The 72,089-nt window shown below is 43.2% G+C and overlaps 1 protein-coding gene across 1 annotated transcript; it reads left to right on the forward strand.

The window, feature by feature from the left end:
• Positions 1–18,547: 18,547 nt before the first annotated feature.
• On the forward strand, positions 18,548–59,298 carry LOC120029638 (glucagon-like peptide 2 receptor). Its single transcript, XM_038974926.1, has 15 exons — positions 18,548–18,665; positions 18,876–19,030; positions 19,515–19,640; positions 21,066–21,246; positions 50,365–50,469; positions 52,083–52,204; positions 55,403–55,509; positions 55,870–56,026; positions 56,261–56,420; positions 56,606–56,666; positions 56,835–56,901; positions 57,349–57,437; positions 57,565–57,703; positions 57,908–57,949; positions 58,060–59,298. Exons 1-15 carry the CDS (start codon positions 18,548–18,550, stop codon positions 58,438–58,440), a joined length of 2,010 nt encoding a protein of 669 aa, XP_038830854.1. The 3' UTR covers positions 58,441–59,298.
• The last annotated feature ends 12,791 nt before the right edge of the window (positions 59,299–72,089 follow it).

A 72,089-nucleotide genomic window follows, 5' to 3' on the forward strand; every position in this document is an offset into this window, starting at 1 on the left:
TCTCACTTGGGTTTCTCAAGCTGAAAAAGTTTAAGTTGACTTTTTACCATATAAGTGCAATATATAGGGAATAGAGTGCCATATGGGACTTAGCCCTAGCGTGCAACATGCATTATGAACACTACTACTGTACACTGTGTTCTTGCAGTACAGACTGAAGTGGTCCGCATATTGTTATTTCAATACTTCTTCATTTACTTTTTAGATCGCATTATAGTGTTGTAGGACAGATGAGGACATACACATGTATTAGGCTATCGAATGATAAGACAAAGAATCAGTGCTGGATGGAGTTTGAGGCGAGTCATTGTTTGTTTCTGTATCTGATATCTTGGCTGATCCGTAGTCTTCGTCAGTGATCTGAATGTCAAACCACAAATAATGATGTTGATGTTTTCCCAATGCTGGCAGTGACATTAATTCCTGACCAAAACATCAAGCTAGTAACTAGAGTGTAATGAAGCACAGATAATTACTCCGGTGGGGACTGGTGGTGTGTTCCAATCAGCCAGGAGGGTAGGACAGTTCTGGGCAGACTTAAGACTAAAATCCCTATCCTCTCAGATGCATTCATAAAGCCCCAATGCTCTCAGCCACACCACACACTGAAATGTATGCCACCTCTGATGCACCTTGAAACTGTGTGGGCGAACAGCACAGTTCTTGTCACTCTGTCCCCCAACGATGCTTTGATCTTTATGCAAATCCTCAGGCCTGACACTCAGAGGACTCCCAAGAGACCGCCACCCACTCGTCATTTGCCAGTCCTTTATTCTCACCTATGCTCCGTCATGGTAGAGTATTGCTCTGTCTTTAAACCCTGAGCCCTTTCTTATACAACCCATTTACACGACAAGAAATGAATAAGCATTCAAATCTATTGAAGCTGCTTCCTATCTTGTATTGACACGTAGTGGAATTTGTTTGTGTAAGGATCGGAGGCTCGGAGCGTTGTTAAATGGGATACCAGAAGTATTATAAAAACAGTTAGCAGGTATGCCCTCACCCGTCTGAGCAGTTGGCTGTGAATGCCCTCACCCGCTAGTACAATTACGCTGTGATTTGGGTTCTGACCCTTCACAGGCTGTCCGGTCAGAACAATGCTGATGCTTCTCTTTTCAGGGTTTTTATTTACTTTTCACCTACACACATACTTTTGGTCATAGAACGTGAATCTTGGTGGAATAGTACTTGTGTTAATCCAAATGAATTGTGGTTCTATAAGGCAACAACATGCACAACATAACAGTATCAGTAGTGTCATAATTATGCACTATAGATGCTGTTCTATAAACTTAGCAGCATAAACATTAAACCTAAAAATGAACCTCTTGGTCACTTCACCTCTACCTACATATTACCTCGTACATTGACTCTACTGGTACCCCCTGTAAATAGCCTTGCTATTGTTATTTTACTGCTGCTGTTTAATTATTTGTTACTTAACCAACAATGCTTTAAGAAGAAAAATGTGTTAAGGGCTTGTAAGTAAGCATTTCACTGTTGTATTCGGTGCATGTGACAAATAACATTTGATTTGTCTGAGAGAGAGAAACCAATTACGGAGACTGACAAGATAAATATTTATGACACCCTCTCTGGCCGGTGTGAGAGCCTGCAGTGCTGTGGTCTTATCTGATCTGCCCCAGGGTCGTAAATTACTCTAAGCATGCTTGAGCTCCAAGACCAGTCTGGGAGGGTTCTAGAAGCTCGCCCATGGCAGCGCAACAAAAGGTCACTATGGAAGCGCTACAGTATCATGGGCATATGAAAACTGTTTTCTTAGTAAACAATGACACCTATGGCAACGGGCACAATGGTATATACTATAAACAAGATACCAAGCAGAAATGTGTGTCTTTCTTAGGACAACGATAACACTGACCTGAGTGGTTGGGTGCAATGTCCAGATGCACCTTTCCAAGCGCTCTGATTGGTTGGGAATGGCAGTGCTATGATGGGTGATGGATAACTAAGGTAGGCTAAATATAAGGGCACAAGGCGAGACCCAGATGCAGACACGGGAGGCAGATGGTTTGAGTCTTTGATATTTATTAAATCCAAAAGGGGTAGGCAAGATAATGGTCGTGGACAGGCAAAAAGTCAAAACCAGATCAGAGTCCAAGAGGTACAGTGTGGCAGGCAGGCTCGAGGTCAGGGCAGGCAGAATGGTCAGGCAGGTGGGTACAGAGTCCAGAAAACAGGCAATGGTCAAAACTGGGAGGACTAGTAAAAGAGAATAGAAAAGGCAGGCGCAAGGGAAAAACACACTGGTTGACTTGGAACGTACAAGACGAACTGGCACAGCAAGACAGGAAACACAGGGATATATACACCAGGGATAACAAGCAACACCTGGAGGGGGTGAAGACAATAACAAGGACAGGTAAAACTGATCAGGGTGTGACACTAAAAAGCCAAACGAACGGGACTCAAGGGAAACTGTGAGGGAAATTTAGGTAGAGAGGAAGGGAGCAGGACAGACTTTTTTTTATACAAGTATTCTAATTTCTAATTTTATGGTTTACCCAAGGTCAAGTGCCTGTGTCCTTATCTGATTGGTGCAGGTTTGTGGAGCTGCAGTCATGAAAACAGGATTACTCCATTGTAAACGTGATGCATTGTAAACTGATTTTGCATGAATACTCATATAAAACCACATTATATGAGTCAATTTAGAATCAGGCCAAGAACTTGTGATATTAATAATGGTAAAAATGTATATTTAAATTTGCCCATGTGATAACTATGAACATACAGAGGGCTTTAAATCAGTACGAACAAGAGACCAAGTGGGCTCCTGAGGGATGCATCGGTCTAAGGCACTGCATTTCAGTGCTAAAGGCATCACTACAGACCCTGGTTCGATTCCAGGCTGTATCACAACTGGCTGGGATTGGCGAGTCCCATAGGGCGGCGCGCAATTGGCCCAGCGTCGTTAGGGTTTGGCCGGGTAGGCCGTCATTGTAAATAAGAATTTGTTCTTAACTGACTTGCCTAGTTAAATAAAGGTAAAATAAAATAAATAGAATGAGATCAAATCTGTTGAATAAATAACAAATGTCCTCACTTCCATTAGCTTCTCCTCCCCTCTTCCCTTATTTAATGGTCTTTCCCTTGTTTCCCTGCCTCATCTTTCCTATTCCTTCTTCTTTTCTCTCTTTTCTCACAAGTCACCTAATCACTGATTTATTTGTCTGTTATCCCACATGAAAAGATACTATAGTAATGGTATAACTACTGTAGTGTTTTTGCTGACTTTAGTGTAGTATACTGTATTATACTGTAATATTTACAGTTAACTATAGTATATACTGTATTATTTACTGTAGTGTTTTTGCGGACATTACTGTAGTATTTATTATAGTGTTTTTGTTTTATTATCTTTGGCATAGAAGTGGAGTCTTTCTGTATACTGTAGTTTTTTTTTTGCAGACTGTAATATACTGTAGTGTTTTTGCGGACATTACTGTAGTATTTATTATAGTGTTTTTGTTTTATTATCTTTGGCATAGAAGTGGAGTCTTTCTCCTTTAGGAAACCTACTGGATAAATACTAAAAGAGCAAATGTTCCATAATCTGTATTATCTATACTCATGTAGGTTTCTCACTTATGGGTGGGACAAATTAGGATTTGGGGATTCTACCGTTCTACCGTACAGTTTACTACAGAATTCTATAGTAAGTACTGTAGTATTCTATAGTAAACTTTTGTGTATTTTTTCATGTGGGAGGGATGTCAGCCTCTTTATCTCTCGTTCCCTCTCTTTCTCCTTCTCCCCCTCTCTATCTCTCCACCCCTTCCTCTCTCCCTCTTCTCTCTCTGCCCCTCTCTCTCTTTCTCTCTTTCTACCTCTCCATTCTCTCCCTTTCTCGTTCCTTCTCTCTCTGACAGATTCATGGTGTGACTGATGCTACAGTATATCTGTCAGAGCTGCCGCTCACTGTCACACAGGCTGTCACCATGAGCCTTGAGAACGAGGGCCTATCATACCAGGGAAGGGTGGCGCCATCGTCACATAAAGCACCGATAAATCTGCTTATGATTGGTTTGATTGCAAACATAGATTCCATAAACACACAACCACACACATACAGACACAAACACACACACTTTTGTGGCCACTTCAAAACTTCAGTGCCACCAAGAAAATGAAGGCCTCACATCCAAAAGTCATCAATCAAAGATGAGTATTGGTTCAACAGCTGCACCGTTAAAATTAAGTGCTTTGTAATACCAAAACTAGTGGCAACTGAGCTGCCACCAACTTGAAGGGGACAAAACCTGAACTTTGCTGGAGAATTGAAACATATCATCCTGAGATGTTTTGAAATGTTAAATGGTGTGTTGTAACACCACTTAAGTGTTGTCCAACACCTTGCCAGGGACTGGCAGCACTGACAGAAAAGATTGAAAACACTCGTTTGGTGTTTTGAGTCCTGTATAGTGCAGAATTAGATTGGTGTATAGTGCAGAATCTTTTGGTGTAATTTTCTCTCTCTAAAAGCTAAAAAACAATGATGTTTTGAATCCCATTTAGTGCAGCATTAGATCCCTTTTTCTGAAGTGTCTTAACATTACTTTATGTATTTGATCGTTTGCCATTATATACTTTTTTGGTATGCATTGTCAAGCACAGCATGCAAACGACCACACTAACTGGAGGTTGAAATGCAAGACTTAAGGATTCTGCTGGTTCCTCTTCTGCTGACAATCATGAATGTGGGAATGGGTGCTGTCCTCATTGAACGTCAATTTGTCTGACGGTTCTGATATCTGTTCATCATGATCCATTACACCTCATGGCACGACAAGCTTAATAGCTTTTATTTCATTAAACATGCATACAACATTTGGTGAAAGAATCATAAAGTACTTTTTTTTTTAAATTACCTACAAGCCACAAAAAAAAGGTCACGTGGCAATATAGGAAATGCAAGGTGATTAAAAGCAAAGATTTCAAATGAGTTCAGTCACTCAATTTTCTCACTCTTTGGTTATCCTGATGAAAGATACTTACATTTTGAGCAACATATTAAGTTGGATTCATTCTTTCATTATTTTGGTCAAATTAAATGAACAAATCATTGAAATGACTTGCATACATTTTTTTATATACTACGTGTTGGGGGTATTTTGACACTTCTGAAATGACAGAGAGGGATACAGATAGGTAGGAGAAACAGAGTGAAAGGTTGTAGTGAGGAAGTTAACCCCGGTCTTCGGTGGGGAGAGGGGTTACCTGTCTAAGCAAGGTGTGTTGCCGCTATACCAGGGGCTCTGAACGACTTGCATTCATTTTTATAAAATAGGCTTATATGTTTTTTTTTCTTTTGTCAATTTCAATTCACCCCAGAATAATTTCTTACAGCATGGCTGTATGGTTAAGAAGGTAAAATGGCCTCCTGAGTGGCGCAGTGGTCTAAGGCATCGCAGTGCTAGCTGTGCCCTCTAGAGATTCTGGGTTTGAGTCCAGGCTCTGTCGCAGCCGGCCGCAACCGGGAGACCCATGGGGTGGTGCACAATTGGCCCAGCGTCGTCCTGGTTAGAGGAGGGTTTGGCCGGCAGGGATGTCCTTGTCCAATCGCGCACTAGCAACTCCTGTGGCGGGCTGGGCACAGTGCACGCTGACATGGTGTAAGGTGTTTCTTCTGACACATTGGTGCGGCTGGCTTCCCGGGTTAAGTGGGTATTGTGTCAAGAAGCAGTGTAGCTTGGTTGGGTCGTGTTTCGGAGGATTCATGGCTCTCGACCTTCACCTCTCCTGAGTCCATACGAGAGTTGCAGTGATGAGACAAGACTGTAACTACCAATTGGATTCCATGAAAAAGGGGTAAAATTCCAATGAAATGTACAATCTGACTGCCCTTCCTGTTTCCAATCTGTTTAAATAAAGCATTGAAAAAATTTAGTTGGAATTCCACACAAAATATATATATTCTCCCTTATCATCAATCAATATTTAGGCTATAAAACATTTGCATTTCTACATCATTGATTGTACGAGAAACACAGTTTTTGTGTTTTGATGTGGCCTGTTACATGCACTGAAACCCCAAAAAGTGTTTTCACAACACTCTTAAAAACACCAATATTTACATTAAAGAACCACTTTGGGTGTTTCAGAGTGCTTCATTTGTGTTTCAAAACACATTCTGTGTATTAAAAAATGTACATTGGTTTCAGATTCAAACACCCTCCAAACCCCAGATCTCAGCTTAGGTGCGCAGCTTTTACATGTTTTGAGACTTTCTATTTACAGTGTGTCAAAGATCCAGCTTTGGATCCCTGTGCACTGAGAGAATTCAGAATTCACAGATTTAAATCCCTCTTTATGTTGAGGCTTTTGCTTTGTGTTATACAAGAGCCCCAATAATTATTCTGTTTGTGTCCTCCTTTCTAACCTTTAATAATTTCACTGTTTTCTATGCTCTTGGGTGTGTGTGTGTGTGTGTGTGTGTGCGTGTGTTTGTGTGTGAGGGTGCAGCTGATGCAACACACACACACAGAGTATTGAGTCATGCTGAGATTTTTTTGCAGCAAACTGTCGCCTCGGTCACAATTTGTCCTTCAATGAAGCTGTTAGAATAACCAGCCCACCATTTTAGCTTGGCACTGTACTAATCCCCCTCAGCTAGTGAGTCAGTGGACAAGACTGCAAAGTCTGAGTAGTCTCTTGCCAAAATTCAGGCATCCTCTCTCTCTCTCTCTCTCTCTCTCTCTCTCTCTCTCTCTCTCTCTCGTCTTCAGGAGAAAGAGAGGAGGACCAACGCGCAGCGTGGTAAAACTGAACACAGGAACAAAAACAATAAACGATAATCAAACGAAACAGTACCGTATGGCGACACTCTGATCACGGAAACAAACACCCACCAACCAAAAGTGAAACCCAGGCTACCTAAGTATGATTCTCAATCAGGGACAACGATTGACAGCTGCCTCTGATTGAGAATCATACCAGGCCGAACACAAAACCCCAACATAGAAAAATACACATAGACTGCCCACCCCAACTCACGCCCTGACCATACTAAAAAAAACCCCGAAGGAAATAAAGGTCAGAACGTGACCCTCTCTCTCTCTCTCTCTCTCTCTCTCTCTCTCTCTGTCTCTGTCTCTGTCTCTGTCTCTGTCTCTGTCTCTGTCTCTGTCTCTCTCTCTCTCTCTCTCTCTCTCTCTCTCTCTCTCTCTCTCTCTCTCTCTCTGTCTATCTTTGACCATCATCTGCACTGCAACCCTGATGATGCACCAGCTGGCAACGCATACAGCATATCTTCTTGCCACTAGGGGAGTGCCATTTCGACATAGCACAAATTCGTATCCAAATTAAACTGCCTCGTACTCAATTCTTGCTCGTACAATATGCATATTATTATTACTATTGGATAGAAAACACTCTCTAGTTTCTAAAACCGTTTGAATTATATCTGTGGGTGAAACAGAACTCGACTTAGAGCAATTTTCCTATGTGTATGTCAGAGTGCAGAATTTTGCTGGCTGTTCCCAGACCTGTGTATTAATTTGCCTGTCCTCTATTGGTTGAGATGCACTGCATACGCCTTCCCCTGGTTGTTAGCGAATAGGGAGAGTTGAAATGGAGTTTCTACGTAGGTCCCAAAGTTGATAAATTGATTGGAATCGAGGTGTCCACCCTTTTGGATCTTCGCGCTGACGCAGAAAGGGTCTTGGCATGTCTTTTTAGAAGCTCTGGTTTTAGAAACTAGATATATCCGGCTCTGTTTTTATTCGATATAGGCTTTAAAGACATCATAATCTTGTTATTTTAAACCGATTTATATCAGTTTATGTCAGTATATTGCGATTTTCGGGCATTTCATTTTCTGACGTTGTATTGAGTTGGGTATCTCTCTCTCGAATGCCATTGTGTACTGCTAATTGCAACGTGGAAGGAAACATTCTCCAACCCAGCAACGATTCTTTTGGCCAACGGACACCTTTCCCAAGATTCTGATGGGAGTTCAGCTAATAGTAAGTACTATTTATGCTGATAATTCGTTGTTCTGTTGAAAAAGTAAAATGCATAAGACGCCATTATTTGCCGTGTAGCCTTGCGTTATCGCAGCCTGTATTGCACCCTGTATTGCGCACTAAGGTTAATTTTAAAAATGTAATTCAGCGATTGCATTAAGAACTAATTTGTCTTTCAATTGCTGTCCACCCTGTATTTTTTAGTCAAGTTTATGATTATTTATTGATTAGACTAGGTGACTCTCCAAGATGGCGCCCAAAATTTTCTGGGCAGCTTGGCAACTTTTCTCATTGTATAAGCACGATTTGTGCCGCTAAATATGCACATTTTCGAACAAACTCTATATGCATTGTGTAATATGATGTTACAGGACTGTCATCTGAAGAATTCTGAGAAGGTTAGTGAAAATTAATATATTTTGGTGGTGAATACGTTATCGCTATGTTTGGCTGGAATCAATGCTGTTGTTTGGTTTGCTACTGTGCTAAGCTAATATAACGCTATATTGTGTTTTCGCTGTAAAACACTTAGAAAATCTGAAATATTGTCTGGATTCACAAGATCTGTGTCTTTCAATTGCTGTACGCTGTGTATTTTTAAGAAATGTTTTATGATGAGTAATTAGGTAATACACGTTGCTCTCTGTAGTTATTCTAGTCGAGTTGTGATGGTGGCTGCAATGGTAAACTATGATTTATACCTGAAATATGCACATTTTTCTAACAAAACATATGCTATACAATAAATATGTTATCAGACTGTCATCTGATGAATTTGTTTCTTGGTTAGTGGCTATTTATATCTTTATTTGGTCGAATTTGTGATAGCTACTGATGGAGTCAAAAACTGGTGGAGTAAAAAAAAATGGTGTCTTTTGCTAACGTGGTTAGCTAATAGATTTACATATTGTGTCTTCCCTGTAAAACATTTTAAAGATCAGAAATGATGGCTTGATTACCAAGATGTGTATCTTTCATCTGGTGTCTTGGACTTGTGATTTAATGATATTTAGATGCTACTATTTACTTGTGACGCTATGCTAGCCTATGCTAGTCAGCTTTTTTACTGGTGGGGGTGCTCCCGGACCCGGGTTTCTGAGGAAGTAGAGGATATCTCCAAACTTCTGTATGAACTGATCCCCCAAAACATGTTATTACAAAGTAATAAAAAAGCTTTGGACCATGATCAATTCGGTATGGGGGTTGCAAAAAGTTTTGCACTTTCCATAATCAAGTCAACATGCTCTACATGGACTGTTATACATGGACCAGAGTAAGAAATCACTTACCACAGTAACTGAAGTATACTACTGTAGGCCTATAAACAGTACCAGTCAAAAGTTTGGAAACACAAAAAAGCAATACGTACCATAAAACTTTTTGACAAATTGAAAATGTATCTCGATATGTAATAGGTTTATGTACTCTTTTTTTTATATATTTCTGTTTTTGTATTTGTTTTGTTAATAATAATAAAAAATATTATAAAATATTATTTGTACTATTTTCTACATTGTAGAATAATAGGGAAGACATCAAAACTTTGAAATAACACATATGGAATCATGTAGTAACCAAAAAAGTGTTAAACAAATAAAATATATTTTAGATTTTAGATTATTTAAAGTAGCCACCCTTTGCCTTGATGACAGCTTTGCATACTCTTGGCATTCTCTTAACCAGCTTCATGAGGAATGCTTTTCCAACAGTCTTGAAGGAGTTCCCATGTATGCTGGGCACTTGTTGAGATGTGTCTTTTACTTGAACTCTGTGAAGCATTTATTTATTTCTACGGCTGGTAACTCTAATGAACTTATCCTCTGCAGCAGAGGTAACTCTGGGTCTTCCTTTCCTGTGGTGGTCCTCTTGAGAGACAGTTTCATCATAGCGCTTGATGGTTTTTGCAACTGCACTTGAAGAAACGTTCAAAGTTTTCCATTGTCTTAAAGTAATGATGGACTGTTGTTTCTCTTTGCTTATTTGAGCTGTTCTTGCCATAATATGGACTTGGTCTTTTAGCAAATAGGGCTATCGTCTGTATACCAACCCTTCTTTGTCACAACACAACTGATTGGCTCAAATAAGGAAAGAAATTCCACAAATGAACTTTTAACAAGGCACACCTGTTAATTGAAATGCATTCCAGGTGACTACTTCATGAAGCTGGTTGAGAGAATGGCAAGAGTGTGCAAAGTTGTCATCATTTTGACTGGTACTGTATATTGTATGTCTTGGCTTGGCTGAAAACAGGGCTTCTCTGATACAAATCATAGGTACAAACTTCTATGATGGAGAATATAGAACAGCAGATGTGTTTTAAATGTCAGCAATGTACAAAGCAAAATGCCCTTTTAAAGTAACTGCAAACTCGTGGCCAAATAAGGTAAATATCTTAATTAGCTTTTAATCACATACTTATAAAGACTCTCTAGGCAATCAGTGACATTAATTGATCAATTACGTGCCAGGGAGCAACAACAATCTAGAGTGTAGGCCTCGAGGACTGGAGTTGTGCACCCCTGACCTAAATAATTGTCATTGACACCCAAGGTGTGATTGCTGCACTGTTTATTGTCCTAAGGCACAAACAACCCAAACCAATGTCTGAAAGTTTTATCGGTTTATAATTGAGTTTATGACTGAGAAAATGAAAATCATTACCGTCTCCACACATGAATACTTAATGGATGATATACTGTATAAAGTTATCCCATTCAAAATGGCAAAGAGCATATTCATTACTTCTAGATGAAGTTGGATTGTCCTTCCTGTATTATGAACTTAATGAAACCACAACAACCTCCAATTGTGATGGTGCTTAAAGATTGCGGTGTTGCAAAATTAATGATCTAAAATTCAGCAGCAGAAATAAAGAACTCATCCCCGCATCTAAAAGCCTTGATATATCTCAGTAAGAATTGATATACTGTAATTATGACTACTGGTCTTAAAGTTAACCACACCATAATTTTATGTAAGATTGAGAAGAACTGATTAAGTAATTATAGTTGTGGGAATCAGACTGTAAATTCTCATAAAGTCTGACCCCTCAATGACAGCTGGGGTGAATCAATGAAGGAATAAGTCTGTCATAACTCTATATTTATCTTATCGAGTCAATGTTGGATGCAGTCTATCACAGTGCCATCCGTTTTGTCTCCAAAGCCCCATATACTACCCACCACTGCGACCTGTATGATGTCGTTGGCTGGCCCTTGCTTCATACTCGTCGCCAAACCCACTGGCTCCAGGTCATCTACAAGTCTCTGCTAGGTAAAGCCCCGCCATAGCAGCAACCACCCGTAGCACACGCTCCAGCAGGTATATCTCACTGGTCACCCCCAAAGCCAATTCTTCCTTTGGCCGCCTCTCTTTCCAGTTCTCTGCTGCCAATGACTGGAACGAACTGCAAAAATCTCTGAAGCTGGAAACTCTTACCTCCCTCACTAGCTTTAAGCACCAGCAATCAGAGCAGCTCACAGATCACTGCACCTGTACATAGCTCATCTGTAAAGCCCATCCAATCTACCTCATCCCCATACTGTATTTATTTATTTATCTTGCTCCTTTGCACCCCAGTATCTCAACTTGCACATTCATCTTCTGCACATCCTACCATTCCAGTGTTTAATTGCTATATTGTAATTACTTTTCCACCATGGCCTATTTATTGCCTTACCTCTCTTATCCTACCTCATTTGCACATGCTGTATATAGATTTTTCTACTGTATTATTGATTGTATGTTTGTTTATTCCATGTGTAACTCTGTGTTGTTTTATGTGTCGAACTGCTTTGCTTTATCTTGGCCAGATCGCAGTTGCAAATGAGAACTTGTTCTCAGCTAGCCTACCTGGTTAAATAAAGGTGAAATAAAATTTAAAAAATAAAAATGTTGAGTTTAATCATTTCAAACTGATCTGTTCAAATGACAGTTTGGTATTTTATACACTAAAAAGTGCCAAATAAGGGTTATTTTGTTACGAACAATGAGGAAAATTGTGAGGAGTCAGGCGCAGAGAGCAAAGATATGGGGAAAAACCACTCTTTAATGTCCAACCAGAAAAACAACTGGTAACATCAAAACATTGGCGTAAAAATCCACTTGAATAAAGTACACACTGGAAAAATAAATCCAGACTGTGGAAAACCCCAAAATCAAACGAACAACCTCATACAAAACAGAAAGACAAGCCCGCACAAACAGAAGCGGGCTAAACGAACTTAAATAGCACCACCCTAACAACCAAACAATAAACAGGTGAAAACAATTAGTCAAAACCAAACGAAAAGGAAAAAGGGATCGGTGGCAGCTAGTAGACCGGCGACGACGACCGCCGAGCGCCACTCGAACAGGAAGGGAAGCCACCTTCGGTAATACTCGTTACAGTACCCCCCTCCTGACGCGCAGCTCCCGCAGCGCGCCGACGCCGGCCTCGAGGACGACCCGGGGGCCGAGGCGCAGGGCGATCCGGATGGAGGCGATGGAACTCACTCAGCATAGATGGATCCAATATATCCCCCACCGGGACCCAGCACCTCTCCTCCGGACCGTACCCCTCCCAGTCCACGAGGTACTGTAGGCCCCTCACCCGGCGTCTGGAGTCCAGAATGGACCGTATCGTGTACGCCGGGGGCCCCTCTATGTCCAGAGGGGGCGGAGGGACCTCCGGAACCTCACCTTCCTGCATGGGACCAGCTACCACCGGCCTGAGGAGAGACACATGAAACGAGGGGTTAATACGATAATACGAAGGAAGTAACAATCGGTAACACACCTCGTTTATTCTCCTCAGGACTTTAAATGGCCCTACACACTGCGGACCCAGCTTCCGGCAGGGCAGGCGGAGGGGCAGGTTTCGGGTCGAGAGCCAGACCCTATCCCCCGGTGCAAACACGGGGGCCTCACTGCGGTGACGGTCAGCGCTCTTCTTCTGCCGTCTACTCGCCTGACGCAGAGACTCCTGGACGGCTCTCCAGGTCTCATTAGAGCGCTGTACCCACTCCTCCACCGCAGGAGCCTCGGTCTGACTCTGATGCCATGGTGCCAGAACCGGCTGGTACCCCAACACACACTCAAATGGTGACATGTTGGTAGAGGAGTGGCTTAGTGAGTTCTGGGCAATCTCTGCCCAGGGGATGTATCTTGACCACTCCCCTGGCCGGTCCTGGCAATACGACCGCAGAAACCTACCCACCTCCTGGTTCACTCTCTCCACCTGCCCATTACTCTCCGGGTGATACCCCGAGGTCAGGCTGACCGAGACCCCCAAATGCTCCATAAACGCCCTCCATACTCTGGAAGTGAACTGGGGACCCCGATCAGAAACGATATCCTCGGGCACCCCGTAGTGCCGGAAGACATGGGTAAATAGTGCCTCCGCAGTCTGCAGGGCCGTAGGGAGACCGGGCAACGGGATAAGACGGCAGGACTTAGAGAACCGATCCACAACGACCAGGATCGTAGTGTTTCCCTGAGATGGGGGAAGGTCAGTCAGAAAATCCACCGAAAGATGGGACCACGGCCGTTGTGGAACGGGGAGGGGTTGTAACTTCCCTCGAGGCAGGTGCCTAGGAGCCTTACTCTGAGCGCATACCGAACAGGAAGAGACATAGAATCGCACATCCCTCTCCAAGGTGGGCCACCAGTACTTCCCCCTAAGACCTCGCACTGTCCTCGAAATACCCGGGTGACCTGACGAGAGTAAACTATGAGCCCATCAAATCAATTGATCACGAACAGCGAGCGGTACGTACCTACGACCCTCCGGGCACTGTGGAGGCGCAGGTTCCTCCCTTAACGCCCGCTCGATGTCCGCGTCCACCTCCCATACTATTGGTGCCACCAACTTGGCCGCCGGAATGATGGGAGTAGGATCGATGGACCGGTCCTCTGAGTCATAGAGGCGAGACAGCGCGTCGGCCTTAGTGTTTAGGGAACCTGGTCTATAAGAGATCGTAAAACTAAATCTGGTGAAAAACATGACCCACCTTGCCTGACGCGGATTCAGTCTCTTAGCTGATCGGATATACTCCAGGTTACGGTGGTCAGTCCAGATGAGGAAAGGGTGTTTAGCCCCCTCAAGCCAGTGTCTCCACACCTTCAGGGCCTTAACCATAGCCAACAACTCCCTATCCCCCACATCATAATTCCGCTCCGCTGGCCCGAGCTTCTTCGAAAAAAAAAGCACAGGGGCGGAGTTTTGGTGGCGTACCCGAGCGCTGTGAGAGCACAGCTCCAACCCCAGCCTCGGATGCGTCCACCTCTACTATGAACGCCAAAGATGGGTCCGGATGCGCCAACACTGGCGCCTCGGTAAACAGCACCTTCAACCTACGGAAGGCTCCGTCCGCCTCTGCTGACCACTGCAAACGCACCGGCCCCCCCTTCAGCAGTGAGGTAATAGGAGCTGCTACCTGACCAAAACCCCGGATAAACCTCCGGTAGTAATTGGCAAACCCTAAGAACCGCTGCACCTCCTTTACCGTGGTCGGAGTCGGCCAATTACGCACGGCTTTTATGCGGTCACCCTCCATTACCACCCCCGAGCTGGAAATGCGATAACCCAGGAAGGAAACGGCTTGTTTGAAAAACTCACATTTCTCCGCCTTCACGTACAGGTCATTCATTACAGCAGTCGCCCAAGAACCTTGCGCACCAGAGACACATGCGCGGCTCGTGTAGCGGAGTAGATCAAAATATCATCAATATACACCACCACACCCTGTCCGTGCAGGTCTCTGAGAATCTCGTCAACAAAGGATTGAAAGACAGCTGGAGCATTCTTTAACCCGTACGGCATGACGAGGTACTCATAATGGCCCGATGTGGTACTAAACGCGGTTTTCCACTCATCTCCTCCCCGAATACGCACCAGATTATACGCGCTCCTGAGGTCCAGTTTCGTGAAGAACCGTGCTCCGTGGAATGATTCCATTGCCGTAGCGATGAGAGGTAGTGGGTAACTAAAACCCACCGTGATGGAATTGAGATCTCGATAATCAATACACGGACGCAACCCACCATCCTTTTTCTTCACAAAAAAGAAACTCGAGGAGACGGGTGACATGGAGGGCCGAATGAATCCCTGTCCAAGAGCTTCCGTGACATATGTCTCCATAGCCAATGTCTCCTCCTGGGACAAAGGATACACATGACTCCTGGGTAGTGCAGCGTTTACCTGGAGGTTTATCACGCAATCCCCCTGTCGATGGGGTGGTAATTGGGTCGCCTTCTTTTTACTGAAAGCGATAGCCAAATCGGCATACTCAGCGGGAATGCGCACGGTGGAAACCTGGTCTGGACTCTCCACCGTTGTCGCACCGATGGAAACTCCTACACACCTGCCTGAACACTCATCAGACCACCCCTGTAGAGCTCCCTGTCTCCACGAAATCTTCGGAATGTGAATAGCCAGCCAGGGAATCCCCAGCACCACCGGAAACGCAGGTGAATCGATAAGGAACAGACTAATCCGTTCCTTATGATTCCCCTGCGTAATCATCTCCAAAGGAATTGTGGCCTCCCTGACCAGCCCTGACCCTAATGGTCGACTATCTAAGGAGTGCACAGGGAAGGGGGGTTCTACCTTAACTAACGGAATCCTCAACTTCTGAGCGAGTCCGCGATCTATAAAGTTCCCAGCTGCGCCTGAATCGACTAGCGCCTTATGCTGGAGAGAGGGAAAAAATTTAAGGAAACATATTAACAAAAACATGTGACCAACAGGAAGCTCTGGGAGAGTGTGGTGCTGACTCACCTGAGGTGACCGAGGAGTGTTCTGCCTGCCCTCTTGATTCCCAGATGGACTCCTCCAGCACCGACCAGAAGTGTGCCCTCTTCGGCCACAACTGGTACAGGAGGAGCCTCCTCCTCCGATCTCCCTAGATGCTGCCCCTCCTAGCTCCATCGGGATGGGAGCAGGAGGGTCAGGAGGTGGAACTGACAGGACCCTTTCAGAACGTCCGCGAGCAGCTAGCAGATGGTCTAACCGGATAGACATGTCTATTAGTTCATCCAAACTGAGCGTAGTGTCCCGACAAGCCAGCTCTCTGCGGACGTCCTCTCTCAGGCTACACCTGTAATGGTCTATCAGGGCCCTGTCGTTCCACCCTGCTCCAGCGGCCAAGGTCCGGAAATCCAGCGCGAAGTCCTGCGTGCTCCTCGTCCCCTGTCGGAGATAGAACAATCTCTCACCCGCCGCTCGGCCATCTGGAGGGTGATCGAACACGGCCCGAAAACGGCGGGTGAACTCCGGGTAGTGGCCCCTCGCTGAGTCGGGCCCGTTCCAGACCGCATTGGCCCACTCTAGGGCTCTACCCGTCAGGCAGGAGACGAGGACACCCTCGCTCTCTTCGTCCGAGGGAGCTGGTCGAACGGTGGCCAGGTACAGATCTAATTGTAGCAGGAATCCCTGGCACCCCGCCGCCGCTCCATCGTACTGACTTGGAGGCGTAATACGCAAAGCGCTGGCACCGGATCCCGCTGGAGGAGATGGTATAGTTGCTGGAGGGAGGGTAGGTGGGGTAGTAGGGAGACCACTCCTCTCCCAACGATCCATCCTCTCCATCATTTGATCCATAGCTGATCCGATGCGATGGAGGATGGACGTGTGATGAAGGACTCTCTCCTCCATCGTGGGGAGAGGGGTGGTCGCTGCTCCTGCTGGCTCCATATGTAGGTGCGGGCTTCTGTTACGAACAATGAGGAAAATTGTGAGGAGTCAGGCGCAGAGAGCAAAGATATGGGGAAAAACCACTCTTTAATGTCCAACCAGAAAAACAACTGGTAACATCAAAACATTGGTGTAAAAATCCACTTGAATAAAGTACACACTGGAAAAATAAATCCAGACTGTGGAAAACCCCAAAATCAAACGAACAACCTCATACAAAACAGAAAGACAAGCCCGCACAAACAGAAGCGGGCTAAACAAACTTAAATAGCCCACCCTAACAACCAAACAATAAACAGGTGAAAACAATTAGTCAAAACCAAACGAAAAGGAAAAAAGGATCGGTGGCAGCTAGTAGACCGGCGACGACGACCGCCGAGCGCCACTCGAACAGGAAGGGAAGCCACCTTCGGTAATACTCGTTACATATTTGGCTTATAACCATAGCGGAATCATTTTTTGTGCTACATGGAACCTTTTTTTGAAGGTTCTATAAAGAACAATGCTCATAAGATTATAAATGTAACCTGTATGTCACACCCTGATCTGTTTCACCTGTCTTTGTTCTTGTCTCCACCCCCTCCAGGTGTTGCCCATCTTCTCCATTTTCCCCAGTGTATTTATACCTTTGTTCTCTGTTTGTCGTTTGCCAGTTCATTTTGTTGGCCAAGTCTACCAGCGGTTTTCCCCTTGCACCGGTCTTTTTCTAGTTCCTGTTTTCTGGTTTTCCCGGTTTTGACCATGACCCTGACCCCGAGCCTGAGCCTGCCTACCGTTCTGTACCTTGTCACACCACCCTGGATTGTTGACCTCTGCCTGCCCTTACCCCGAGACTGCCTACCGTTCTGTACCTTATGGACTCTGATCTGGATTACTGCCCTCTGCCTGCCCTTGACCTGTCGTTTTGCCTGCCCCCTGTTCTAGTAATAAACTTTTGTTACTTCGACACTGTCTGGGTCTTCTCCTGAAACGTGACAGTACGAACTGGCCCTGCAGACTCAGACCAGCTCCACAATGCTGTCTCCCTGCAAGAAGCCCATCATTGGAAGACACGAGGAGTTACAACAATGTCTTATAGAGGGACTCCACTCCACATGACCAGGCATTCGATACATTGCTGGAGCAATTCCGGAGATTCCCCACTGGGCAGCGGGTCACACCAGTAATCTCCCAGCCTAACCCAGTGTCCCGATAACCCCGCTTACCTCCTCCGGAGCGCTACGCTGGAGATTCCCAAACCTGCTTTTCTCTTCCAGTACTCCCTTATTTTCGAGCTGCAGTCTTCTTCGTCCCCCCGGACAGTTCGAGGATAGCGTACATCATAACGTTAATGTCTGGGAGGGCACTCGCCTGGGCCACGACGGTGTGGGAGCAACAGTCCACCGTCTGCCTCAGTCTGGAGGAGTTCGTAGAGGAAGTTCGGAAAGTGTTTGATTCTCCGTTGTCCGGATGAGAGGCTGCTCATAAGCTGCTCCAGCTACATCAAGACTACCGTAGAGTGGCAGACTACGTGGTGTATTTTCGCACGTTGGCGGCTGAGAGTGCCTGGAACCCGGAAGCATTGTTCGACATGTTCCTGCATGGAGTATCGGAGGAAGTAAAGAACGAGCTTGCAGCCCGGGAACTACCAACGGATTTCGACTCGCTCATCGCCTTGACCATTCGGATCGATGGGTGACTGCGGGAGCGAAGGAAGGAGAGGAGGTTCAATTTCACTCGGCCACCCAAGGCTTCCACCTCGCCTCTGAGACATCCCAGAAGTCCCTGACTGCTCCATTGCTGAGAGATCCCGAGGCTACCCGAGTCCCCCCGAGAGTCTCCGAAGTCGAAATCTCTCCGGGTGCGCATCGACTCGGAGGGCGATGAGAGCTTTATGGACGCAATGCTGGCGTCCGAGCTAGGCATCCCCACTCAGCCCCTCTCCATTCCCATGGACATTAGTGCGCTGGATGGGCGCTCTATAGACCAGGTCACCCACAATACCACCCCCATCAACCTACGTGTGTCAAGGAACCACAGCGAGATGATCCAATTCCTGCTTATTAAGTCTCCTCAGGTTCCAAGGGTATTGGGATTCTCTCGGCTCCAGTGGCACAATCCCCTTATTGACTGGTCTGCTGGTGCCATCATGGGCTGGAGCCCGTTCTGCCACGCTCATTGCCTGAAGTCAGTGCAGCCTGTCCCCGGACGTCTTCTCGGGGGCTCTGAAGTTGCCCTGGACCTCTTTGCCATTCCCGTGGAGTACCAGGACCTCCGGGAGGTGTTCAGTAAAGCCCAGGCCACTTTTCTTCAACCACACCGACCCTGTGACTGCGGGATCAACCTTCTCCCAGGCACCACTCCACCACGGGGACGACTGTACTCTGTCGGTTCCGGAGACCAAGGCTATGGAGACCTACATTGAGGACTCCCTAGTTGCAGGGTTCGTCCGTCCTTGTGCCTCCCCCACCGGCACAGGGTTTCTCTTTGTGGGGAAGAAAGACAAAACCCTGTGCCTGTGCATCAACTACTAGGGCCTCAACGACATCACGGTGAAGAACCGCTATCCACTACCACTCATCTCCTCGGCTTTCGAGCCGCTCCAGGGGGCCACCGTGTTCTCCAAGCTGGACCTACGGAACGCCTACCACCTGGTGCGGATATGGGAAGGGGACGAGTGGAAGACTGCCTTCAACACGGCCAGCGGTCACTACGAGTATCTGGTCATGCCATTTGGCCTTACCAATGCCCCTGCTGTGTTCCAGGCTCTGGTGAATGATGTTCTCCGTGACATGTTGAACCGGTTTGTCTTCATCTACCTCGACAACATCCTAATTTTCTCCAACAAACACGTGCTCCACGTCTGACAGGTTCTCCAACGCCTTCTGGAGAACCAGCTTTTTGTGAAAGCAAAGAAGTGGGAATTCCATCACTCCTACATCCCCTTCCTGGGTTACATCATCGCTGCAGGGAGTGTACAGATGGATCCCGGGAAGGTGAGAGTGGTGGTAGATTGGCCTCAGCCTACATTCAGAGTGCAACTGCAACGTTTCCTGGGATTCGCCTATTTTTATCGCCACTTTATCCGGGGTTACAGCACCCTGGCTTCCCCCCTGTTTGCACTCACCTCTCCCAAGGTTCTGTTCACGTGGTCCTCAGCTGCTGACCGGGCGTTCCGGGACCTCAAACACTGTTTCACCACAGCTCCCATCTTGGTTCATCCTGACCCGTCCTGGCAGTTTGTGGTGGAGGCCGATGCTTCGGATGCTTCGGATGTCAGAGTGGGGGCTATTCTGTCCCAGCGTTCTGCCCTGGACCTCAAGTTACATCCCTGCACCTTCTTCTCCCAACGCCTCAACGCCACGGAGAGAAATTGTGAGCTTCTCTCGGTGAAGATGGCGTTGGAGGCACTGGCTTGGAGGGAGCAGAACATCCATTCATTGTGTGGACAGACCACAAGAACCTGGAATATCTCTGCACCGCCAAGCGTCTCAATTCCAGGAAAGCTAGGTGGGCCCTGCTTTTCACCCGGTTCAACTTCTCACTCTCATACTGACCAGGATCCAAGAATGTCAAGCCGGATGTGCTGTCATGCCGCTATAGCCCTTTGGCTACACCCCTGGAACCCGAGACCATCTTTCCCACCTTGTGCCTGGCGACGGCACTCAGCTGGGGAATATGGAAGCAGGTTCCTGAGTCGCAGCGTTCCCAGCCGAACCCCGGGGGGGGGGGGACCCAGATAACTGGATGTTTGTTCCTGACACTGTCCGCTCCTCAGTCCTGGAGTGGGCCCACACCTCCAAGCTTGCCTGCCACACGGGCTCCCGTCGGACCCTGGCCTTTGTGCGACAACGCTATTGGTGGCCTACCACGGTTCCTGATGTCTCTGCGTTCGTCGCTGCATGCACGATCTGTACGCAGAACAAGACTCCCCAGCAAGCTCTGGCTGGTCTCCTTCAACCTCTGCCTGTTCCTCACCTTCCCTGGTTTCACATATCCCTGAACTTTGTCACGGGTCTCCACCGTCTGATGGCAACACTGCCATCCTGACAATAGTGGATCAGTTTTCCAAAGCCGCCCACTTTCATTCCTCTCCCCAAGCTACCCTCTGCCAAAGAGATGTCCCAGCTCATGGTGCAGCACGTCTTCCGGATCCATGGACTCTCAGTTCTCGTCCCGGTTCTGGAAGGCGTTCTGCACACTCATTGAGTCGTCGGCCAGCCTGTCCTCCGGGTTCCATCCACAGTCCAACGACCAGCCGGAGCAAGCCAACCAAGACCTGGAGACGACTCTGTCGCTGCCCGGTCTCCCCCAACCCAACCACCTGGAGCCCGCAACTAGTGTGGGTCGAATATGCCCGCAACACCCTTCCTTGCTCTGCCACGGGTCTCTCGCCGTTTGAGTGTTCCCTGGGTTTTCAGCCCCAGCTCTTCCCGGAGCAAGAGGAAGAGATCGGCGTACCCTCGGCCCAGATGTTTGTCCGCTGCTGTCGTTGTACCTGGAAGAGAGCCCGGTTGGCTCTTCTCAACACCACCTCCAGGTATCGACAACAAGCGGACCGCCACCGGACCCCGGGCTCCCCGGTATCATCTCGGGCATATGGTATGGCTGTCAACCCGAAATCCCTTCTTCCGGGTCCCACAAACTTCCCCCCAGTTTATCGGCACTTTCCCCATCTTCAAGATACTTAGCCCCTCTGCAGTTCATCTTCTGTTGCCCTTTACCCTCCGTATACATCACACTTTTCATGTGTCTAGGATCAAACCCATGTCTCACAGCCCTTTGTCTCCTGTTTCCAGACCCCTATACTTTTCCCACATTATGTTAAGTTACAGCCTCATTCAAAAATTGATGAGGAAAATAAATATTTAATCCATCTACACACAATACCCATTAATGACAAAGCAAAAACAGTTTTTTAGAAATTCTTGCAACTGTATTAAAAATAAAAAACGGAAATATCACATTTACATAAGTATTACTCAGTACTTTGTTGAAGCACCTTTGGCAGTTTTTACAGCTTCAAGTCTTCTTGGGTATAATGCTACAAGCTTGGCACACCTGTACTTGGGGAGTTTCTCTCATTCTTCTCTGCAGATCCTCTTAAACTCTGTCAGGATGGATGGGAAGCATTGCTACACAGCTATTTTTAGGTATCTCCAGAGATATTCGAATGTGTTCAAGTCCGGGCTTTGGCTGGGTCACTCAAGGACATTCAGAGACTTGTTCTGAAGCCACTCCTGCATTGTCTTGGCTGTGTGCTTGGGGTCGTTGTCCTGTTGGAAGATGAACCTTCGCCCCAGTCTGAGGTCTTGAGCGCTCTGGAGCAGGTTTTCATGAAGGATCGATCTGTGCTTCGCTCCATTTATCTTTCCCTCTATCCTTAACATAACACAACAGATAAACTGGAATGACACTCTCACTCATGGTTGTACAAAAAGAGCTGTGAACAAACCATGCCCGACAATATTGTAATGAGCCTTCGCCCCTACTGTCACGCCCTGACCATAGAGAGCTTTTATTCTCTATGTTGGTTAGGTCGGGGTGTGATTTAGGGTGGGTCATCCAGGCGTTTATATGTCGATGTTGGCCTGTTATGGTTCCCAATCAGAGGCAGCTGTTTATCGTTGTCTCTGATTGGGGATCATATTTAGGCAGCCATTTCCCCTTTGTGCTTTGTGGGATCTTGTGTTTGTGTAGCTGCCTGTGAGTAGTCCAGAACGTCACGTTTTGTTTGTGCTTGTTTGTTTTGTTTGGTGAGTATGTGGAACTCTACGCACGCTGCGCAATGGTCCATTCCTTATGACGAACGTGACACCTACATTTCAATTATCACATAAAGAGGAAAGAACCCTGTTTTGAACTACAAAGAGCCATTGAAAGGCTCAAAGGGTGCTTTGGGTCAGTATGGTTCCAAATAGAATCATCACCCTTCCCAAAGAACCCTTGAGGAACCCTAATTTTTCAGCATTTATTTTGAGGAGGAGCATGTGTGAATGTGTGCTTTGTCTTTGATAGATCAGATTGCTGGTGTTGTGAACCATACAATGTACACAACATCTTAAGTTACAGAGAAAATATCACACTGGCCTTTTTTTCTAGTTTTTGTGAATGTATTAATGAATTAATGTATGAATGAATGAATGAATTAATGGATTAATTAATTAATTAATTAATTAATTCATCAATCAATCAATCCAATGAATCAATCCAATGAATCAATGGCTGAAAACCAAAAAACAAACAATACAAACTGACAAACTAAAGAATAAACAAACAAACTAAGAAAGTCGTATGTCTCAGTGTTCTGAGTGTTCTGAGGTCAGAGTTTTCTCTGATTGTCGTGCTTCTCTCTCCTCCCACACAAGACAATACAGTCTGATTTCACACCTCAGGGTTCCCCCTCTCTCTCTCTCTCTCTCTCTCTCCCCCTCTCTCTCTCCATCTCTCTCCCTCTCTACATCTCTCTCTCAGGGGATAAAGCCAGCCACCTGTAATCAGAGAAGATGTCTCCTTCCCAGACGCAGGATGGGACCTCATAACAGGATTTACACGTCTGTCTCCCACGCTGTCACTGAACTAGTGAGTCCATCTGGTGTTCTCACATCAGCTTAACCACCACATCTCCCTCATTTCTCCCCCACAACTCTATAGAATACTTTACAGAGGAAAGAGTAAGATATGTTTTAACAATAAGTTCAGGAAAAGAAACATCATTAAACAAGTATAGGGCTAATACTGATACAGCACATCTTGACAGTAGAGTGATGCCTTTACACAAACTATGTATAATTTCACTACACGTAGTTGCCTACATTAGACTCTGTTCATGACAGGACAAGAAATGACAGCCAAGAAATGCCCTCCACATGATTTAGCAATGTTAATGGATGGGCAGGAAATAAGACAAGGACACACACACACACACCGCTGTCTCCTGACTCATATGTCCTCCCCGTCTCAGACATGAGTTATTCCTTCATTATGGCCCCAATCACCCAGAGAGCAGGCAATTACACCACAGAACACATGAGACCGGCATCAGGCTAACCCAACCGTCCCCGTTTACACCTCAGGACCGGCAGCACGCTAACCCGACCGCCCCCGTTAAAACGTCTTCTTAATAGGGGGCGCTATTTTCACTTTGGGAAAAAATCGTGCCCAAATTAAACGGCCTCGTACTCTGTTCTAGATCATACAATATGCATATTATTATTACTATTGGATAGAAAACAATCTGAAGTTTCTAAAACTGTTTGAATTATATCTGTGAGTAAAACAGAACTCATTTGGCAGCAAACTTCCAAACAGGAAGTGAAAATTCTGAAAATGGGGCTCTGTGTCAGGGCCTCCCTATTGAATTGCCTTATATTTATGGATCTGTATGCACTTCATACGCCTTCCACTAGATGTCAACAGGCAGTAGAATGTTGAATGGGGTGTCTAGCTTGATGTGAGACCGAATAAGAGCTTTTGGAGTGACAGGTCCGCCCTTTTGGCAGTATTCAACTGCGCACCAGGGAACCCCACATTGTCTTCTGAAATGCGTTAGATATAAAGGACGAAAAGCTCCTGCTCGGACTTTATTGGATACATTTGAGAAAAACATCATAAAGATGGATTTTCAACCGAGTTTGACCAGTTTATTCGACGTTTATTGTGAATTTTGGAATTTTTCGTTCCATGCGCGAAGAGTTCTTGGACATGTGCGCTCCACATGGCTAGCCAAAGTTGCTAATTCGACAGAAGAAATGGACATTCTAAAACAAAACAACGATTTATTCTGGAACTAGGACTCCTTGCACTAGATCATCAAAGGTAAGAGAATATTTATGATGTTATTTCGTATTTTTGTGGTTTATGTTGGCTCCAATAAGGCGGAGAATTGGTGGGCGCTGTCTCACAATATTGCATGCTATACGTTGTACTAAAGTTATTTTTTTAAATCTAACGCAGCGGTTGCATTAAGAACCAGTGTATCTTTCATTTGCTGTACAACATGTCTTTTTTAGTAAAGTTTATGATGAGTTTTTTGGTTAGATTACGTGACTGTCCAAAATTTCTCCGGACAATTTGGTGCATCATGGCTACGTATTCACAATGTAAAACCACGAGTTGTAGCTCTAAATATGCACATTTTCGAACAAAACATAAATGTATTGTATAACATGATGTTATAAGACTGTCATCTGATGAAGTTGTTCAAAGGTTAGTGATTAATTTTATCTCTATTTGTGGGTTTTGTGAAAGCTATGTTGGCGGTGATTAAATGGCGTTGTGTGTTTGGCTATTGTGGTGAGCTAATATAAATATATATTGTGTTTTCACTGTAATACACTTAAAAAATCAGAAAATATTGGCTGGATTCACAAGATGTTTATCTTTCATTTGCTGTACAACATGTATTTTTCATAAATGTTTTATGATGAGTATTTATGTATTTCACGTTGCTCTCTGTAATTATTCTGGCTGTTTTGGTGCTATTTGTGACGGTGGCTGCAATGTAAAACTATGATTTATACCTATAAATATGCACATTTTCGAACAAAACATAAATGTATTGTATAACATGATGTTATTAGACTGTCATCTGATGAAGTTGTTCAAAGGTTAGTGATTAATTTTATCTCTATTTGTGGGTTTTGTGAAAGCTATGTTGGCGGTGAAAACATGGCGTTGTGTGTTTGGCTATTGTGGTGAGCTAATATAAATACATATTGTGTTTTCGCTGTAAAACATAAAAATTCACAAGATGTTTATCTTTCATTTGCTGTATTGGACTTGTGATTTCATGAAATTATATTATATGATATCCCTGTGGCGCTAGGCTAGGCTATGCTAGTCAGCTTTTTTGATGAGGAGGATCCCGGATCCGGGAGGGTGAATCGGTAGAGGTACAACACACCCTCATTCATTATGCTGCAGTGTTAGTAAGGCAATATGCTTTGGATCACGACCAGATAACTATTCAATCACATTACCATCCTTTTCCCTCAAATTGAAATATTGGTATGGATTACCTTTATTACGGGATTCTAAGTTGTGTTTATTGTGGTGTAATTATGAAAAGGAGTGTAGACGCAGGCTGTGTGCTGTTCGTAATGTTAATAACAGCCATGGAGAATTGTAATTTTCCCTATTAGTCCAGGGATAGAGGAGGGTAGAGGAGGCTTCCGTGAGGATTTAGGAGCTGTGTCTCTTTGTACCTTCTGTACGTCACCGATAAAACACACACACACACACACACACACACACACACACACACACACACACACACACACACACACACACACACACACACACACACACACACACACACACACACACACACACACACACACACACACACACACACACACACACACACAGTCCTGTAGTGGCTTCTTCAGCTGTCAACGCCTGATTAGTTAGCTGGCTAATTACCAGGAAATTATGTATTAGTCATCTAAATGTCGGCTTGGAGTACCGTTTGACTCAAATTATAGTGTATTTATTTTTGGCAACAGGCATGGACTTTTATGAAAGGGCATTATATACTGTACGTGTAGTTGATTCAGTCTAATCAGCAAGGTAGACTGAGGTTAAAAACACAGTTACCTGGTAAGACATCACTGTGTTAGAATCAGCTGAATCCCATTGGCTCATTCACCCCTCAACTCTCTCCTGCAACATATCCTCAGGCCACTGTTGCAGAAGAGAATACATTCTCAGTCAAGTTCCCTGAGCAACTTCTCATCGCCTGTCTGTCGTTCCAAAACAGATACTCCACTGCCCCCTAGTGCTAGGAAACTTCAGTTTTCTTTCATCGTTTTGTATGTTCACTAACAACATCCCAAAGTCTGCCTGCCCAAGGTTCTACTGTTGCATCATTATTTATCCTGTCCATCCCTTGTTATTTTTCTTCCTCTGTTAGTTGTTTGACTTCCAGTTCAAACAGAGCGATGGTGGGCAGATAGCGGTTCTGGCTGAGAGAATCTGTGGTTGCCTAGCAGCTCCCTGAGGAAGGAATGGTCTGTGCTCTCATTTCATGCTTTACTGGACTGTGTACAGGAGAACTGTGAAAGGTCTGAGACCACAAGGGCTTTGTTTTGGTCTTTAGGGTGGTGATTTTTTTTTGTGAAAATGGTCAAGTAAAATGTAATGATGATAGCTAATGGGGGCTGTTTTGTTAGCTAGATTACATGAGTAATAAAGCAGCTAACAGTGGTGGAAAAAGTACTCACAGTCATACTTGAGTAAAGTAAAGATACCTTAATAGAAAATGACTCAAGTGAAAGTGAAAGTCACCCAGTAAAATACTACTTGAGTAAAAGTCTGAAAATATTTGGTTTTAAATGTACTTAAGTATCAAAAGTAAATGGAATTGCTAAAATATATATCAAAAGTAAAAGTATATACCAGACGGCACAATTTATATATTTTTTATTTATTTATTTATTTCATAAATTATGAAAATTAAATTAGGTAGCCCTTACATAAATGCAGTTCTCTCCTCTGAGTTAGGTTGAGACTAACTCAATGTACAAGTACAATACCCGTTGGTTTCATCGGGTGGCGCTATGGCCTATTTGACACATGTAGTTTTAATGGAAGCAATGTTCACTCATCTTTAGGTAATAGGAGCTAAATGTTAACCATTCAGTAAATTGGAAAAATAACAAGTATGAACTTTTACTCAGGCACCTATAGAGGGTCCTTTCTATCAAATCAAGGCATTCATTGGCCTGGGACATCTCTAACCTGCGACATCACTGTTCTACAGGAGGATTCCTGAGAGATGATGCATACAGTATGCAGTCTTCAGAGAGAGAGAGAGAGAGAGAGAGAGAGAGAGAGAGAGAGAGAGGATTCCTGAGAAAGGATGCACATTCAGTCTTCAGTGAGAGAGAGAGAAAGAGAGAGAGAGAATGTGTATGGGAGAGAATAGATTTTAGCTTCCTGTTTCCAAGTAGGAGACACTCATGGCCAAATCTGGGCAGGATGGGAGAAAAGACACAAACTGTCTCCATCCCTCCGTCCATGAGGCTTGGAACTCCGCCCGAAAAACAGAAAGATAATTAATAGTGTTTATACTACGGAATATATTGCAGACATATTTGAAAGGGATACAGGATGTGTGATGTTTTAAAAAAAAATCAAAACATTTCCCTGAGTGTTTTTAGCTGGGAGTAAAAAGGAGGTAATGAGCGGAGAAAATGTAACTATGAAGTTTTCTGATGGAGATACTGGATATATTGGTCAGATAGTAGGCTTACTGAGTGTACATATCGTTTAAAGATCAGCCATGATCAGCCCGCGATGTGTTTCTTATTGAACAACGCTACATTGAACAACGTCACATCTTAACCTAACAAGACAACAAGTTGGCTAATAAAGGTGTGGTGCCCATTTTTGCTAAAGGTCTTGGCACACCGTTACATAGCATCGAGATGATCTAACTCAGAATGAACTCACTGTAATAGGCATGACATTTGCGAACAGCCACACCACCGCGTGTCGACTGTGCCCTATACTCTGTGTATACAGTACGTTCGCGTGAGGTGGAAGCTGTTCCACTCCTCACAGATCCCCCGTTTGACTTAGTCTCTGGACTCTCTCACTGGCGGACTGCAGACAAAGGCTTTGACTTTAACATCTATCACTCAACCACATGGTCTACAGTAACGGCCACACCGCTTCATCTACAGATTCATTTTTCCCCATCCGTGCATACTTTATCACACCGCTTAGCTTGAAGTAGATATCATTGTAACTATGGAATGGGATGATCTACATGTAAATGTTATTGTGTGGTATTTCTGCCTGTATGTGAATATCTGTATGCTGTATGACAAAGAAAACACTTCATCTGCAGACAACTTTTATTCATCCATTTACCTCATTCGTAGGTGATACCATTGAGTTTCCTGTCCAAAGAGGGCAGCTAAGAGACCAGTTCATTGATGTATTCTCTCCCAGAAATCAACAGTTTCCATTGTTTGAAATTGTCTGACAGTGTGGCTCTCACTGTCATCTGGTTTCATCTGCAAACTGCTGTTAAAATGAAGAACCATCAAATGTTTTTTATAATAGTAATCTGGATATACTGTATGTCAGTGGAGGCTGCTGAGGGGAGGACGGCTCATAATAATGGCTGGAATGGAGTAAATGGAATGGCATCAAACCATGTGTTTGATGTACTTCATACCTTTTCACTTATTCCACTCCAGCCATTACCACAAGCCCGCCCTCCCCAATTAACGTGCCACCAACCTCCTTTGCTGTATGTGCAGTCATGTTTTTCTTTAAGTTCCTGCTATATTGTCTGACATGTTTACTGTTCTCATGCACTGTTCTTTTTCTTTTTTTGTGACATACCACTACGAATGTTAAGATTTTGGTTCATTCATTCAGAACTACAAAGGACTGGTTTGAACTTTTGATTTAGCCCAAGTACTAATGTCTTTTTACATTATTTTCTTTGCCGCCTTGGCCTAAGAAACACATTTTAAGCCAAGGCAACATGTCAAATCTTAGGCCAAGGCAACATGCCATGATGCAAGAGCAGAGACAGACACAGCGGTCCGTAGGAAAGAGTTTTGTTTGGCATTTTATCCCAAACTGTCCAGTTCCCTGGTCTGTATACAGAGCTGACAGAGAGATAGATCAATTAATTATCTGATGCTTATCAGTAGCCAGGGCCAAACAATCTGGAGCTAAAAGCATGCAAGCACGCTTTCTGAGAAAATAATATGTCAGATCTGGAAGAGAGAATATAAACTCACAGGGCGCAGAAAATGAATAAATCCCAAATGGAATGGAGATGGTGCAGAGGTGTGAGACCATATACAGCATGATCTAGAGTCTAAATGATGTATGGTGGGCCTAGATATTATAGACTAGAATGGAATGGAAATTCATTATTGAAAGATTTAGTTAAAAGGGATTTGTATCTTTTGCCATTTGCATGAGTCGCACGCTAAGGGGCTCTATGAAATAGCATAGACATGAATAGGATGACCTGTGAAGTGAGTTCATATAGTACAGTTCATATAGTACTCCACAAAAGACATACTGTATCTGCTCCAGCGGTACTCCCTGTCCCATCACATAGCTCTTTTTTCACATCACATTTTCATTATTTACATTCATAGAATTCATACAATGCAGTATGTATATATATTTTTTAACTCCCACCCCCAACCACCCGGCAATCTGATACCATATGTAAATATGTCATCATATAAAAACAAAATAAATGTGCATGGCATAGCACATCTATTGATCAATACATTACAATACATACATCAGAAAGAGTTACAAATTATAGAGATGCAATCATGGATGTAGGCTATAGGCCCGTTTAATAAGAGTTCAGAAATGTCTGCATTACATAGTTCCTGTTCCTTACAAGGGACTGCTATCATCAGGTGACCAACAGGTCCCTGTATTTTATTGTCAACAAAATATAGCAAACATCAACAACATTGCGTACACACGTTCCCCTGGGAATGTTCTCCTGTTGATTGTAAACAGTTTAGAGATATAAACACTTTAGTTTAATGGTTTAATGACATGTTTTGTGCAGTGTGTTTATATTATCATCAACAATTCTCTGAGATTCACGTATCATCAGGATAAAGAGACACATTGTCTGAGATCTATGTTAATATCAGTATGTACATATGTAAATATATGTGCATACTTAGCTCACTTCATATATTCCTTATACTACAGTATTATCAAAGATTTGTATAACTAAACAAAGATAGACCACAGCCTGCTGTTTCCAATGGGAACAAATGAGTCATAGTGGGCAGAACAAGCTAGGAGGTGGGCAGAGCCAAGCACAAGCTAGCAAGATCCTATTGGCCCGTTCTAGCATGCATTTGCATATTTCCGCTAGGAAACGCCTACCCTGTGAAGTGCGTGTGTGCAATAACTCAATTAGCCTTTTCACTTCTTCTAAATAATGTCATTTTTCAAAACTTTGGCAAAGGGTATAGTCTACAAAACTTAGCCCACTCTGTTCATAACAGATTCTAGTTTTGGGAACAGAAAACTGAATTGAGATCAAACGTTTTGGAAAGTTTGGTAGTGAGTTGATGCTCCACATTTATTCATCATGTGAAATATCTGTCTCATTGTTCTATCTGTGGTAATATTCCCCAATATGGTATTTTAGCAGACTTACATTTAACGCATACACTACATATACAAAAGTATGTGGACACCCCTTCAAATTAGTGGATTCGGCAATTTCAGCCTCACCCGTTGAAGACAGGTGTATAAAATCGAGCACTCAGCCATGCAATCTCCATAGACAACCATTGGCAGTAGAATGGCCTTACTGAAGAGCTCAGTAACTTTCAATGTGGCACTGTCATAGGATGCCACCTTTCCAACAAGTCAGTTCGTCAAATGTCTGGCCTGCTGGAGCTGCCGCGGTCCACTGTAAGTGCTGTTATTGTAAAGTGGAAACATCAAGGAGCAACAACAGCTCAGCCGCAAAGTGGTAGGCCACACAAGCTCACAGAACGGGACCGCTGAGTGCTGAAGCGCGTAGTGCATAAAAGTTGTCTGTCATCAGTTGCACGAGTTCCAAACTTCCTCTGGAAGCAACGTCAGCATAAGAACTGTTTGTCGAGAGCTTCATGAAATGGGTTTCCATGGCCGAGCAGCCGCACACAAGCCTAAGATCACCATGCGCAATGCCAAGTGTCGGCTGGAGTGGTGTAAAGTATGCTGCCATTGGACTCTGGAGCTTGGAAATGCGTTCTCTGGAGGGATGAATCATCACCGTCTGGCAGTCCAACGGACGAATCTGGGTTTGATGGATGCCAGGAGAACGCTACCTGCCCGAATGAATAGTGCCAAGTTTGGTGGAGGAGGAATAATGGTCTGGGGCTGTTTTTCATGGTTCAAGCTAGGCCCCTTAATTCCAGTGAAGCAAAATCTTAATGCTACGGCATACAATGACATTCTAGATGATTCTGTGATTCCAACTTTGTGGCAACAGTTTAGGGAAGGCACTTTCCTGTTTCAGCATGACAATGCCACCATGCACAAAGCGAGGTCCATACAGAAATGGTTTGTCGAGATTGGTGTGGAAGAACTTGACTGCCCTGCACAGAATCCTGATCTCAACTCTATCGATCATCTTTGGGATGAATTGGAACGCCGACTGCAATCAAGGCCTAATCGCCTTCATGCCGACCTCACTAATACGCTTGTGGCTGAATGGAAGCAAGTCCCCACAGCAATGTTCCAACATCTAGTGGAATGCCTTTCCAGAAGAGTGGAGGCTGTTATAGCAGCAAAGGGGGGACCGACTCCATATTAATGCCCATGATTTTGGAATGAGATGTTCGACGAGCAGTGTATAAGGCCCTGTGATATTGTAGGAAGTGAAAGTAATTTGTCCGGCCGGCTGTTATTTAGCACTGCTGGCTCACTGTTTATACTTCCCTGCTCGGTGTGTGTGTGTGTGTGTGTGGAACCCAGTGCTATGTGTGTGTGTCTGGACCTGCTCCGTGTGTGTACGGGAGAGTGTAAATGTGTTACTAAGTCACTGAACGCTTCACAGACAAATTCCTCCTTTCAGCGTTAGCGAACCAGGGCTAATCTCTCTGTCCATCTCTAACACGAAATCAAGGAAATGTTATGACTACTGTTGGAATGAACATGATAAACTGGACATGAAATTGAGAAAAAAAGGACACAAATGTTCTGGCATCATCTGTGCATCAGTGTTTTGTTGATAATTTGTTGTACTAATACAGTAGCAAAAGATCTAAATCCGCTGAAGGTTACTACAGGATAATCTCACTATTTAGATTTTGAAAGGAATTTCCCCACAGAGGTATAGGTTCATTTTCCATAAGGGGGTGGAAGGGGAGGAAGAGGAAGTGGAGGAAGAGGAGAAGGAAGAGGTGGAGGAAGAAGATGATAATTAATAGAAGGAAGAGGAGGAGGAAGTGGAGCAGGAGGAGAAAGAGGGGAAAGAGCATCCTCCACCCAGCAACCCCAACCCAGCTCAGCTCCAGGGCAGTGGGACATTAACAGTTTAAGGGGAGTTAGAGAGGTGAGTCTAGTGTCACTGCCTCGTTATCGCATCACAATAACACACTTTCAGGCCCACTGGGACAAAGACCACTAATAAATAGCCTTATTGGCCCATTGGGTTGGATCTCTCCTACATCATGTGATGTTAGGGGAGGGGGAAGGAACTGAAACACCACACACACACACACACAAAAACATTTGTCTTGTTTGGATGTTTTTATTTCACTCCCACCTGTATTTTGTGTTTACTCAGTGTGGCCCTACACTCTTAAAAATAATGGTGCAGGTTGGAACCACATAAGGTTCTTGAGAGCGATGCCATAGGGGAACCATTTTAGGGTCTCTGAAGAACCTTAAATAGGATGGTTCGTTGAAGAGACATACAAAAATCCTAACCCAGAAATGTTTCGGCCCTCCAGGACTGGAATTGAATAACCCTGCAGTAGGGTTTAAAATCTTATTAGCATTTTTCCTAGGGTGCCTTTCGAGTGAATTTTAGAGTTATCAGTACCACCTATGACTGTTGCTAGTGACAGAGACATGGTAGTTGCATTCATTCATTTTCAGTCCTGTGGCCTTCATCAAGTGAGATCCTAAGTGAATATGTTGTGATAAAAATGTAATTCTTTAAGACAAGACAATACATATTTCAAAAGGTCTTCTTTTGATGAACTGGTTCTCCCTAATACAGTGGCCTGAAACTCATAGTTTATAGGCCACATCAGGCCTGAAGTCACATTATGCTGGATGTAAAGTGATGTTTAACTCCTATTGGAATACAGCCAGAGTGGGATATCCAACCATGGCAGTCATTTATTCAGAATGACTGCCAGGGTTTGGAAACTAAGGGACTACCTTAAAAACTGGAGGAACCATTTGAGTAATGGGTGCAATAAGTCAACTAACAGATTGGAATAGAAACATGTATGTTATTTATATTTGAGTAGCATAATATTCATTTATCAATCATTGTACATGCAGTAAAACATAGATATTGAAAGAAATCATTCTGGGAAAAAGGATAATGATGGGTGTGGTTTTGGTTCAACTCTGGTTATTAACACCAATACTGAGCCCTTTTCTAAATTGCATACTCCTCGTGTCGTCGCTCCTCTCTCCTCATAACCCATTGGAGGAGAAGGTCAGAGGGGCGTCTGGCTTTCTCAACCAATGGGTTTTGAGAAGGAGGCGAGGAGAGAGGATGTGACGATTATACAATTGAATGTATTAGGAAAACGTGTCATTTAGTACAAAGCGTTCCGCAACGTAGTAAACGGTCAAGCAAACTGAATGCACCCCTGTTCTCCTGTGGAGAAATATAAAAATGTCAGTGTTTGTAGCCGGCACTTTCAGCCAGAGGATTTCAAAACGGACATGAAGTCTCAACTGATGGGATTGCCAGGTCGTTGGAAAGTGAAGCTATTCCATTGATTTTTCTCTTCAGTTAAAAGAGGAAAGCATCCGATCAGCTGGTTCTTCTTCTTCTTCGGTGGTGTTTTAGGGCGGCCTACACCGGAAACGGTGTATTGCCGCCCACTACTGAATGCGGGGGAAAAAATTGGGGGAAATCCACAACGGAAAGGGAAATGAACAAAAACTCAAACATCAGAAAAACAAAATACGAAACAGAGAAAACTCTGAACCCTCAGAGACCTACTCAGACTTGAAGAAACTTTCAAAATTATTTACATTTTCCGAATTGACTGACCTTCTTGTCTTAAAGTAATGATGGACCGTCTTTTCTCTTTGCTTATTTGAGCTGTTCTTGCCATAATATGGACTGACCAAATAGGGCTATCTTCTGTATACCAACCTTACCTTGTCACAACACAACTGATGAGCTCAAACGCATTAAGAAGGAATGAAATTCCACAAATTAACTTTTAAGAAGGCACACCTGTTAACTGAAATGCATTCCAGGTAACTACCTCATGAAGTTGGTTGAGAGAATGCCAAGAGTGTGCAAAGCTGTCATCAAGGCGAAGGGTGGAATCTCAAATATATTTTGATTTGTTAAACTTTTTGGGATACTACATGATGTGTTATTTCATAGTTTTGATGTCTTCACTACAATGTAGAAAATAAAAGTAAAAGGAAAACCCTTGAATGAGTAGACTTTTGAATGGTACTGTATTTCTATAGCAGAAGAAAAATATACTACTAACACCTATAATAAGGACTACAGTTCTACAAAGGGAATACTTGCATATGGTGTTGTCTGGGTGGTGCTGTGAGGTGTTCAGAGTCACTAACTTCTTTGTATCCAAGCAGTATTGTCTGTGAGAGTAAGACAAAAGTGCTATTAGACATTCATGGACAATCGTTGTGTACTGCCTGTATTCCTACTGCAGCAGCATGATGTAGAATATGAGACATCACACACACGTTAGCTAGCTAGCTACAACACACAGGCATAGTTACTCAAAGACTTATTTGAGTCATAAAGCCAAAGTCATCCCTTTACTCTTCGTCATCATCATCAAAACATTTCTCCAGTTTTATTCCAATGAGATGCTTTGAGGATAGCTAGGCTAGTTAGCTATAATGTTAAACTACAGTACATTTTAGGTACACCTGGCTAGCTTGGCTTGTAATGGTCCTACAAGCCCCGTTATGGTTTAATCGATAACAAAATTGTACCGTACTGAACAATACTGTCTCATGTAAAAAGAGAGCTTATATTGCTAGCTAGCTACTGACAGCAAAACAACTTACTTGATTGTAATTTTCCCTCCTGATCCAGTTGGTCTAGGCTGCCGCCACGAGTTGATCTAGGAGGTTCTGAAGAGCCCGCCTTCGAGGGTGGGAACACAATTGGACAAGGAAGTAGGGCTCCCGTCAGGCTATAGTTTTTACAAAGCCAGGGAAAATTAGTCAACCTAAATAAACTGCAATATCCTGGCAGATAGGAACATCGTTGAGACAAGTCCAATGGCTCTATTGAACAAGGACTACAATGTCTACTGGCTACTAACGTGCTCGTGCAATCGTAAAAACATAAAGGCCACAATAATTGCTAAAAAACATGACTCCATTCATTTTTAGATCAAACAGCAGGCTCAATCCACGATGACGTCATTGGTTGAACTCTCCCGGGGCAAAAATTGAAAAATATAGCTATAGTGTATAATCATGTCTGAATTCATAATTACAGTTGAAGTCAGAAATGTACATATACACCTTAGCCAAATACGTTTAAACTCAGTTTTTCACAATTCCTGACATTTAATCCGAGTAGAAATTCCCTGTCTTAGGTCAGTTAGGATCACCACTTTATTTTAAGAATGTGAAATGTCAGAATAATAGTAGAGAGAATGATTTCTTTCAGCTTTTATTTCTTTCATCGCATTCCCAGTGGGTCAGAAGTTTACATACACTCAGTATTTGGTAGCATTGCCTTTAAATTGTTTAACTCTGGTCAAACGTTTCAGGTAGCCTTCCACAAGCTTCCCACAATAAGTTGGGTGAAATTTGGCTCATTCCTCCTGACAGAGCTGGTGTAACTGAGTCATGTTTGTAGGCCTCCTTGCTCGCAGACGCTTTTTCAGTTCTGCCCACAAATTTTCTATGGGATTGAGGTTTGTGATGGGCTTTGTGGTGGCCACTCCAATACCTTGACTTTGTTCTCCTTAAGCCATTTTGCCACAACTTTGGAAGTATGCTTGGGGTCATTGTCCATTTGGAAGACCCATTTGCGACCAAGCTTTAACATCTTGACTGATGTCTTGAGATGTTGCTTCAATATATCCACATCATTTTCCTGCCTCATGATGCCATCTATTTTGTGAAGTGCACCAGTCCCTCCTGCAGCAAAGCACCCCCACAATATGATGCTGCCACCCCCGTGCTTCACGGTTGGGATGGTGTTCTTCGGCTTGCAAACCTCCCCCTTTTTCCTCCAAATATAACAATGGTCATTATGGCCAGACAGTTCTATTTTTGTTTCATCAGACTAGAGGACATTTCTCCAAAAAGTACGATCTTTGTCCCAATGTGCAGTTGCAAACCGTAGTCTGGCTTTTTTATGGCGATTTTGGAGCAGTGGCTCCTTCCTTGCTGAGCGGCCTTTCTGGTTATGTCGATATAGGACTTGTTTTACCGTGGATATAGATACTTTTGTACCTGTTTCCTCCAGCATCATCACAAGGTCCTTTGCTGTTGTTCTGGGATTGATTTGCACTTTTCGCACCAAAATACGTTAATCTCTAGGAGACAGAACACGTCTCCTTCCTGAGCGGTATGACGGCTGCATGGTCCCATGGTGTTTATACTTGCGTACTATTGTTTGAACAGATGAACGTGGTACCTTCAGGCGTTTGGAAATTGCTCCCAAGGATGAACCAGACTTGTGGAGGTCTACAATTTTTGGCTGATTTCTTTTGATTTTCCCATGATGTCAAGCAAAGAGGCACTGAGTTTGAAGGTAGGCCTTGAAATACATCCACAGGTACACCTCCAATAGGCTAATTGGCATCATTTGAGTCAATCAGAAGCTTCTAAAGCCATGACATCATTTTCGGGAATTTTCCAAGCTGTTTAAAGGCACAGTCAACTTAGTGTATGTAAACTTCCGACCCACTGGAATTGTGATACAGTGAAATAATCTGTCTGTAAACAATTGTTGGAAAAATGACTTGTGTCATGCACAAAGTAGATTTCCTAACTGACTTGCCAAAACTATAGTTTGTTATTAACAAGAAATTTGTGGAGTTGTTGAAAAATGAGTTTTAATGACGCCAACCTAAGTGTATGTAAACTTGAGACTTCAACTGTATGTAGGGAGACTGGAAACACACCAAATAGTGTTTAGCAGTGAAGTTTCCCTTTTCCATTTCTTTCAGTATGCCCTGGCTATGTTCTCAGTGTGGATTGTCCTAAAATAACTATGTCCAAGGATGACCCTGTTGATGTCGTCTGTCACCTCCAAGGTCTCCATCAAACAAACTTTTTAAAACTGCAAAACCACAGCAAGAACAAGATTTCTATTTCCTGAAAAGCACACAAAAGCAACACAAGAAATACCACAAATATCAGAGTGAAAAGAGAGCTACTACATCATGATAGTCAGCTTCTGTATCTGCTGATGACCCAGCCAGACCAGGGGCCTCATTTATCAAAGTTGTGTACGCACAAAAAATACTCTAAACCATGTATATGTATACTCTGTATACTCTAAACCATGTATATGTATACTCTTAACCATGTAAACCATGCACAAATGTATATTTCCACTCCGTGATAAGAGTCACTGACTCAAAGCCACAAGAGGATAGAACCTATTTCAAACGTTGCTTGTAATGGGGAGGTATAGTTGCAGACACATTGGAATGGTTTTGTAGACTAGCATGCTAGTAGCACTGAGGCTAGGAAACACTGTCACCAACGATAAATCCACGATAATTGAGAATTTCAATAAGCAATGTTCTACGGCTGGCCATGCTTTCCATCTGGCTACCGCTACCCCGGTCAACAGCTCTACACCCCCCACAGCAACTTGACCAAGCCTCCCCCATTTCTCCTTCACCCAAATCCAGATAGCTGATGTTCTGAATGAGCTGCAAAATCTGGACCCCTACAAATCAGATGGGCTAGACAATCTGGACCCTCTCTAAAATTATCCGCCGCAATTGTTGCAACTCCTATTACTAGCCTGTTCAACCTCTCTTTCGTATCGTCTGAGATCCCCTAAGGTTGGATAGCTGCCGCGGTCAGTCAATCATCGCATTCTTATCGGCAGACTCAACAGCCTTGGTTTCTCAAATGACTGCCTCGCCTGGTTCACAAACTACTTCTCAGCCAGAGTTCAATGTGTCAAATCGGAGGGCCTGTTGTCTGGACCTCTGGCAGTCTCTATGGGGGTGCCACATGGTTCAATTCTCGGGCCGACTCTTCTCTGTATACATCAATGACGTCGCTCTTGCTGCTGGTTATTCTCTGATGCACCTCTACGCAGAGGACACCATTTTGTATAATTCTGGCCCTTCTTTGGACACTGTGTTAACTATCCACCAGACGAGCTTCAATGCCATACAACTCTCCTTCCGTGGCCTCCAACTGCTCCTAAATGCATGCTCTTCAACCGATTGCTGCCCGCACCTGCCCGCCCGTCTAGCATCACTACTCTGGACGGTTCTGACTTAGAATATGTGGACAACTACAAATACCTAGGTGTCTGGTTAGACTGTAAACTCTCCTTCCAGACTCACATTAAGCATCTCCAATCCAAAATGAAATCTAGAATTGGCTTCCTATTTTGCAACAAAGCATCCTTCACTCATGCTGCCAAACATACCCTCGTAAAACGGACTATCCTACCGATCCTCGACTTCAGCGATGTCATTAACAGAATAGCCTCCAACACTCTACTCAGAAAATTGGATGCAGTCTATCACAGTGCCATCCGTTTTGTCACCAAAGCCCCATTTACTACCCACCACTGCAACCTGTATGCTCTCGTTGGCTGGCCCTCGCTTCATATTGGTTGCCAAACCCACTGGCTCTAGGTCATCTATAAGTATTTGCTAGATAAAGCCCCGCCTTATCTCAGCTCACTGGTCACCATAGCAGCACCCACCCGTAGCACGTGCTCCAGCAGGTATATTTCACTGGTCACCTCCAAAGCCAATTCCTACTTTGGCTGCCTTTCCTTCCAGTTCTCTGCTTCCATTGACTGGAACAAATTGCAAAAATCATTGAAGCTGGATACTCATATCTCCCTCACTAACTTTAAGCATCAGCTGTCAGAGTAGTTTATAGATCATTGCACCTGTACATAGTCCATCTGTAAATAGCCCATTCAACTACCTCATCCCCATATTGTTATTCTTTTTTTTGCTCCTTTGATGTTCTAGCAGCTTCCCCAAGCTCCAGGCTCTCTCTCTCTCTCTCTCTCTCTCTCTCTAAGTTTCTCTCTTTTTCTATGCCTCTCTCTCTTCCTCTCTTTCATTTTCTCACTGCTTGTTTGTTTTTCCTGGTATGAATCCTGCGCTCATAAGCCCGCCACCTGGGGCCCTGCCATCACTCTCTGCCTAGGGAAGAATGTAAACACTCTGCACACACACACGCGCACACACACGCACACACACACACACACACACACACACACACACACACACACACACACACACACACACACACACACACACACACACACACACACACACACACACGCTATAGAATCCCTTTCGGAGGGCAGGGAGGTAGGTTGGACAACTCCTGCTCAGTCTTTCTCACGCCACACTCCCAGCAGCCAGCACAGAACCAAACAGTTTATGTATCCACACAGCAACCTGTTTAACTTCCAACATATCACCTGTCCTGAGTGCTAAACACATTCTAACCCATTTACAGCAAGTGGTAAACAAACTTCAGCGCGCCGGCCCAGGCCTCTCCTCACACAGAGTGCTGTTTACCCCAGCGGTGTCACAACGCTGACACTTTTACATGCCGGTGATGGACCTGAAGAGTGGAGCTGAGCAGACCTGTATGTCTGTAAAACTGGATGCATGCCTGTTTTGGTTGGTGTCCAGAAAACTTTTACTTTGAGCTTTGGGTTTTATGTCAAATGATTAATGGAAATGTAGGTCGACAGTACAAATTATAACACCATTCCTTTGTCAAGCATTCTCTCTGTGGTCATAAACATTAACGCATACAAAATAATAACTATGTACAGTGCCTTCAGAAAGTATTCAGACCCCTTGACTTTTTCCACATATTGTTAGGTTACAGCCTTATTCAAAAATGGATTAAATAGTTTTTTCCACCCTCATCAATCTACACACAATACCCCATAACGACAAAGCAAAAACAGGTTTTTAGAAATGTTCGCTTTTTTATATAAACAAAAAAACATAAATATCACATTTACATAAGTATTCAGACCCATTTCTCAGTTCTTTGTTGAAGCACCTTTGGCAGATATTACAGTCTTCTTGGGAATGACGCTACAAGCTTGGCACACCTGTATTTAGGGAGTTTCTCCCATTCTTCTCTGCAGATCCTCTCAAGCTCTGTCAGGTTGGATGGGGAGCGTTGCCGCACAGCTATTTTCAGGTCTCTCCAGAAATGTTAGATCGGGTTCAAGTCTGGGCTCTGGTTGGGACACTCAAGGACATTCAGAGACTTGTCCCGAAGCCACTCCTGCATTGTCTTGGCTGTGTGCTTTGTGTTGTTGTCCTGTTGGAAGGTGAACCTTTGCCCCAGTCTGAGGTCCTGAGTGCTCTGTAGCAGGTTTTCATCGAGGATCTCTCTGTACTTTGCTCCGTTCATCTTTGTCTCGATCCTGATTAGTCTCCCAGTCCCTGCTGCTGAAAAACATCCACACAGCATGATGCTGCCACCACCATGCTTCACTGTAGGGATGGTGCCAGGTTTCCTCCAGACATGAAGCTTGGCATTCAGGCCAAAGAGTTCAATCTTGGTTTCATCAGACCAGAGAATCTTGTTTCTCATGGTCTGAGAGTCTTTGGGTTTTTTATTTTTAATAAATGTGCAAAAATTTCTAAAAACCTGTTTTCAATCATTTCTAAAAACCTGTTTTCATTATGGGGTATTGTGTGTAGATTGCTGAGGATTTTTTATATTTTTTATCCATTTTAGAATAAGGCTGTAACAACATTTGGAAAAAGTCAAGGGGTCTGAATACTTTCTGAAGGCACTGTATGTGGTTGTATTTGCCTGATGCCAGTGTTGTATGATTCTTCCAATGTACAGAATGTCTCAGTGACCTGCGATCAGGACATCTTTCAGTAGCTCAGGATTATATTTGCTTGTGATGCAGAAAGAAAACACAACAAATCAAATATTCCCCCCAGAAAGAGCTGCCTGTTTCGATTTGTCATTCCCCTTGGTTGAAAAAGCAGAAATCCAATACCTCTGACCCATATTGGATCCATACTGAAGCAGAATGGGTTCGGACATCAGTTTTCACAGTGTTATTGCCATGTCGAACACGAGCACAGCTTTGTCTGAAAATATATGTATCAATTAGTTCACTCTCACAATTGTCTTAGTACCTCAGTGGCCTGCTTTGCTAGCAGCATAATGTTGTTTGGCATATCTGGGTCCTTGTTGTTGAAAGGGCCTTGCTGTAATGTATTCCTAAAACTCACCATGTTGGCCTTCTGACTACAAATCAGCTGAAAATGTTTTGGGCTAAAAGTGAAAAAGACAAAAAAGGACACTTCGTAAGAGACTAAAGAGGTGCTTCTACACCTGCATTGCTTGCTGTTGGCTGGGTTTCTGTATAGCACTTTGAGATATCAGCTGATGTAAGAAGGGCTATATAAATACATTTGATTTGATTTGACTTGGGAAAGTACTTCTTAGCTATGTATTTTGCCTTTTTATCTATATATGTTGACCTCATATAAAAGATCATGGGAATGCACTTAAAATCTACTCCAGGCCCGTTTTAAGACACGAGACAACAAAATGGGTCTGGAATCCTTTGTTTAGATTTGCTTCTCCAGTGCTCACGAGAAGCTCTCGTGACAATGGGAGAGAATGGTACAGTGATTCCGTGATGCACAAACATGTCATAAAACCACAACAAAGTAAATACTGCCATCTTCACGGTTCAGGCCAAGTTCACTGTTATGGCTGAGAGTAGACAAAGCTAAAATACTGGCAGAGTCAAAGCCAAGCTCGCAGGAAACAAACCCAGACAGATCATTACTGTAATATCTCTCTTTAATGAGTGAAAGACACAAACACTTCATTGACTGTCTCCCATCATAAGCCGCTGTGTGCAAACTCTGATCTGGTGAATAAAATGCCCATCAGTATAGTGTGAAAACTAAATGAGACAGTTAAAGCTACCGTCTCAGCTTCCAAAACAATGAAACTAAAGTCTGTCCGAATGGGACTGTAGGACTTGCCAAAGCAGCCATCCTGAACTTTATTGTGACAGGTTTGGCCTGTTTTTATGATGAAATAAGGTTCTATTTTATTTCAATGTGAGTGAAGCACACATCACAGACGAGTGACAAACCAGACAGTTCTCTTAGCGGGAGAAGCTTCAGTTCAGTTGGCGAGCGTCTTACTATTATCTGTGTTTCAAATGGGCACACTTGAACCGTCACATTAGCTCCTTGACAGCCTCTTCACTCTCGTCTCGGACCAAGTCCAGCTTCGACACACACACACACACTCATGCACACACACAAATACACACCCACACACACAAATACACACCCACACACACTGAGGATCCTTGGCATGGGGTAGCAATACCAGGGCTGTCCTAAGGCCATGTCTCCATGAAATTGCTTTTATCACATTTGTTGTCCTGGACCTGAGAGAATTTCTCTATATATTTTAATTGTCGTCTAAACCCTCTTAAGCTTTTTATTGTTAGTGAAGATAATGCTGACATATGACTGTATCAGGACTTTTTACAGCCATGCTTATGGAACCAAGAGTAAAATAAACTAATTTCAGTTTGATATTTTGTATATCACACAGTCACAAATGATGCCATGACTGGGTCACAGTGGAGCCTTAATTCCTACATCTTCATAGTCCCTATAACATAGAGAGTCACCTGGATGGATTCACTGTCAAATCTGCCCCCTATATTTATCAGAGCACTAGATCATTCTGTAATGAAAACACAATTACGTACCAGCTGATGTATTACTAAGGTTAGCTCTTCATGTAAACAAACCAGGCATGCTTTTAACTTCCTCCCATGTCACAAAATGTGACAGGTGTGTCTTCCATCATAATATACCATACTATCAAATGATGATCTATAGAATGATCAGATGGGTGTACAGTCCATCAGAAGAGCAGAACTCGCACCAAAGGATATTGTGCATTTATTCCGTTGCTGGCTGAATGATCTGCCCACACTAACATGGATTTTACTACACCCTGCCCTTGTGAAGGTCAGTAAACTCTCTACATTAGTGTAATGTGATGTACTATACTGTAATTGCCTTTTACTTACACTAGATACCCTTACTCTCAGTAGCGAATTATCTCACAAAGTGGATGTAAGCCTATTTTAAAATGTAAATAATAGCTGACGTGAGGTTACGGCTGTCAATCGGAAGCATAACTAACTCCTTCAATCCTCCACCTGTGAAGTGCACAACACTGTGAGGATAAATAGTTCTGGGTTGATGTGGTGAGGCCAGGCATATGGCATTCTCCAGTTGTTTTATAGCATGACCTGTGTGATTATGTTCTTGTGCCTAGCACCTGAGAAATACTAGATGTGCATATAAATAACTAACCCTAGCTGTCCACATCCTAATCCTAGCCTCAACTCTAATCCCAACCGTAGCTTCATGTCCACACCTCGACTCAACCCTAACCCTAACAACCCCCTGATATTTTGTCCTCTTACAGTTGTGGAAAGCCCAGGAGCACAACAAAGGACACTGTGACTCTGTGACGAACAAAACTGGCCCTGCAGAGCTATAGTAGGGCTTTCAAATTCAACTAGAAGCGAGTTAACCCCGGCAGACTGGCACCTCAGGCCCTCCCCACACTGACAGTCCTACAAAGAACCATTGAACGGTGGGGACTGGGAGAATTGTCTACATAGGCTGAGTCATATCTTCCTCCACGTATCTTATCTTCCTCTACGTAATGTTTCCCTTTTATTACAGGTGTTTATACCTTTTCTCTTGTTCCTTGTTACAAAGGTTCCCTTTTCTCTTCCATAACCCTATTTCCCTATTATGTCATCATGTAAACAGTGCGGTAAATAATGGTGTAAACAACACTAGAATCAACCACCCTCATATAGCACATTGTTTACACTGTGATGTCATAGTGAAATAAGGTTATCAATTGATTAACTTTTCTCTTTCTTTCCAAATGTCTAAGGAATGTAGTTTACTTCCAAACATAGTTTTAACCCCCCCCCCCCCCCCCCCCCCTGTCGTTGTCTATAAAGTGCTATTTATTGTTAAACTTATACATTAGTACACTTAGGAAAAGTTTGATTTGATTTAACAGTAATGTCTTTTTTTGGCTGCACCATCTGCACAGTGCATGAACAGTAGTACAACATGTTTCTCTGGCTTCTGATCCATCCTGTGTGTTTGGTCATGGCCCCTGCAGCTCCTGTGGTGCGTTTGTAGATCCATTAGACCACACAGAGATCCCATTAGTGTCAAATACTGTTGATGAGGCCCTCTTACTTTGGGAGAACCACCCACATAAAACTGCCACTGAACCTTTAGCCCCAGTCATGGATCAACACTGCACACCTTACAGTGTGTGTGTGTGTGTGTGTGTGTGTGTGTGTGTGTGTGTGTGTGTGTGTGTGTGTGTGTGTGTGTGTGTGTGTGTGTGTGTGTGTGTGTGTGTGTGTGTGTGTGTGTGTATGTGTATGTGTGTGTGTGTGTGTGTGTGTGTGTGTGTGCGCATGCATGTGTGTGTATACTTTCTGCTTGTGTGTGCGTTCCCCTCCTGGACTATAAAGTCACTCCAGTAAAATAGCTCTCCCTTGTCTTATCTTGATTGGCTGGGACAAGGCCGGGCGGAGAAAAAGGGGAGGCAGACTGATGGGTGAGGATCCACAGACGCTTTCAGTCGCGTTCAGGACATCAGGGAGGACAGACAACAGAACCCTTGAGAATGAGCCTGAGACGAAGACAACTTAACCAAACACACAGCGACAGGCAGACGAGCCAAAGACAACTTTACCAAATACTAAGAAGACAATGATGACTTTGCTAATACACGTCAACTAGGTGAGGGACAAAGGACAAGCTAATGCTTGTGAACTAGGACAGAGGACAACTTTACTAACACACGTCAACTAGGACAGAGGACAACTTTATAAAATACTAAAACTAGTAGAGATGTCGGAGAAAACTTTATCAAACTGATCACAACTTAAAAAGGAGTGTCTCGTTTAAAGCCTCAATGAGATGGGGAACATTGCTCCAAAATAATCCACAACTAGAATAAGTGCCTGGATATCTTTACTAAACACCTGTCAACCAAGAGAAGAACACTATTTATTCCCAAAACATTAGTTACAGGAAGAATTTACCTTTAGAATATCAACCAACGCCTAAAAGAAGGTAAACACCGATCCTAAGAAGAAGCCGGCTCCATCTCTACCAGGCACCTATAAAAATGTACCTAAACCAATCACAAATCATCTTTACCCGAAAACCCACTGTTTTGAGGCGAGCCTATGTTGAAGAGAGAAGACACTGCCTTTCAAAAATCAGCTCAGAAGCCAAACACTGAGAGCAGCCTACACCGTGAGTAAGTCAGCTTAACCAAGCACATAAAACGTTCACAAGTCTCAAACCATCTTTACCTGGAAAACCACATTGGTGAAAGGACTGGACACTTTAGAGAAGAGGCTTGTCCATGTGTTGGTTCCGTGTGGTGTGGATGCTGAGAGGTAAGACAAGGATGAGTGTGAAGAGAGCATCGATGGCAGGCGGGTCGATGAGGTGCCATCCAGCTTATATGTAAACAAAGTGCCATACCCATGCTACGACCAGCCTGGCACAGAGGGGGGTGGGCACTGGGGAGCACCACACTCTCTCCTTTACTCCTACTGCTCCTCTCCAGTCTGCAGGTAAGATGGTGAGCCGCGCGCACACACACACACACGCACACACACACATTAATATTAAGATCACTTTATTTGTCAGCACAAAGTCCAACCAAAATCTGCTTTATCCCAACGCCCCCGAAAGACACACATACAGGTTAAGTGACTTGATCAAGGTACAACGGCATCTAGGACTTGATAATAGCAACCCTCCGGTTGCCAGCTGACTTCCCACCAGATTTTTTCCTGTCAGACCCGGGACTCAAACTGGCTGGCAACTCTCCGGTTGCTGGCTCGTCTCTCTAAACTGCTTGGGTACCTGCCGCCCATATGCACACACATACACACACAAACAGGGCACACACATGTGCATGTACTAATCTAAATTCAATTTCTCCAGAATGTTGATTCTAAGCCAGTTTTGGAGCCATTTGATATTTCCTTTACAACTTTTCCTACTTGTTTCCTGTCAGGAGTGCCAGTAAAAAAAAAACATGTTTTTTGGTTTTTTTGTTGAGCATTTATTTGAACATCTATAGTACATATACAATATTCAGTAAAATATGAAAAAACAAATATTCTGTTAAAAAAGTGAATTGAAGTAATCTCACAAATATTCCAACCTCACAACAGAGAAACATAATTTGCTCCAGATTCCAGTTCTCCTTTATCTGATTGAGAGGATGAGTTGCTACCGTTGAACTGTAAAACCATAATCTTTCTCACTGACACAGTGAGATGATAAGCCCTGAATTTATGGTATGAAATCTTTGTTTTCTTTATGCGACTGGGATATGCAAGAACTTTGGAGTTGCTTAGCAACATGGCTATATGATAATGTACTGGGTTGCATGGCATGGCACACATATGGCCGTGCATATCACTCCAGACATAAATATTATCACAAAATCTGCTGCAAAATGTACCAGAACAATCAGAAACGGACATACAGTATACAGCAGATAAAATACACCGACGCATTTCCAAAGTATGATTCTATCTTTGTAACTCCTAAAACTCTATACCTTCAGTATTACCTTGTGTACTTACTGTAAATACATCCCTTTACTCAATAGTAGCTACATACTATATGATAAACATGATCTCAGTAGAGATCTCTCGGATTTTATTCCCAGGCCCTCAATTATATCAGCACTCTCTCCAAATATGTAACTGAGTTAAGCTCAGAATCCCTTAAGTGTCTCAGTGGAATTGAAAGTGTTTTCTCTTAAAGTAGAGGAGAGCCCCTGTACCTTCTTTTCACCCCAGATAGTAGTGAGAGATCTGACAGACAGACAGACACACACACACACACTCCTCCGTGATAGCTGCTGTCCAGAAAACCTGATGACAAGAGACAGAAGGGGTTAATTGAAGCGGTAGAAAGTCAGGGCGCTCCTAGGATAGGACAGATCACATTGGAACAGGTGGTGGTGGAGGGGGGATAGAATGGACAGGCACAGGGAGGTTACACATTTCAGATAGATATACAGTATGTATCCCCATTGGAGTGTGAAGGCAAGGCAGGGAATGTTGGTCAGAGAAAGAGTACCGCACATAGAAATAGAATCCATTGGATGATATATCTATGGTACTGCATCTCACCTGTGGAATAACAGATTCTAAATGGGAAAACCTTGATTCTCTGTTTACTTTACAAAAAGAGGAGAAGGGTTGGTCTGTCACTAGAATAATTGAATTTATTATGTTTTGTCAATGTTTTATTTGTATAGAACATTGCCAAATCATGTGGTAAAATATCTTAAAGTATCTGCCCAGTTACCTTTCAAAGTTAATATTCTGTTAACTCATATCCAAATAAGGTTGTTGATACTCGTATTTGTGGCCAAAGCATAAATTGGAGAAAAAACACTTCAAAAACCCAACCTCAAACTTGTATCTCAAACAGACCATTTAAAAAATGCTTGCTATTTCCTCATAGAGCATAACGTAATCTTGAGCTGGCCAATCAGCAGTCTAGAAGAGGGTGAGCTGGCCAATCAGCGGTCTACTTGCGCTAATCTTTTTTTCGACTAGTATACGCCCACACCATTAACCATTTTGTTGTTGGGGTATGCTCACACAATTGCAACACAGAAAAGCTGCTTTTCAACATACTTCATTAAAAAGATTTGTAAGGAAAATGAATAAGTCACATTTCATAGAAATCTGGAAACACTGGGCAGTCACTTTACAATTGGACCAAGATTGGACCAAGATCATGAATAGGCATAAGGTTGTATTTACACAGCCACCCTAAGAACGCAAATCAGATTTTCTTTATACTTCAGAAATTCTTTGGACTGTCCACACAGTTTTACATGTGACCAAAATCAGATTTGCGCATTCGCATTGATGTAGCCTCTGAAGTAGCAAACAGATGTAATGCTCATTTCCCATCACTGCTACTGTAAATGTTGGGGTGGTTGTCATGGTAACAACAGGTCATGCAATAGTGTGCAATAATGATGCGTTCATAACCAGGTGGGAAGGTGGTATTTACCACATACAACTGGGAAAAATCCACTTGAATCCCCCTCGTAATTACTAGTTGGAAACTCGTCTATCATCCCTGAGCTCCGACTTGTCCCACATGCTGAGCTCTGACATCACCTACTAAGGAAATTACCTCGATAACAGCATTTTCTGCAGTTAGATGTAAAAACTAAACATTATTTATAAAAATCTATTCTGTTTTTTGAACGCTATAATTGGTTTACAATCATGACGTCTGTACTTACAGCTTGTTGGCCATTAGCCAATCAGCGTATTGGTATTTACAAATTCACAACTGTTAATGACCACCTTCCCACTTGGTTATGAATGCAGCATCAAACCACTTAAGAGCAAAAAAAATCTAATCTGAGCGTCCAGACAGAGGTCGCATATGGAGGATCGGGTTTGTATCAGGATTCAGATTACACAGGAAGCCCAATTCTGATCTTTTGCTCAATCATTGGGTAAAAGATCAGAATTGCGCTGCCTGTGTAAACGCAGCCATATGGAGGTGGTACTGTATGAACTGGAAGTCAAAAGATTAGATTCCCTGTAGTTATTTTTGATGTTTACACATTAGGTAAAGACCAGATAGATATCAGATATGCAAATAATTGTCCAAAGATCATAATTGGGCTGCCTGTGTAAACGCAGCCTAACTGAGTTACTGCTGGTCAAATCTCCCATTTTGATTTCTCTTCTCAGAGTAAATGAAACAGGTGAATTTACTTCTATTAGTTTAGACCACATGACATTAGGGTCTCGATTCAATCTGTATCGCCGAAGTTCAGCGCTATAGTACGATTTAAAATTTAAGACAATGTTCCTGCGTCTGCGGAAACTGCATTCAAGGTTAGCCCTGCATATGTCGGCTCAATCGGAAATTACCTTTACATTTCAATTGCACTACAGTGCTGAACTTCGACAATACGGATTGAATTGAGCCCTAGGCTTGTGAAATTGCCTACACAGACGCCTAACAAAGATGGAGGTTGGGTAGTTAGATAGCTCAACAGGAATTCTACTCAAATACTGCCATCTTGTGGACTCTCACTAAAACCACATTCCCCTCAGTCTTCCTGGCACATTGTTGGGGGTGGTAAAAATGTATAGTTTATCATAAAATATTCCTCTCTTTATAACTGTCTTACTTCACATGAAAGGTGGTGGGCTCTGTGATTGATTTGATTTGATTAGGATCCCCCATTAACTGACGCCACGAAGATGAAACTTGAAGAGTTGATCTCTAAACGGAATGAATATAGGGAGAACTGCACCAGGATTTTAGCAGAAAGCATCTTCTCAGAAACTGGTGAGCAGTTTGTTTTTGGCCCTGGCCAGTTGCATGTATCACTGTACCATTCTTCCGCTACAATGTGTATTGTCATTTAATTGCAGCCAGACTGTCAGGGCAGCAATTGATCTATTTTTCCTAGCCACCGTGCTTCTACACCTGCATTGCTTGCTGTTTGGGGTTTTAGGCTGGGTTTCTGTACAGCACTTCGAGATATTAGCTGATGTACGAAGGGCTATATAAAATAAACTTGATTGATATGGAAATTAATTTTCCGTTAAGCAATAGAACTTTATTATTGATGTACTTTTCTGTTTGTCTCTTACTCTTTACTTGTTTGTCCTTTCAGGAATCTACTGTAACGGGATGGTTGACGTGTTTGTGTGCTGGCCCCACTCAGCTCCCGGTAACGTGTCAGTGCCCTGTCCTTCCTACCTTCCCTGGATTACAACAGGTGAGTCTGGAGGCTTCATTCAGGGTAACTCAATCCATCAAATGCAATTCGGATTCAGAACTAACCATTCTACCGAAACAGCCAACTGCTATTTTTTGGAGTGCATTAAATCTAAACTGGACATAGGTGATGAAGTCAGTCTTTTTGGATCTTAAAAAGGCCTTTGATACTGTGAATCATGAGGTCCTCCTATCCGAACTATCCCCCATTAATGTGTCCACTCAAGTTATTCATTGGATGTATTCCTATCTGACAAACAGAAGTCAAAGGGTTTGTTTGGGGGACACTCAGTCAGACTCTCCTTACTATAACTACGGGGTCTGACAAGGGTCAATATTAGGCCCCCTTCTGTTTACCCTCTATATAAATGATCTCCCACTTGTTTGCCCACAAGTTAACATGCAGATGTATGCAGACGATACAGTTCTGTATGTACACTAAAAAATAGACAATTAGTTGTTAACAAGTTAACTGAAGCTATGGTACATGTTTCTAAATGGATGACTAATTCTTGCCTGCATTTAAAGACTGTTTCTATGTACTTCTCTAAGAAATCCATTGATTCTTCCCAACAAGCTGTTCTTGTTAATGAGGAGCGTCTGAAAGTTGTGTCTAATTTCAGGTATCTCGGCGTCATTTTGGACTCCAACTTGACATTTAAGAAACATGTGAAGAAGGTGCTTAACACAGTCAAGTTTGGATTATCCAACTTTAGGTTTATAAAACAATATATGCATGCTATAATCTTCTCACATTTGAGATATTGCCTCACATGCTGGTCACAGGCAGGAGCTACTATTCTGAAACCAATTGAATCACTTGATAACAAACCGAACAGTTACCACCATTGTCATATAATTTACATACATCATTTATTTAGTCTGGATAGCTTTAAGCATGATGTAGAGCCTTGCAAGCCTTGTCTTTAAGATCCTGAATGGTCTTGTCTCTCCACCCCTATGCCGGCATATCATGCTCAAGGAAAGCACCTCCAGGATAACAAAGGCAGTAACTAGAGGGGATTGCGTTGTCCCTTTTCGACACAGTAAAATCGGCCCATCGGCCTTCTCTGTTAGAGCTACAATACACTGGAATGCAATGCACATGGACTTGAGAAGCTGCACTGACTATTGTATTTTTAAATTGAAAATTGAAAACATAGCTCAAATCTATTCAAACCTGTACACATGAGTTATCTGTGACTCCTCATATGTAAGACGACAGTTGATGATCGTGTTGTTGTTGTTAGAATGATATATTTTGTATTGTTTTAGTGAGTATTTATATAGTGGCTGTGAAAAGGCCCTTACATGCCCAGGTACTACAGGTGCAAATGATCTTTTGGCTAACCCCGGCACATTTACATGGATGTTTCATTATTGTAATATTGATGTTGATTTATGTGCATTGTCCCTTATGAATAAATAAATATCACACCTATCCATACATTCTACATCTATAACGTCATGTGATGGCACAACACAACATCATAACATTTCATACAGTACCACACACAATTAGAAGCGCAGTTAAACGTGCCTTCCAACACGGTTGGAGCATGAGCAAATCTCTCCATAACCGATCCAGTCATTCCTCTTCTCTTCCGGACCCAGATGACTCCAGGAGAGTGTACATGGAGTGTCTGTCCAATGGGTCCTGGCGACTCCAGGAGAATTCTACGGATGTCTGGCGGGAGAAGACAGAATGTGATGACCAAGACTTCTTTAAACCCGAGGTGAGGAAAAGGCTGTGAGAGGAAACAAAGTGGAGACTTGCCTTGCATTTGGAAAAGGCCTTGCAACTGAAACGTCAACAATAAACCATACCCCAGTTAAAGATTTCCCATTTGTATGTTATTAGGGATCCCCGTTAGCTGCTGCCAAGGTAGCAGCTACTTTTTCTGGGGTGCATACACATTAAGACACTTATATTACACATAAAACAAAAGATGAAACAGTGCATCATATAACACTGTCATACCACCACATATCCACAACACAAAATGTATGATACCACTATGATACCACTATACAACAATATTACAAGTGTGTGTAGAGTGCGTGTGCCAGCGCCCGTGTGCGTGTGTCTGTACCTGTGTGTGTGTCTCTTCACAGTCCCTGCTGTTCCATAAGGTGTATTTCTTTCTGTTTTTAAATCTGAATCTACTGTTTGCATCAGTTACCTGATGTGGAATAGAGTTCCATGTAGTCATGGCTCTATGTAGTACTGTGCACCTCTCATAGTCTGTTCTGGACTTGGGGATTGTGAAGAGACCTCTGGTGGCATGTCTTGTAGGGTATGCATGGGTGTCCGAGCTGTGTGCTAGTCGTTTAAACAGACAGTTCGGTGCATTCAGCTTTTCAACACCTCTTACAAAAACAAGTAGTGATGAAGTCAATCTCTCCTTCACTTTAAACCATGAGAGATTGCCTTGCATATCATTAATGTTAGCTCTATGTACAGCCACACTGCCCTGTTCTGAGCCAATTGCAATTTAACTAAGTCCCTCTTTGTGGCACCTGACCACACAACTGAACAGTAGTCTAGGTGCGACAAATCTAGAGCCTGTAGGAAGGATAGTTGTAAATCATGCAGCCCCTTGTGTCACGATCGCAGATTTTAGAGAAACAACAAATGTCGGTACATATAAGTGTCTAACATCGGCTGAAAGCTTAAATTCTTGTTAATGTAACTGCACAGTCCAATTTACAGCAGCTATTACTGCGGGAAAAATGCCATGCTATTGTTTGAGGAGAGCCCCTAACAACAAAACACTTTTTTCACCGCAAATAGGTTTGATAAATTCACCTCTGAAGGTGAAATGTGTACTTACATTCTGAAATATTGCTCTGATTTATCATCCAAAGGATCCCAGAGATAACATAAAGTGTTGTTTTGTTAGATAAAATAATTTTTCATATCCTAAAAAGGTCCATATGGCATGCACGATCGATTTTGTATTTCCACTCGTTCAATTTGCAAAGAAAGGAATATTTGAAAATCTAACCCTAAACATTGTTTCAACCAGTCAAATCACGTTCGTATGTATTCCTCAGAGATCCTAGAACGTAACCAGACTTCACTATATCATTAGGGGTGTAGTATATCCTATAGGACACCACATTTGGTCAGAAAGCGACGCCTTCATGGCATGCCGATGACGCGGGCGGTCTTCACTTGATCGACTCTAACTTTGTCAAATAAGCACCAAACAAAGCTAGCTAGATAGCCAATGAGCTGGGCTTTACGGGAGTATCCAGAAACCCCGTATCTGTCGCAAAATGTAGCTGTTAACCTTGTGCGACAGCCAGCCTTTTCTTCTTGGACAAAAATTATAAGAATATGGAGAGTTATGAAGTTATGAAAACTGGTTGTTTGCAAATGTTGAACTTATAATATGGCTACTAATACTGGAAAAGCTCAATCAAAGTCCACGTATACAGATTTGATGATATTCTTGCAGAAAAATGTAATATGAATGTAAACGTCTCCTTCACAATTTGCCCAAATGTACCTGGGTGACGTCACATTAAATGTCATGTAGTTTGCTCATACTTCAAGTTAAAAAAACGGGGCTATCCCTAAAAAGTTTTTAACTACTGTTGTATCAACATGTTTTGACCCTGAAAGTTTATAATCCAGGGTTTCACCAAGCTGTTTAGTCACATCAACTTGCTCAAATTGCACATAATTCATTACAATATTTAGTTGTGGTTTAGGGTTTAGTGAATGATTTGTCAAAAAATACAATGCTTTTAGTTTTTGAAATATTTAGGACAAATAGGCTGACCACACTGCGCGCGAGCGTTACAAAATAAATGTAGAAATCTATGTTATTCAATTATTGCACCGACACTGCTCGCGCGCGTCAACAAGTGTCTGCATTGCCAAGGGCTAAAATAAAACTCCTTTCTCTTTCTGACGCAGATCGCGCTGTAAGTCCTGCCTCTCCCATCTCCTCATTGGTTTATAGAAGCGGGTATCCACGTGCCATCTCCTCATTGGTTATACCCACGTGGGTGATTGAAAGACGAACTGTGTTCCCGGTCGGTGTAGTAATACTATGAAAGTTTAGAAGCCAATCACCATATAAGTTCAAAGATGAAAAAGACTGGAAGGACGAGAGATGACTAGAAACGATTCGGTTGACCGTTTTATGTGTGGATTAATTGTCGGAGTAGAGGACCTTGTGCATTTCAGGTAAAATAACAACTCAATGTTTATATCCCAGGACAAATTAGCTAGCAACAGCAAGCTAGCTAAATAGGACAAATTAGCTAGCAAGTGCAAGCTAACTAGCTAAATTGCCATACATGTTTAATGCTTTTTGTCCTGTTCCCAAATTAATGTAATTGGTTCAGAGTTTGTTTTGATATGCCAAGATTGTTTAAAGCTGTCATCAAGGCAAAGTGTGGCTATTTGAAGAATCTCAAATATAAAATAGATTTTGATTTGTTTAACACTTTTTTGTTTACTACATGATTCCATAAGTGTTATTTCATAGTTTTGATATCTTCACTATTATTCTACAATGTAAAAAATAGTACAAATAAAGAAAAACCCTTGAATGAGTAGGTGTTCTAAAACGTTTTACCGGTTGTGTACATTATCAACCATTTAACACGTTAGCCAGAAACTCACTGTTAGCACTTGGTGGTACATAGCGGCTTCCCACCAGAATGGGCTTTAGGTGAGGCAGATGAACCTGTAGCCATACTTCAACAGTATTTAACATGAGATCCTCTCTAAGCTTTACAGGAATGTGGTTCTGAATAGTGTATAAACGGCAACACTCATCTTTTGTCATTTCTGTAGATGTTATAACCATGTATTGCTTTCATTGTATCATCAAAGGTAATATCTAAGTGAATTTCAGAGGTTGAGGTCAATTGCCTCTTTTTCACTTCTTTTTTCCCATGTCTGTGTCTTTCAGGAAGATGAGTGGTTTCGCCATGCAGCCCTGAGGGTCATCTCCATCGTTGGCTACTCTCTGTCCCTCTCCTCCCTCTCTCTGGCCACTCTGCTCATGGGCATTCTCAGGTTAGTGTCAAGGGGCCAGAGCGCAGGGGTCAGGGGGTTAGGCACATGTTAATGATGATTATGATGAATTCTTCTATCGTAGGGCGATGACACAACTGCAAAGCAATGACATACTCCTTAGTCATGTCATTGATTCAAACCCACTGGTCAGTGTTCAATGTCATTAATTGATAATAAAATATAAATGGATACCAGGGGAAGCAGAATAACAAGATTACAGATTATGTTATTGATCACTATAAACCACAATGGATTGTCTATGTACTGAGCATTCATCTTAGTCGCATAATCACAAAATCAATTTCCACACTAAATAGTGAGTGGTGGGTTTGAGTCAATGCCAACCTCTGTCTCTTCCAGGAAGCTCCACTGTACGAGGAACTACATCCACATGAATCTGTTTGTGTCCTTCATGTTGAGAGCCATAGCCGTCTTCATAAAGGAGATCGTGTTACATGTCATGTACACCAAGCTACCCAGTGACGACCAAGGGTGGAACTCATACTCCAACTCAGTGGTACTCATGTCCTGTAGAGTTTGTTAAAAAAATCTATAAAAACATTACATTTTCAACCATGCTGGCCTTCAGAATACTTATTTCTTATGATAGAAGAAATCTCGGGCACCCAGAACCAAATCTCAGGTGTGCTCTTACGTTAACGTCTGTCACAAGAGACTATGATGTAAAATACATTTATTCAACAAGGATAAGGCACTGTAATATATCATCTAATATCTCCTCTTCCTGTAGATAACGGTGGTATGTAAGGCCTCCCGGGTGTCCATGGAGTATTTTGTAGCCTGTAACTACTTCTGGCTCCTGGTAGAAGCAATCTTCCTCCAGACCCTCCTCTTCACCGACGTCCTCACCAAGAGACGGCTGCTCAAGAGATACATGCTCATTGGCTGGGGTATGGTTCTAAATGTTTATAAGATACATGTTAATTGGCTGAGGTAAGGCGCTAATGTTTAAAAGACACATTCTGATTGGTTGGGGTAAGGCTCTAATGTTTGAAAGGCACATGTTCATTGGATAGGGTAAGGCTCTAATGAAGATAGAGCTCATGGCAACAAAATACTTTTGCTCTCGCTAAAGGTACTCCATTCGTGTTTGTGGTGCCATGGGCAGTGAGCAAAGTTTTATATGAAAATAAAGGGTAAGTATTTGGGGAGAATTTCCACCACTCATTTCAAGACTTCTGGTCATATTTCTGTCTGTTCGCATAAAGTAATCAATCAGTACTGATCTGTGTAAATACCCAATAGTCGATGATACAAGCTGATGCTGTAGGCCCAAATCTCGCTTGAATCTCTCCTGTCCTAAGGTGCTGGAACAATGAGAATAGATGGATCTGGTGGATAATAAGGGGACCCATCACTTTATCTGTGTTGGTGAGTAGCAACCTACAATATATAACCTATAGCGACCTCCTGTATCACCACTCAAATAATGCTCCACTGATATCTAAGAACGTGACACAATGATTAATCGTCTATCAAACCATATGACTCTACAGTGTACGCCAAAAGTGCACAAGACTGACACACTGGGGGCATCAGCTCTTGTGAGATTTCCTGTGATTTTTCACTGATTTCACACCGATTTTGGGATGTCTAAGATCAATAGTTCAGACCATGTGACATAGACGTCAGCCAGAGCAGCGGGTGTCAGAAGCAGTCACAAGCATGTCATATAGGGCAGAATGGTTAGGGTGCACTGATCCCAATAAGATAGGGTTTCTCCTCTTAAAGACACAGTTTACTTTTTACACACCAGCCTAAAAACATAAGCATCTCCTACTGTTTTACGAAAAAAAAAATATTTGATTTGTGTTGCAGGTCATTTTCTACATATTCATCAAAATACTAATGTTGCTGCTCTCAAAGTTAAAGGCAGACCAAGTGAAATTCACAGACTACCGATACAGGTAGGCTACGGTCACTCTAAAGGTTTACTCTGATCTGTGACAGTAGTAGCCAGCACCCTCAAGCAACTATTTTATTTGAACCCCAGTACAGTCTGAATGCCAAAACTCCTTTCCTTTTCTCTGTTAGCTTGGCCAGGGCTACGATAGTCCTGATCCCTCTACTGGGGATCCACGAGGTAGTTTTCACAATACTGATAGACGAGAGTGTGGAGGGAAGCAGCCGCTATGCCAGGAACTTCATTAACCTCACCCTTAGCTCCTTCCAGGTAAGAACTGATAACAAAATGGCCACCTTCCAAAAGACCATAACAAATGTTTAATTGTTCCTGTTGAGTAAAGATAGGAAAACATCCTGATCCCATTAAGAACTGCATTTAGAGGGAAAGAATGTGTCTTGATAATACATGCAAATGGTTCGGTAGAGTTTGTTACCTTGAATACAATCATTATGAGTAATACCTCTCTCTCAGGGATTCTTGGTTTCTGTGCTGTACTGCTTTGCCAACGTAGAGGTAACTATCCACAAACTAGCAGTTCAATTTACTGTAGCCTAACAAATCGTTCTAATCGTAATAGAAAAAAAATACAAATAAAAACTCAAATACAAATCTGTTATTTCCAGGTCCAGACGGAGCTGAAAAAGCGATGGCAGCTCTTCCTGTTCACAAACCACTTCCAGGTCATGCCCTGCATCGACTTCCGGGGCGAACCCCTCAAACATCTGTGGAAGTGCTCTAGAGGCCGACGCCCCCATGGCTCCCAGCAAAGCGAATCATACGAGGAGGGGGGTGGGCCTGCCACACACTCCCACTTGCTGCAGGTGGCCTTGCAGGGGCAAGGAGGGCGACGAGAGGTGGAAGGAGGGGAGGTGGCAGGGTGGCGAGATAGGGAGAGAGACACGGGAGGATTGGAGTTCCACACCAGGAAGAGCCTGTCAAGTAGCGATGGAGAGATGACGCTGGGAGAGACCATGGAGGAGATACTGGAGGAGAGCGAGTTCTGACCTCCTCCATCTTGTGGACACTCCTTGTCAGGGTTGGTTAGGTTACCTGTCCAAAATTGTAATCAGTAATGTAACTTTTGGATTACCCAAACTCAGTAACATAATATGATTACTTTTAGTTACTTTTGGATTACTTTCCCCAGAAGAGGCATTAGAAGAAGACAAAAAGCATCCATCAAACACATTTGGTGTGTCATCATAGTGGTCTCTGATTTGTGGGCAGCCACACTCAGGTGGAACGAACTTAAACTTGCGCCTTTTTTCAATGCTGAATTGATTGTCATTGAGAAAACCGAAACAAACATAGTTTCTGAATTTAAAAGTAATTCAAGAAGTAGTCATCTAGTTTCTCAAAAGTATCTGTAATCTGATTACAATATTTTAGCATTTTTTTTGTAATCAGTTACTCCCAAACCCTGCTACCTTCCTTTCTGGACTGTTATGAACTGTTAAGGTGCCTTGTCTCCTGACAGATGGGAAGAATCTCAATTGCATACACCTTGCGTCTTCTCTCCTCGCCTCCTTCTCAAAACCCATTTGAGGAGAAGGTCAAAGGGGAGAACCCTCGCTTTCTCGTCCAATGGGGTTTGAGAAGGAGGCGAGGAGCGAGAACGCGATACAAGTCCTTGCTTGGATAGACAATGAGATTGGTGTTGTTGTATCTTTGTACAGATTATTTGTATGGTACCTTTGTGTATCGTTTTGTTTACGTGTATGTGAGTAATGTTCCACTATAAAAAATATGAGTTTTATGAAAAATCATAATACATACACTGAGTGTACAAAACATGCTCTTTCCATGACATGACCAGGTGAATCCAGATGAAAGCTATGATCCCTTATTGATGTCACTTGTTAAATCCACTTCCATCAGCATAGATGAAGGGGATGAGACAGGTTAAAGAAGGATTTTTAAGCCTTGAGACATGGGTTGTGTATGTGTGCCATTCAGAGGGTGAATGGGCAAGACAAGAGATTTAAGTGCCTTAGAACGGGGTATGGTAGTCGGTACCAGGTGCACCGGTTTGAGTCAAGAACTGCACCGCTGCTGGGTTTTTCACTCTCAACAGTGTGTACCAAGAATGGTCCACTACCCAAAGAACATCCAGCCAACTTGACACAACTGTGGGAAGCATTGGAGTCAACATGGGCCAGCATCCCTGTGGACCGCTTTCGACACCTTGTAGAATCCCAGACAAATGGAGGCTGTTCTCAGGGCAAAGGGGGTGCAACTCAATATTAGGAAGGTGTTCCTAATGTTTTGTACACTCAGTGTATATTTATGTACATACTTTTTATCAGAAAAACAATCAAATTACTCAAATAAACTTTATCACATAAAGGTACTTACTGCAGGTATATAAACGCAATAGAGCATTAACAGGTAAGTGTACATTTTTTGTTGTCAGAAAATGTTGACATTGAAAAGGACAGTCTGAAGGATACGTGTTACAGTTCATGTGCATGATGTGGGTATTATGTATTTGTCATATCTAAAAACGTATAGTGATACATTAAAGAAATCTTGTATTACCGTTTGTGTTTGAAACAAATCTCTGATACTGATTACTAGATAGTAAAAAGGTCTACGGTAACGACACACAACAGATACAGCATGGGGGGAGGGCAGGTACCTAGTGGTTGGAGTGTTTGGCCAGTAACCGAAAGGTTGCTGGATTGAATACCCAGGCTGACAAGGTACAAATCCGTTGTTCTGCCCCTGAACAAGGCAGTTAACCCACTGTTCCCCAGTAGGCTGTCATTGTAAATAAGAATTTGTTCTTAACTGACTTGTCTAGTGAAGCAGAAACCAAAAGGAACCAGCCCCATACCATCGGGGTGGTGGAGCCAAGTCCAAGGCAACATGCACCCTGCACCTCTATCTCTCTCCCCTCTATCGCTCCAGTAGATGTAGATCCCCCACAGACTGAACCACAGCCAGATACAATTGACTGGGCCGACCTTATGATGAACATGCCTGACCCACCTACACCAGAGGAACCAAACTGGTATGAACATTGGGAACCAGCTACCCCACAAACAGAGGATGACTGGGATTTGGAGGCTATCTGTGGAAACAACGGCCTGACAACAGAAGCTGCAGAAATCACACAGCCCCCACAAACGGAAGAGGAAGAAGGCTCCATACAAGGACTGCTTGAACAGCTGAACCTACAGTAGGGTGACTCATCCGCATAGATGAGTAACAACTGTCTGACTGCGTATGCCATAGCTTAATAGTGTAATAGGACATGTTGTGATGTAGTTAACAATATTGTGTTGTAATAATGTAAACTGCTTGTAACGCAAGAATGGGTCAAGGAGAAATAGTATAAATATGCCAGTACTGGGACCAGTACAGGAGTTGAGCGCATCGACTTGATAAAGCATTGGTAACTTTGTTTTAGTGGAGATAGTCAATAATATATTTTAGCCAAGTAAAGACTTTGTTATTTACTAAGTACATTGAAAGGTGTCGAGTGAGCCTAAGACTTTGAATACATTGATCCGATAAACAAAGGGCAATTGGCGTGACGGAACCTCCGTCCCTAACAGGACCGAAGGCCTCACCTCGTAATTGTGACCTCTATCCGATCAGCTTTCAAAAAGGCAATAAATCCATACCAGTACTGTAGTAGACAAACTCTTATCAAAACCTTGGGAAATAGACAACAGAAATAGTAAAGGACAATCCAGAGACCCGGAGTAAAACGCTTATTGCATAGGAGGAACTACTTCTCCTTTTAAGGTAATTATTCTGAACAAGTTATTCTATTGTTGTGTATTACAGAATTGTGGTGATTAGGTTAAAACTGTTTAAATGCCATAGGTAACAAGTGCATTGTAGTAATAACGCTGTGTGTGATTATAAACATCTATATAACCTGTTTGCCATAAAAAGGACCATGTAAAATTGTTACGTACAAATAAAAGCTTATACATCTAAAAATCTACATTTGACTAAGACACGAATCACTGGATACGGATGTTTACAACTAGGCCATAAAAGTACGAGGAAAATAGTTGAACATAGGAAATACCTATACGGTAGCAAGAAGTAGGTCATAGTTTGTTTGTATTATCAAAAGTATAATATACTCGACGGAGATAACATAGGAAGTGTTATAACATAACATAGACTTCAGGGCTACAGGAAACGTGTGGTATTAAAAAGGACATTTAGATTTCTCGGTATTAGTTTCTGTGCACGGGGGTTGGTTTCGTACCGGAAGCCTCCAAGGCCTCACACACTCCCTGAGACCGGAATATTGTGCTAGCAAGGCAATATCTATCAGAAGCAGGTAAAAGCCTACTGACACGTTACATACCCCCAAGAAGTCAGTAGCGGGGTATCACGAACAGCCCCGGATAATCCGTATATTATCCTTAATCAACTTAAGGTATCACCAGACTGAAGGAAACGTGAGGGCGGATACCTTAGGGGGAGCCGCGATTGGTGCCTAGCACAACCCACCCGTGGGGCACTGGTTCGGGTCGTGACTCTAGTTAAATTAAAAAAATACCACATGGACAAGGTTTTCAGATGCCACACAAGTGCAAGTAATATAGTCAGTGCTCAAATTGAGGGGGTATGCGGGGGGCACCCAGCACCACTTATTCAAAAAAAGGGCAAAAAGTGTCAGCTTAAAAATGTGAAGGCAAACAAATGGATCCCGATAATATTAAGCAAACTATACCAATGCCTTTTGCCCTTTTTTTGAACAAGTGGTACTGCGTGCCCCCGCAAGGCTAGAAACAAGCTGTGAATTCCACACGAAAGACGCGACTCCAATGCACTCAGCCCCGGATGTCTTTGGTTCGTCCACGAAATTCAGAAGCTGAGTTACGACCTTCTAAAGTTGAGGAATCCCAATTAGTTCACGTGATAGACAGGAATTTATACACACGTGAGGCCTTTCTAATCAATCATGAATATCCAATTCTCATCCTTACAGAAGTAATAATAATAACTTACATTTGCAGAGCACTTTTCATTTACAGATGTAAATCACAAAGCTATTCACGTTGAGAGCAACCATTTAAATTAAAAAGCTTTAATAAGAGGGCTAAAGATAGCTAGCGGTCTAGTACTGTACAAGATAGACAAAATAATAAGAGAGGCGACAAGGACAAAACAATGGAACTTGAAACTAATGTACAAGACCAACAACAGACACCACAACATAGATCAGATTAAATTAAAGCCAGTTTGAAGAAGTGATTCTTGAGCTCAGACTTAAAGACAGTGGTGGTCTGAACATGCAGAGATGGGGGGGGGGCTCGTTCCAGAGCCGGGGGCGAGGCAGCAGAATGCTCGGTCACCCATTGTTTTTAAGCATGTCTTTGGGACTTGATCATTTGACAGGAGTGACCGTGAAGACTGTTTGGGGCTGAGGAGTTCACTGAGGTATTGGAGACCAAAGGCTAGGGTTTTGAAGACTAACAGGATGATTTTGAAGTTGATTCTGAATTGGTTGGGCAGCCAGTGGAGAGAGGCTAGAATAGGGCTGATGTGGGCAGATCACCGGGTTCCTTTGAGGACCCTGGCAGTTCTGCACAAGCTGCAGCCTGTGGAAGCTTTTTGAGGGGAGACCACCAAGGAGGGCATTGCAGTAATCGAGTCGTGAGGTGACGAGGGAGTTTAACAGCTTTTCCAGAGCAGGTTTGGAGAGAGTAGGAAGAAGCCGGGTGATGTTATTCAGGTGAAATAATAATTTTTCGCAGACAGATTTTAGGTGGTCGAAGAAAGTGAGGGAGGGGTCTAGCAACACTCCAAGGTCGGAGACGGAGGACGACAGTGGGATGGAGTGGCTGCCCAGGGTAAGGGTGGCGATGGGACTGGTTTGGTGTCATGGGGAGTGCCTAATGTGTTAGTATGTTGCTATCAATTGAGCTAATCACTTTCTGAAAAATATGTTTATCTAAACTGATACTTGACTCATGACACATAAGATGTCATGAGTCATGTTACACGATGTAGAATTGCAGGAAATTAGCTTCAAAACAACAACAATTCCCTAGGGCCCTGAATAAAAAAAAAAATATTTTTGTGGTATATTTAATGTATCTCATTGAACAATAATTTAAACAGACCCAAATGCAGGCTCCGGTCAGCATTTTTGCCTCCAGCCTTGACCAACTCATATTTCCGACACATCTGTTTAGTCTTTCACAATAGCTAACGTAAATCAGTGGAAAAATACTCTTTCCTTACAACGGGCAAAAATATAAGGTAATTAGTGTGCTTATGTAAGCAAGAACACTACTGTTATTCTCCATACATCTATTATTCCACTTCTTCACAGTTTTGCCAGTGCAACTACTTGTTTTAAGCTATGTCCTAGACAGTGTTGTAAGTCATAAAAATGATAAAAGGCTATATGGAAATGCCCACACATACAGAGATCATCCATTCACCTACTCTGCGTCTCACAAAGACATGGCGGTTGGAACCAAAAATCTCAAATTTGGACTCATCAGACCAAAGGACATATTTCCACAGGTCTAATGTCCATTGCTAGTGTTTCTTGGCCCAAGCAAGTCTCTTCTATTTATTGGTGTCCTTTAGTAGTGGTTTCTTTTCAGCAATTCGACCATGAAGGCCTGATTCATGCAGAAATGTTCAAAGTTCTTAACATTTTCCAGATTGACTGACCTTCATGTCTTAAAGTAATGATGGACTGTCGTTTCTCTTTGCTTATTTGAGCTGTTCTTGTCATAATATGGACTTGGTCAGTAACCAAAAAAATGTTAAACAAATCAAAATATTTTAGATTTTTCAAAGTATCCACCCTTTGCCTTGATGATAGCTTCAAACCAAATCAAATTGTATTGGTCACATACACATGGTTCGCAGATGATATTGCGAGTGTTAGCGAAATTCTTGTGCTTCTAGTCCCGACAGTGCAGCTGTCACGATCGTCGAAGGGAGAGAGATTGGACCAAGGCGCAGCGCGTGAAAAATACATCTTCTCTTTATTTTAAGAAGAAAAATGAAACAAAACAACAGACGACCGTGAAGCTATAAATCCAGATAGTGCTGACACAACCACTACACATAGACACAGACAATTACCCACAAAAACCTAGTGCCTATGGCTGCCTTAAATATGGCTCCCAATCAGAGACAATTAATGACATCTGTCTCTGATTGAGAACCCTTCAGGCAACCATAGACACAGCTAGACATCTATACTAAACATAAACCCAACTACTCTAATAAACCCCCTAACCTTACAACCACCCTAGACACTACAAAAACACATACATTCACCATGTCACACCCTGACCTAACTAAAATAATAAATGAAAACAAAGATAACTAAGGCCAGGGTGTGACAGCAGCAATATCTAACATGTAATCTAACAATTCCACAACAACTACCTAATACAAACAAATCTAAGTAAAGGAATAAGAATATATACATATAAATATATGGATGAGCAATGACAGAGCGGCATAGGCAAGATGCAATAGATGGTATAAAATACAGTATATACATACGTATGAGATGAGTAATGCAAGATATGTAAACATTATTCAAGTGGCATTATTAAATGTACTAGTGATCCATTTATTAAAGTAGCCAATGATTTCAAGTCTGTATGTAGGCAGCAGCCTCTCTGTGTTAGTGATGGTTTAACAGTCTGATGGCCTTGATAGAAGCTATTTTTCAGTCTCTCGGTCCCAGCTTTGATGTACCTGTACTGACCTCGCCTTCTGGATGGGCAGTGGCTCGAGTGGTTGTTGTCCTTGATGATCTTTTTGGCCTTCCTGTGACATTGGGTGCTGTAGGTGTCCTGGAGGGGAGGTAGTTTGCCCCTGGTGATGTGTTGTGCAGACCGCACCACCCTCTGGAGAGCCTTGCGGTTGTGGGCGGTGCAGTTTCCGTACCAGGCGGGGATACAGCCCAACAAGATGCTCTCAATTGTGCAATTTCAGTTTGTCCGTGATGTGTACGCCGAGGAACTTAAAACTTTCCACCTTCTCCGCTGCTGTCCCGTCAATGTGGATAGGGGGGTGCTGCCTCTGCTGTTTCCTGAAGTCCACGGTCATCTCCTTTGTTTTGTTGAAGTTGAGAGGTTGATTTCCTGACACCACACTCTGAGTGCGCTCACCTCCTCCCTGTATGCGGTCTCATCGTTGTTGGTAATCAAGCCCACTACTGTTGTGTCGTCTGCAAACTTGATGATTGAGTTGGAGGCGTGCATGGCCACGCAGTCATGGGTGAACAGGGAGTACAGGAGGGGGCTGAGCACGCACCCTTGAGGCCCCAGTGTTGAGGATCAGCAAAGTGGAGATGTTGTTTCCTACCTTCACCACCAGGGGGCGGCCCGTCAGGAAGTCCACATTCTTGGCATTCTCTCAACCAGCTTCACCTGGAATGCTTTTTCAACAGTCTTGGATTTCCCAATTATGCTGAGCACTTTTTGGCTGCTTTTCTTTCACTCTGCGGTCTAATTCATCCTAAACCATCTCAATTGGGTTGAGGTCGGGTGATTGCGGGGGCCAAGTCATCTGATGCAGCACTCCATCACTCTCCTTCTTGGTAAAATAGCCCTTAAACCACGTGTTGGGTCATTGTCCTGTTGAAAACAAATGATAATACCACTAAGCCAAAACCAGATAGGATGGCGTATCGCTGCAGAATGCTGTGATAGCCATGCTGGTTAAGCGTGCCTTGAATTCTAAATAAATCATAGTGTCACCAGCAAAGCCATGCTTTGCGGTGGGAACCACACGTGCAGAGATCATCCGTTCACCTACTCTGCCTCTCACACAGACACAGAGATTGGAACCAAACAAGTCTCTTCTTATTATTGGTGCCCTTTAGTAGTGGTTTCTTTGCAGAAATTTGACCATAAAGGCCTGATTCATGCAGTCTCCTCTGAACAGTTGATGTTGCGATGTATCTGCTACTTGAACTCTGTGAAGCATTTATTTGGGCTGCAATTTCTGAGGCTGGTAACTCTAATGAACGTATCCTCTGCAGTATAGGTAACTCTGGGTCTTCCATTCATGTGGCGGTCCTCATGAGAGCCATTCATTGTAACGCATGATGGTTTTTGCAACTGCAATTGAAGAAACTTTCAAAGTTCTTCATGCCTTAAAATAATGATAGACTGTCGTTTCTCTTTGCTTATTTGAGTTGTTATTGCCATAATATGGACTTGGTCTTTTACCAAATAGCGCTATCTTCTCCATACCCCCCCACCTTGTCACAACACAACTGATTGGCTCAAACGCATTAAGAAGGAATGAAATTCCACAAATTAACTTTTAAGAAGGCGCACCTGTTAATTGAAAAGCATTCCAGGTGACTACATCATGAAGCTGGTTGACAGAATGCTAAGAGTTTGCACAGCTGTCATCAAGGTCAAAGGGTGGCTACTTTGAAGAATCTAATCTAAGAATCTAAATTTAAAATATATTTTGATTTGTTTAACACTTTTCTGGTTATTACATAATTCCATATGTGATATTTCATAGTTTTGATGTCTTCACTATTATTCTACAATGTAGAAAATAGTACAAATAAAGAAAAACCCTTGAATAAGTAGGTGTTCTAAAACGTTTGACTGGTACTGTATATTTTAAGCAAGTTAGGCGATCAAACATGACATTTTAACCTGTCTAGCTTGAATAGGTAGGTCTTTAGTTGTGTTTTAAATTATGAAACTGAAGCAGCCTCTGTGACATGTAGAGTGTTCCAGAGCTGAAGTGTCACATGTTAGAAGGCCCTGTCACCCCTGTGCAGGGTTGTGGTAGGTGTGACCAGGATATTTAGTCTGATAATTGAAGGGTGTGTGCTGGGGAATAGTTCTCTAGAGGTTGGCATATGTACAGTGCCTTCAGAAAGAATTCATGCCCATTGACTTATTCCACATTTTGTTGTCATTTACATAAGTATTCACACCGCTGAGTCAAAGCTTTGTAGAAGCACATTTGGCAGCGATAACAGCTGTGAGTCCTTTTTGGACTCTAAGAGCTTTCCACACCTGGATTGTGCAACATTTGCTGATTATTATTTTTCTAAATTCTTCAAGTTGGTTGATCATTGGTAGACAACCATTTTCAGGTCTTGCCATTGATTTTCAAGTAGTTTTAAGTCAGAACTGTAACTAGCCCACTCAGGAACATTCACAGTCTTCATGGTAAGCAACCAGTGTAGATTTGGCCTGAGGTAATTGTTCCTCTGAAAGTTTAATTAATGTCTGGTGGAAAGCAGACTGAACATATATACACTGCTCAAAAAAATAAAGGGAACACTTAAACAACACAATGTAACTCCAAGTCAATCACACTTCTGTGAAATCAAACTGTCCACTTAGGAAGCAACACTGATTGACAATAAATTTCACATGCTGTTGTGCAAATGGAATAGACAAAAGGTGGAAATTATAGGCAATTAGCAAGACACCCCCAATAAAGGAGTGATTCTGCAGGTGGTGACCACAGACCACTTCTCAGTTCCTATGCTTCCTGGCTGATGTTTTGGTCACTTTTGAATGCTGGCGGTGCTCTCACTCTAGTGGTAGCATGAGACGGAGTCTACAACCCACACAAGTGGCTCAGGTAGTGCAGCTCATCCAGGATGGCACATCAATGCGAGCTGTGGCAAGAAGGTTTGCTGTGTCTGTCAGCGTAGTGTCCAGAGCATGGAGGCGCTACCAGGAGACAGGCCAGTACATCAGGAGACGTGGAGGAGGCCGTAGGAGGGCAACAACCCAGCAGCAGGACCGCTACCTCCGCCTTTGTGCAAGGAGGAGCACTGCCAGAGCCCTGCAAAATGACCTCCAGCAGGCCACAAATGTGCATGTGTCTGCTCAAACGGTCAGAAACAGACTCCATGAGGGTGGTATGAGGGCCCGACGTCCACAGGTGGGGGTTGTGCTTACAGCCCAACACCGTGCAGGACGTTTGGCATTTGCCAGAGAACACCAAGATTGGCAAATTCGCCACTGGCGCCCTGTGCTCTTCACAGATGAAAGCAGGTTCACACTGAGCACATGAGCACATGTGACAGACGTGACAGAGTCTGGAGACGCCCTGGAGAACGTTCTGCTGCCTGCAACATCCTCCAGCATGACCGGTTTGGCGGTGGGTCAGTCATGGTGTGGGGTGGCATTTCTTTGTGGGGCCGCACAGCCCTCCATGTGCTCGCCAGAGGTAGCCTGACTGCCATTAGGTACCGAGATGAGATCCTCAGACCCCTTGTGAGACCATATGCTGACACATGCACATTTGTGGCCTGCTGGAGGTCATTTTGCAGGGCTCTGGCAGTGCTCCTCCTTGCACAAAGGCGGAGGTAGCAGTCCTGCTGCTGGGTTGTTGCCCTCCTACGGCCTCCTCCACGTCTCCTGATGTACTGGCCTGTCTCCTGGTAGCGCCTCCATGCTCTGGACACTACGCTGACAGACACAGCAAACCTTCTTGCCACAGCTCGCATTGATGTGCCATCCTGGATGAGCTGCACTACCTGAGCCACTTGTGTGGGCTGTAGACTCCGTCTCATGCTACCACTAGAGTGAGAGCACCGCCAGCATTCAAAAGTGACCAAAACATCAGCCAGGAAGCATAGGAACTGAGAAGTGGTCTGTGGTTACCACCTGCAGAATCACTCCTTTATTGGGGGTGTCTTGCTAATTGCCTATAATTTCCACCTTTTGTCTATTCCATTTGCACAACAGCATGTGAAATTTATTGTCAATCAGTGTTGCTTCCTAAGTGGACAGTTTGATTTCACAGAAGTGTGATTGACTTGGAGTTACATTGTGTTGTTTAAGTGTTCCCTTTATTTTTTTGAGCAGTGTATATATATATTTTTTAAAACATTTTAGTCATTTAGCAGTCATTTAGCAGACACTCTTATCCAGATTGATTGACAGGAGCAATTAGGTTTAAGTACCTTGCTCAAGGGCATGTCAGATTTTTTCAGCTTGTCAACTCGAGGATTTCAAACCAGCGACCTTTCGGTTACTGGCCCGACACTTTTAACTGCTAGGCTACCTGCCACCAGGTTTTCCTCTAGGATTTTGCCAGTGCTTAGCTCCATTCCGTTTCTTTTTTATCCTGAAAAACTCCCTAGTCCTTAACAATTACAAGCATTCCCATAACATGATGCAGCCACCACTATGCTTGAAAATATGGACAGTGCTACTCAGTAATGTGTTGTATTGGATTTTCCTCAAGCATAACATTTTGTATTCAGAACAAAAAGTGAATTGCTTTGCCACATTTTTTACAGTATTACTTTAGTGCCTTGTTGCAAACAGGATGCATGTTTAGAGTATGTTTTATTCTGTACAGGCGTTCTTTTCACTCTGTCAATTAGGTCAGTATTATGGAGTAACTACCATGTTGTTGATCCATTCTCAGTTTTCTCCTATCACAGTCATTCAACTCTGTAACTGTTTTAAAGTCACCCTCATGGTGAAATCCCTGAGCGGTTTCCTTCCTCTCTGGCAACCATGCTCAAAGGGATATTCAATGTCTGCTTTTTTGTTTTGTTTTTACCTACACTGTATCTACCAATAAGTGCCCTTTGTGAGGCATTGTTCCTGGGGGAAGCTGCAATGTTTTCATCATCCAGACAAATTACAGATGTGCTCAATATCCAATACAATATATTTGACAAATGACTGATTAAATTAAACAATAGGCCTACATTAAAACCCAACAAGAGAAATATATTTATAGCTAAAAGGGTTGCAAAGAGATGGAATGTGACCGGTGACTTAAAATGTACAAGTTAACTACCAGAATTTTTTTAACATTCAAGAATATGAATAACTTTCAAGGACATAATATGTAAAATATACACAGTGCACAAAACATTAAGAACACCTGCTCTTTCCATGACAGACTGACCAGGTGAATCCAGGTGAAAGCTATGATCCCTTATTGATGTCACTTGTTAAATCCACTTCAATCAGTGTAGATGAAGGGGAGGAAACAGGTTAAAGATGGATTTTTAAGCCTTGAGACAAATGAGACATGGATTGTGTATGTGAATGGTGAATGGGAAAGACAAAATATTTAAGTGCCTTTGAACGGGGTATGATAGTAGATGCCAGGCGCACCGGTGTCAAGAACTGCACCACTGCTGGGTTTTTCACACTCAACATTTTCCCGTGTGTATCAAGAATGGTCCACACCACCCAAGGACATCCAGCCAACCTGACACAACTTTTAGTGTCCATGCCCTGGCAAATTGAGGGGGGCGCAACTCAGTATTAGGAAGGTGTTCTTAATCTTCTGTAAAATATATATTTAAAAAAGATAATGACTAAGCTGTAAAACATATGAGGTTTTCATCATGAAATATCCTTTATATTTTTTACACACTTTTATTTACTCTACTATGTCAATGTGTCTCTGTTGTCAATGTTTTTGGGCCAACTGGTGGCAGTTGTGAATATTTTTTTTTGCCAACTATAGTATTCTTTGGGTGGTTCTTAAAACATGAGAACAAGGCTTACCATGTTCTTTCTTGCCAAAGAAGTCCCATATTTGCTCTCTCATCAGCTCTCTTCTCTAGTGTGTTCTCATCATCAGGAAGATTCCTCTGGTCCTCTTTGGAGATCGTGTTGAATATCGACTATAAACAGAACGTTCGTTTCATCATTATAGAGATTTGAGCAGCAAGCAAATCATGATGCTAACACATCTAAGATCTCACGATGACAGGATGACTTACTGTAACGACTCTCGTGGGTTGAAGAAGGAGACCAAGGTGCAGCGTGGTAGGTGTTCATGATTTTTAATAAAACTGACCACTGCAACAAAATAACAAAGTAGAAAACGAAAGCGAACAGTTCTGTCATGCAACAAAACAGCTAAACAGAAAATAACTCCCCACAAAACCCAAATGGAAAATCACAACTTATATATGATCCCCAATCAGAGACAACGATAGACAGCTGCCTCTGATTGGGAACCACACATGGCAAAAACAACAAAGAAATAGAAAACATAGAATCTCCCACCGAGTCACACTAACCAAACATAGAGAATAACTAAGGATCTCTAAGGTCAGGGCGTGACAGTACCCCCCCCCCCCCCCCCCAAAGGTGCGGACTCCGGCCACAAACCTGAACCTATATGGGAGGGTCTGGGTGGGCATCTACTCTCGGTGGGGGCTCCGGTGCGGGACGCCGACCCCGCCCTGCTTTAGGCTCCCTCCACTTCGGTGGCGCCTCCGGTGCCGGGATCATCGCCGGGACCTCCGGACCGTAGATCATCGCAGGGGGCTCCGGACTGCAGATCGTCGCCGGAGGCTCTGGACTGGGAACCCCCGCTGGAGGATCTGGACTACAGCTCGTCGCTGAAGACTCCGGACTGCGGACCGTCGCTGGAGGCTCCGGACTGCGGACCGTCGCTAGAGGCTCCGGACTGCGGACCGTCGCTGGAGGCTCCGGACTGCGGACCGTCGCTGGGGGCTCCGGACTGCGGACCGTCGCTGGGGGATCCGGACTGCGGACCGTCGCTGGTGGCTCCGGACTGCGGACCGTCGCTGGAGGCTCCGGACTGGGGACCGTCGCTGGAGGCTCCGGATTGGGGACCGTCGCTGCAGGCTCCTTGCCATGGATCATCACTACAGGCTCCGGGCCATGGATCATCACTGGAGGCTTCGTGCCATGGATCA

This window comes from Salvelinus namaycush, chromosome 35, assembly GCF_016432855.1.
Source record: "Salvelinus namaycush isolate Seneca chromosome 35, SaNama_1.0, whole genome shotgun sequence".
Lineage (NCBI taxonomy): Eukaryota > Metazoa > Chordata > Actinopteri > Salmoniformes > Salmonidae > Salvelinus > Salvelinus namaycush.

What these genes read in the sequence shown, in the direction of transcription:
- LOC120029638 (XM_038974926.1), top strand. Translation starts at nt 18,548, where the DNA reads ATGCTGGCGTCCGAGCTAGGCATCCCCACTCAGCCCCTCTCCATTCCC. An exon ending in AAGACTTCTTTAAACCCGAG is followed by an intron (nt 52,205 to 55,402) that starts GTGAGGAAAAGG and finishes TGTGTCTTTCAG; the next exon opens with GAAGATGAGTGGTTTCGCCA. An exon ending in TCACCCTTAGCTCCTTCCAG is followed by an intron (nt 57,704 to 57,907) that starts GTAAGAACTGAT and finishes CCTCTCTCTCAG; the next exon opens with GGATTCTTGGTTTCTGTGCT.